This window comes from Triticum urartu, chromosome 7A (genome assembly GCF_056163025.1).
Source record: "Triticum urartu cultivar PI428250 chromosome 7A, HENAU_Tu73, whole genome shotgun sequence".
Classification (NCBI taxonomy): domain Eukaryota; kingdom Viridiplantae; phylum Streptophyta; class Magnoliopsida; order Poales; family Poaceae; genus Triticum; species Triticum urartu.
The window spans coordinates 447,710,105-447,782,193 of record NC_141879.1 but is presented as its reverse complement, the minus strand read 5'-3'; the positions used below and the strand labels follow the sequence as shown (position 1 = coordinate 447,782,193).

The 72,089-nt window shown below is 43.5% G+C and overlaps 2 protein-coding genes and 1 long non-coding RNA gene across 4 annotated transcripts; 1 reads left to right on the top strand and 2 right to left on the bottom strand.

Annotated features, from left to right (window-relative positions):
* Positions 1 to 3,876: 3,876 nt before the first annotated feature.
* LOC125521896 (organelle RRM domain-containing protein 2, mitochondrial) lies at positions 3,877 to 10,549 on the bottom strand. The gene is made up of 4 exons (XM_048686957.2): positions 10,305 to 10,549; positions 5,776 to 5,844; positions 5,596 to 5,702; positions 3,877 to 4,369 (listed from the first exon to the last, which is right to left on the bottom strand). Exons 1-4 carry the CDS (start codon positions 10,462 to 10,464, stop codon positions 4,244 to 4,246), a joined length of 462 nt encoding a protein of 153 aa, XP_048542914.1. The 5' UTR covers positions 10,465 to 10,549; the 3' UTR covers positions 3,877 to 4,243.
* Positions 10,550 to 12,871: 2,322 nt separating this feature from the next.
* LOC147959896 (uncharacterized) lies at positions 12,872 to 54,696 on the top strand. Of its 2 annotated transcripts, XR_015610777.1 has the most exons (3): positions 13,052 to 13,462; positions 16,447 to 22,483; positions 54,405 to 54,696. It is a non-coding gene; the product is annotated as an uncharacterized LOC147959896 (long non-coding RNA). The 2 variants fall into 2 exon arrangements; XR_015610778.1 differs by lacking the exon at positions 54,405 to 54,696 and having other exon boundaries at positions 12,872 to 13,462; positions 16,447 to 16,754.
* Positions 40,382 to 42,794, bottom strand: LOC125523283 (uncharacterized). The gene is made up of 2 exons (XM_048688335.2): positions 42,516 to 42,794; positions 40,382 to 41,173 (listed from the first exon to the last, which is right to left on the bottom strand). The coding sequence occupies exons 1-2, from the start codon at positions 42,595 to 42,597 to the stop codon at positions 40,596 to 40,598; spliced, it is 660 nt and encodes a 219-aa protein (XP_048544292.1). The 5' UTR covers positions 42,598 to 42,794; the 3' UTR covers positions 40,382 to 40,595.
* Positions 54,697 to 72,089: the final 17,393 nt, after the last annotated feature.

The following is a 72,089-nucleotide window of genomic DNA, read 5'->3' as shown; positions in this document are numbered from 1 at the left end:
CAAGTGTAAAAAATGTATTTATGTTTTGGCGTAATATTCTCATATTTGATCATTATACTAGATATTGGTTTGATTTTTGTGCCAACACGATTTATAAATCACAGGCCAAAATCAGGGAAATCAAGGGGCGTTCCTTGGATGTGACCACGAGTATATGTGAGAAATGATCAAGGGAGTTGTATTTGCGAGAGAATTAGGGGTTCCTACTATAATGCATGAATACTTAGCCGGAATATTCACCTCACATATGTTTAAACACATTAACTACATTTAGGAGATGTATTATTTAGAAGTAATCTTCTATTTTATCAAAGTTAACCCGTGATCCATCGTATCTAAGTTATTTCTATCCAAACCACTGTCATCATATTTGCAAAGATATCCCGATATTTTATCAGAATGAACCCAAAGGTCCATCGTATCTAGGTACCACCAATGATGGTCGTTGGTTGTTGTCATCTCACCTTACACATCAGATTTGCCCCCCCCCCTCCCTCCCTCTCTCTGCTTCTGACCTCGGGAAACAACAAATCAGTATGGTTGTTCATCTATAGGCTGGCATTACTACTACATTATTTTTACATCATTACACAAAAAGGACCCCTAGAAAATAGAAATTACAGCCGGGTCCTTAACAGGAGATACAAATAACACAATTTGGTCCCAAATCAAACAACGACCACGCGGAGACGTTTAGGCCACCGTCTCCAACCATAACTTTGAAAATTGTAGGCAAGGGGAAGAAGGCCTCGTTGATTTGGAGGTTGGAAATGGCAGCCAATGGGATCGCCGTCAGCCCAGTCAGCGATCAACCCTAGTGTAGCTCATGGAGACATATGTCGATGTAGTGGCCAAAAAGAGATTAATAACATCCAAGCCAACTTTATTACCCCCACAATACAATGGATCCGAGGGGAATGAGTGTTGATCCACATCCATCTTTCCTTCCATCTCTATGATGGTGAAGTAGGAGACGAGCGAAAATTGGATCAGCCTGTTCTAACGAACTGCCAAGCTTATTGAAGAAGCTCCCACTAGATCCACCCCCAGCAATCACGGTCCACCATGGATAACTGCTGGAGAAGACCAGGTGGCGACCAAACATTATGCACACTACAAAGAGTCTCCAAAACGGCATGGCGCAAGTCTCCATGCATAGAGGCCAACCCCTAGCATATATGGTGGTAACTTGGCCTCCTCTCCCACCCCCACTCTGGTCGGCCGCCAGATGAGAAGGGGAGAAGAACTAGGGAACAACGAGAGATTCTCAACTGGTGGGAGAGCTAAGAGAAAAGGAGGTGTTGCTTGTTCACTACTATGTTTAGTTGCTTTAGGATTATTCCAAAATATAGTTCACATATTATTATTTTCAAAAGTCAAGCTTTGTAAGGTTTAACTAATTTAGTACTACCTCCGATCCATAATAAGTGTTGCGGTTTTGAAGTAAATCCAGTTCAAAATTGCGACACTTATTTTGGATTGGAGTTAGTATTATTGATGTTGATAACTTTCTCTGTAAATATGGTTAAACCTTAAGAAGTTGACTTTTTAAAAAATGCACTATATTTTTGGAATGGGGAGACTATAGACGACAACGTAGGCCGGCAAATGAAATGTAGATTTTCTTGGTTGATCTCTGACATTATTACGATTAACTTTAGACAAATTGTAGATGACCAAAAATAGTGTGGCAAAAAAACTCTACAATTTCTTTTCTTTTTTCAAGGACCTCTACAGAACTTTGACAAGGATGGCATGTGGCGGTGAACTGAATATATGTGCCCGATGAACAATTGCGCAACTAAGATTTAACATGACAACCTTAAATTTTAAAAATAACAGAAATAACCATACATGTCTTGCATCTCACTATATTTAAATTCTCCCAAAATACCGAGGTTGGGGTAAAATGTGAGATCATTCAATTACTACGTACTCCCTCCGTCCTTGAAAGAGTGTACTTTCAACTTTGTTGGAAGGTCAAACTATCTCAAAGTTTGACTATGTTTGCGCAAAAATATATCAATGCTTGTGAAACGAAATAGGTATATGACGAAAATATATTTTATCATGGATCTAATGCTACTAATTTGATGGCATAAATGTTGGTCTATTATTGTATAAATACGGTTAAACATAAAAAATTTTGACTTTCCAACAAAGTTGGAAGTACACTCTTTTAAAGACGAAGGGAGTAGTCAATTATCATGATTGACAAAATACTCTCTTCTTGCGGAAATATAACTAAAAAAGACCACATTATTAAACATGTGGTAAACTTGTATCAGTGTCATGCGTAGAATTGCATAAACCGAGGATCAAATAGTAGTACAATATTATTTGTCTTTCGGTTATTTTGTGCTATATACTCCCTCATTTCCGGTTTATAAAGCTTATCTTAAAATTTTAGTTTTCTTGTTTTATACGGTTCAATTTGGTTGTTTCTTATCACATGTTCAGATTTTAAGGTGCATTAAATCATTGTATGCAAGTATTAAAAGAAAAATTGACCAATACATGTGCTTTACACATGCATGCACTGCAATTAATGCATTGATAAACACAATTATTTAAGGAAAAACAAGCGTATTAATTGAGTGGTTTTGCAAACTACAAAAATTATTCCACCACTCATCATCTATCTTGGTTGATGAGATTTTTTAATTGAGCCCTATAAACCGAAAATGAGGGAGTATAACTTTACTATTTTAAGGTATACTGCAAGTAAAAATTAGTCAATGCTGCACATTTGAGACTCCAAAAAGTCAAACACGTATATAATTTTGGACAAAAAGTGTATTTAGGAACACAATCGGCCGGGCCCATAATCGAGCTGTGTCCATTACCACCTTCCCATTGCTGAGACACAAGAAAAATCCTTTTATTTCAGAAAATTGAAAAGAAACGTTTGGGCGGGGAAGAAACATTTGAGTTTGGTTGAAGTCACTGACTCACTGTTGGCACATTCAAGTCCATTTAATCCAGACAGCGGATACGCGCGCGCGCACACAATAAACGGATAGATTGGATTAGATTAGACAGATAGCCTGGATAAACCGCAAGGAGGCTGCCAACGTGGGGCGACGCGGCGGCTTCCCTGCATACCAGGGCACCTCTCGCCATCTCCTCCATCTGAAAGGAGCCCCTGAGGCTGCCATTGCCCGCGCAGTAAAAGGCTCTCGAGCTCAACGCGATCCTCCCAACGTGACGCACGACACCGCGACATGCCGACGGAGACGACAGATCCTGTGGCCGCGGCCGCTTCCCGGTGGATTTCCCCCTAAAACTTTGGAAGGGAGATTAACAGCCGCCACACATACAGTAGACGATGCCCTCTACAGGTAGAGCAGATATTATGATTCCACGAGAGCACGCCGCGGCGTCGGCACCGGCACGGTTGACGATGCAGGTGGTCGTTGGCCGGCGAGGGCAGGCAAGTTTCCAGGGCTCTGGTGGACGCATCAGTATTGCGGTCGCTCTCTCTATCAGGCAAGCAGCTTATGGTTCATGGACGGCACAGTCAATACCACTGACTCTGACAATGCACAGCTACGGAGAAGAGAACACCATGTCGGTAACCGGTATGCTCAGGTCATCAGTAACCGTAGGTAGATAGCAGTGGCGAGGAACAACGCCAAGGATCACAGGTGTACCGATGACAGTAACAACAGGTGACAGACGTGCATACAGTAAAAAGTACAGACCATACCAGGAAACACAAGGTTCATGGTACAGATGATAGTTCAGATAACATCATAAGCTGGCAAAACCCAAATCCAAATCAGGAACAGGCACGCGATACACAGACGCGTGCGCTGTACAGATCCACGTCGCTATCCGCGGAACGGATTAGATCATGGGGAATTCAGTCCGAGATTCGCTTGCAAAACGTGTTCTTATTCCGAGCTACGAGTCATTATCCAGTAGTACAAGAGCGGCACATGCCATCAGCAGCTGATAAGGCTTACGACAATTCAAATAAAAGGGACAAGAAGACATTATTAGCAATGGTCCGAAGCTGTTGCATGCTGACAGTAATACCTGCTTGGTCCATATAAGGTTCCACAAGTGCTTCTCCATGTGGAGGCCGTAAACGACCAGTCCAACACGACAAGAATATTGGATCAGGCAAGGGTGTTCACACCTGGGACAACACCATGGTAGCTATGATCTAAATGTAGACTGCGATGGCTGACTGATACGCTGTCAGACGCACAGCCAGGTAGAATGATTGTCCCTTCATCTACTGTGAGCCCCAGGAACCAGAAGGAGTGCCCCATGATTGTTGTGGCTGCAGAGTTGCCCCTCCCATCTGCGGCGGTGGTCTGGGTCTAGCATATTCGGCAAAAATAACCCATCCATCCAGAAACTGCACACAAATTAAGCTGCGTCAAAACTTAGAAGAAATCAAAATAACTCAAATATTATTAACACAAACATTGCTTTATGCAAGAGTCCAAGAGAGCAATGGATCCCCGCAAGACCTTCCAGACAATCAAACCACATTAATTATATATTTTTTCTTTGTGTCAATACACAATTATTTAAGCATGTCAACTAATTGCCTACAAGTAACAAAAGAAAAGGCTCAAGCAGTGTATGGGCAGTAACTTGTCAGGAAATATTTATCCAGAAGAGAACAAAGTAAGCCTCCATTAGTTAATAACTACTGTATTCTTCGTAAATACTCCCTCCCTCCCAAAATATAAGATCGTTTTTCAAGCTAACATAGCTTGAAAAACAATCTTATATTGTGGGATGGAGGGAGTCTAGTCAGTGGGAGCATAGTCCATGTTCAACCACTAAGAGAGTAAACGTACACCCACTAGATAAAAGCATAATAGTGCAATATGTGAGAACTGGGCAATAGCCCAGTGGTAGGGCCACACCGGTGCATCCCTTGTGACCAGGGTTCAAATCCGGTCAGTGTCAGGAGTGAATTTCTGGTATCTCGCCCACATGGCTCATCTCCAGTTGGACTAGTTTTTCTTAATGGCGCAATATGTGTTTTATTTTCTAAATGGTCTTTCCAGAATTATTGAAACCCCGCATAGAATGGAGGTATTATTCTTACTATGTAATTATGTATTGAACACTTTGTTTATAAAGCGTCCTACTTCAGACGCTTCAGCGATAAGGCGCCCTGGCAGCGCCATAGAAATATGCCCGCTTTAGGCGCTTAAGCGTCAAAGCAGGTGGTGCTCACTTTACCACCTTATAAACCATGATTGAACATAAGGCTGTCCACCAAAAAAAGAGGCAAACTGGCCTTTTTGATGAAACAGATGCATTAGAATCTTAATCCATGCATCTGAATGAACATATGCATAATACTCGTGTACACTTATGACTTATCACATATCTACAAATCACATACTTATATACTGAAAGAGAGAAGAAAATAATAAAACGAGTTAACGGCTAAAGCTGGCCCAGTGGCCAGCACCAAGCATTGCATGAATATTGAGACAGAGTCGATCAACGTGAGAAGAAAGCAAAATCACAGAACCACCAGACCAAGAAGGGAGCAAATATAGGCGTTAAGGAATTAAATGATCCACAGAAATAGAACAATAATATGATAAGAAACCTTACTTTTCCATCCATTCCTTCTATTCCTTTAGCTGCATCTTCAACCGAAACATACCTTACAAAGCCAAACCCCTTAGAAAAACCAGTGACACGATCTGTGACAACTCGAGCTGCAATTGGATACAGAAGTGAGAACATTCAAGTACAATGCCCTGTGAGGTAACTGAAATTTTAAACACATACCGTGTTCAACTTCCCCAAACTTTGCAAAAGCTTCTCTAAGTCCATCAGTTGTTGTACGCTTGCTTAGCCCTATAAATCATTATTATTAATATGAGAATTCAGATGTTGTGTATACCACAAGGCTAAGAGCTGATTAGACAAAATATGCACAACAAGTTGGATACAAATTTCAACTGGCTTTATCAAGGGTAATGATGAATTGAAGAGTCAAGTCACTATCAACTGTATTGGCCCTGAATGGTAGTTAGTAGGATGCCTATAGGCTTCGAAGGATGTTTGGCTGTTTGGCTGTATGACCAGTTTCGTGTAGGATCAAGCAAGAACTAAGATGGTCAAAAGTCTAAAGAAAAGATAATTGAAAATTTGGTCTTGTCGCGCAGCATATCAGCTTTGTGATTCAAAGAGATGGATGCTCTTGACATCGTAGTGCTGTGGTGATAGCATAGTCATAAATTTCAAAGCCCATTTGAACAGAAATTTAACAGTGTCATGCTACATTCTGGCATGCATTGACTTGACCAAAATGAGGTTGGATACTTGAAAAGTACATGACTATCTTTATAATCTATGTAAGTTCTGGTTCTCTAGACAAATCCAGATATATTCACCACATGTTCCGTAGTCATTCAGGAATCCACAAAATAGAGTTCATTTTTCAGTGATACACTCGATATCCTTGTATAATTCTTCCATAACATATTTTAAGCAGTTATGCTAATTCTCAGTTGCCTGAAATTTTTGTAGATTTTAGTCACCTAAAAATGCAGTACCAAAAGTGTGCAACTTTATACAATCAGACTTAATATGATGAAGGCATATAAAAAGTCAAATGGGATTCTCTGTTTCAAGCCATGCTCAAGATGGGTTACTCAGTTAGTTGGCTGGAGAGGATCAAGAGATTTGTCTCAACTGCGAAGTATGACGTTAAACTCAATGGGAGTAAGTCTGAAATGTTTTAAGCCATCTAGAGGACTCCAGCAGGGGGTTCCCATTTGCCCTACCTTTTCATATTATGTGCCAAAGGATTTTCTGCTCTCCTTTGGAAAGAGCAAGGGGAAACGCAGGCTGTGAGGAGTGAGTTTTGGACGTGGGGGACTGGCAGTGTTGAAGCCCTGAACGAGAGATACTTGTGACTACTTACGGTGGTCGGATACTCAAAAAATGACTGTTTTAAGCATATCTTAAGGGCTGGAAAGGTCAATGTCTCTCAAGGGCTGGAAAAGAAATCCTCATCAAGTCTGTGTTGCACGCGGTACCAGGGTGGTGTAGAAGCCATGAACAAGAGATACTTGTTACTACATACGGTGGTCAGATGCTAAAAAAACTGTTTTAAGCATATCCTAGACCATACTTGGGGGAAGTGCAGGGCTGGAAAAGAAATCCTCATCAAGTCTGTTGCAGGCGGTACCAGGTCACACAATGCACTGTTTCCGTTCTAATAAGCGCCTATGTTTGATGCTCCAGTCAATCACGGCAAATTTCTGGTGGGGCTCGGCTGGTGGAAGGAAGGCTCATTGGGTCAGTTGGGAGCACATGAGTTTCTCCCCTAAAAAAATCCAAAACGGAGGCAAAAGTTTTATCTCATCCATTAATTAAGCAGAAGAGAGTTGCCCGATTAATTTATGGAAAACCGTCACAACTTGCCCAGCCATGTGAACTACTCCCGGATTATGCATCCACAGGACCACATAGGCAGACCGACAAACACACCCGACCAGTGGCGGAGACAAGGGGGGGCAAGCAGGGGCCTGGCCCCCCCTAACGATCGAGCGATGCTGTGGTGATTAGCGATACAAAGGCACATATTTCCCACGTATATACATACTTGCCCCCCCCCCCTATCTCAACGTTGATTCTGGAAAAAGGAAAAGGACCCATGTGAAGCCCACTAGCGGCCAGGTAGGGCGTTACGTTCTCCTGTGATGATTAACCTGTACGTGGATTTCACCCCAAAAAAAAGCCTGTACGTGGATTAGTACCCAAGAAATTAGTCGCCGCCGTTCCGTGCCCTCGCCCGCCCGGCCGCCTCTGCTCTCCCTGCCCTACTGCGATCTCGATCCTATTCGTATGGCGACGGCGCGACACTGCCTTCTTCACTTGTCAAATCTTCCGGCTGCAACCAACGGGAACTAGCCGAGGACCCAAGGTTTATCACACAATCTACTAATCTCAATTCTCATCTTGTATCATCAGATTTTTGTTGTCTACTTGCTTTGGTTGTGCGATTAGCGATGCTGTAATTCTATGAACAATTCCTATATTATATGTGTACTAGAAATTATCATGGCGTGGTCTGATGCAAATTACCTTGTATGAGTTATTTTTTGTGGTGCAATTTTGTCCTATGTCAAACTACAATATAGCTATATGAAATTGCAATTCAGCAGATATGAAGAGAAAAGCACCGCCATACACCGTTAAGATTAATTCATTCTTTAGGCTGGTTGCTTCAAGTTCTCAACCTAGTGAAATTTTTAATGAAGCTGATATGTTGGACATGGTAAATGTTGCAGAACAAGAACAAAATTGGCTTATCAGAGAGACCCCGGTAAACATTGCCAAATTTGAGAGCTGGCACTGGACAAGCAAGATGAAGATTGGCATTTCTATATATCCGAGGGACCATATCAGCCGAAAAGTGCCTCGAAACACTCTAAACAGTAATTTATCATTAAAGCGCCACCAAATGGGATATGACTTACTTTGGTGCTACATGATCAGATACATTGGAAAAATTGGCAGGTAATTTCTCTTCCAATGAAATTATTAAATTTTCTCATCTTATTGGCAATTGTAGAGGAAAATTTAAACTCGTACAATATTTTATAGGTGTGGGGCATTATTATAGTATGATGATAGATTTTTTTTCAGTCGAGACAAAAAAAATATGAACTTGACTTGGCCCCCCCTATACCAAAATCCTGGCTCCGCCCCTGCACCCAACACAGAGCCACAGCAACCCTTCAACACTTGGGTCACAATGTCATTAATGAAACCCCATCGGCCCACTTGAACTGGAGAAGAAAACAAAGATAAAAACAACTGACACATCTGAGCCCACGTTTGCAGTCTAGGAGTATCATGGAACCACCTGTGCCTCCCCATTATCGCCACCCTTCTTGCCTTTGCACTTGCTAGATTTCTTCTTGTGGTTGCCAGATTGAGGGTGAGCGCCATCCAATTATTGCGGCGGTGGTGCCTAACTGCTCTCGGTGGCTCGAAAGAAGACGAGGCAAGGCTCCTCCTAACAAGATGTTAGGAGCTGGTGCGTATGTGTAATGATGTAAGACATGGTGAGTCCTTGTGTTCATCAGTCACAGTGCGCCGCTGACGAAATTCACAAATTGGTAGAGGAATGGAGCTCAATCTGTAGCATGTCCGGGTGGCAAGCAGTAGGCGAGAACCCAAGCGCTGGAAAACTCCTCCCCAGACTGGGCTCAAAACCAATTCAAATGATGCACTATTCATGTCGAAGAAGATGGTCTCGTCCTTGCTGAGAAGCTGGAAGCCCATAAACTTCTGGTAGAGCTGGATAGCATGAATGCAGTGGCCAAGCTTAGGGCTGTAGAGAAGGATTTTTTTCACAGCTAGTTCTCTGTTGGTGGGACATAGGTGATGACAGACTGTCAGTTTGGCAGGATGCGAATACTGCTGCTCATCGTCTGACTAGTGTCATGAACTCTGGTGGTGTGTCCTGGCAATCTGTTGTCTGGCTAGTATTATGAACTCTTTGTTTTCTTTGTGCGTAATGATTGTAGTGTTGATGTTTAAATAACAGTTTTGCTAAAGCACATCTAGATGTGCTCTAAGTATTGCACATCTAAGTGCTATGTCGTTGATTTTACGCTAAGATTCGTGCAAGCATTTCTTTAGTCGTTTTCCTTTTCTTTCTAGCTTGAATAACTCACTTAGATGTGCAATAACTAGATTTTACGCTAAGGTTCGTGCAAGCCAGGCATTCCCCGCAGAAAAAAGATCAGCGAACTAATAGAACCAGATTAATAATGTCGTAAAATGTATAATCCACATCAAGGATTTGAATCGCCTACAGTTAAAGTGCCCTCCACATGTTTATGTAATAAATTTCAGTTTTGCTAAAGCACATCTAGATGTGCCATAAGTATTGCACATCTAGGTCCTATGTCATTGATCTTACACCGAGATTCATGTGCATATTTTCTTTTTCTTTTTTCTTTTCCTCTTTATGCTTGATTCACTCACTTAGATGTGCAATAACTAGGGCACATCTAGATGTGCCCTAGACCAATAAATTTACACTGAACAAGAAAGGAATCAGCATCATATCTCCTAGTTAGTTGCTGCACATCTAGCAAGAACGGATCTATAAGGCTAGGCAGAGACCTAATAAGCAACATCACATCATGGCATGATATCTGACCCTAATCGACTGGATACCATTTTCTCGCACTCAAAAGCGAGCTTTCGAGCAAAATCTCTGGCGGGGATCGAGGCCTAGGTGTGGTTACAGGAGCGAATGGAACAAGGAAAGAGTGGGGGAACAATCGTACCGGAGACGAAGAGGTTGGGGGAGGGGTCGGCCTTCGGGGGAGGCGTGGGCGGGCTCGGCGGCGCGAAGGCCGAGATGGAGAACATGCGCGTGTTCGGCGTCGCGAAGTCGGCGATGGAGAACATCCGTCGGAGCCCGGACCTTGCCGCCACCGCCGCCATAGCTGCCGCCGCCGGAGAATGGGGGAAAAGGCTTGCGTGCGTGAGGGGTCGGTGATTGATTTTCCTTCCTCTCTTTGTGTCAACCTGGGGTTTAAGAAGGTTATTAGGTCATGGACCGGGCCAGGTGAGACGGTGAGGGCATCTCAGTTTCTAAAAATTAGCCCATCCAAAGTCTCCTCAAATTTTAGGAGTTATCTTGTCTAAAAAAAAGGAGTTATCCTAAAACTTAACTCTATGATGTTTTTCATAAACATTCATTTCAAAGACAAATCTAAACTACTTGATTACATTATTTAACAAAAGGTTGCACATCATACATAACATAATTAGATGGGTTATCACTAGATATAGCATATCAAACAAATGTAAGCTATACTCGTCATCACCACAGTTGGCGCAGAATACGTCGAAGTCATCTGAGTCTAAGGAGATAGGGATCACCCACCACCACCATCGTAGGGGCCGGTAGGGGCCGGTCTCATCGTCATTGTTACTAGGCCGAGTCGACGGCATCTCCTCATCCTCGTCGGAGGGCTCAGCCAAGATTTGTCCCACATCACGCCATCCTCCTTGAACTCAAACCACACTTGGTTCTCGGCGATGAGCTGCAGATTCTTTGCGATGAGCTCCGCCATATAGGCCTTATCAATGTGCTCGGCCTCGAGCTAGTTCACGGCTATGCGGTTTTCTTTCTCGTCAGCACGGGAGACCATTTTAACTAGAGGTTACGTAGTCTTGGGCGCGACTGCTAGGGGAAAGTTAAGCTTCGCACGGCTGCCAAAATAGTGAATTGTTGTCACGTTGTTCGTGTGCGCTGACTGCTCTCTATGGTGGCGAATGTGCCAAGCCACCGCTTTTCCCGCATGTTTGGATTTTGAATCTCCGCCGCCCAAGTGCCCCATGGTCGTTGCCGCACGCTGCGACATTTTGACGGCGGTGGCGAGCGCTCGTGGTGGCTGCGTGTTGAAAATATACCCTAGAGACAATAATAAGTGTGTTATTATTTATTTTCAAATTTATAATTAATGTTTATATTCTATGTTGCCCAACAGCTAGAGGTCGGTTGCAGGAAGGCACTATTTGGGAAGCTTCATTGAGCTAGTTGTTGGGGAACGTAGTAATTTCAAAAAATTTCTACGCACACGCAAGATCATGGTGATGCATAGCAACGAGAGGGGAGAGTGTCGTCCACGTACCCTCGTAGACCGTTAAGCGGAAGCGTTATGACAACGTGGTTGATGTAGTCATACATCTTCATGATCGACCGATCCTCAGTACCGAACATACGGCACCTCCGCGTTCAGCACACGTTCAGCTCGGTGACGTCCCGCGAACTCACGATACAGTAGAGCTCGGGCAAGAGTTTCGTCAGCACGACGGCGTAGTGACGATGTTGATGAAGCTACCGTTGAAGGGCTTCGCCTAAGCACCGCTATAGTATGACTGAGGTGGATTATGGTGGAGGGGGGCACCGCACACGGCTGGGAGAGATCAATGATCAACTTGTGTGTCTAGAGGTGCCCCCTGCCCCTGTATATAAAGGAGCAAGGGGGGAGGCCGGCCGGCCTAGAGGGCGCGCCAGGAGGAGGAATCCTCCTCCTAGTAGGAGTAGGATTCCCCTCTTTCCTACTCCTACTAGGGGAAAGGAAGGGGGGAGGAGAAGGAAAGGGGGGCGCCCCCCCCTTCTAGTCCAATTCGGGCCAGAGGGGGAGGGGGCGCGCGGCCTGTCCTGGCCGGTCCCTCTCTCTCTCCACTAGGGCCCAATAAGGCCCATTAACCCCCGGGGGTTCCGGTAACCCCTCCGGCACTCCGGTAAAATCCCGATTTCACCCAGAACTCTTCCGATGTCCAAATATAGGCTTCTAATATATCAATCTTTATGTCTCGACCATTTCGAGACTCCTCGTCATGTCCATGATCATATCCGAAACTTCGAACTACCTTCGGTACATCAAAACATATAAACTCATAATACCGATCGTCACAGAACTTTAAGCGTGCGGACCCTACGGGTTCGAGAACTATGTAGACATGACCAAGACATGTTGTGACGCCCGGGTAATTAGGCTACAGTAATCCCCCGTTAATGATGCCACGTCACCGCAGTTATTGTTGATAATACCGCGTTAGTTCAAAAACCAATTCAAATTCAAAATTTAATAAAAGGCAAACATCAAAATTTTCAAACTTTAAAACTAAAATGTTCAGGATGTGCCAAATAATTAATAAGTAATTATTTTGGATAAACCACACTTTTATAAAATGTTTAAATACTCTAAAATATTTAAAACAGTAGTTAAAGCAATTAAATAAATGCTTTTTAAATTGTAAAAATAGTAAACTATTTTATTTTGAAGCCAAACTAATTGTGGAAGTATCCTAATTAATAATACTAATTTAGGGGGCTAAGTTCATAATTTACAAAACTAAAAATAAAAGGTATTTAAAAGAAAGCATGAACTATTAAAAGAAAAATAGAAAAGGCAGAAAGACAAAGGAAAAGTAAAGGGCAAAGCCTAGTGTGCTACTGGGCCATAGGCAACTACAGTGCGGCCCAGCCCATCCCGTAGCGATCCCCTACCTCCTGTTCACAGGAGGGGGATCGTGGCTCACATCCACGCCTCCATGGCGGATGATGGCGCCGTGTCGATCATCCGGCCAGCCCCCGAGTTGTATAAGACCGTCTCCATGCCCCTCGCCGAACCCTAGCGCAAATCCTCTCCCTTCCCCACGCCGCTTTCTTCCTCCCCCGCCATGGTAGTCTCTATCGTCACCATCGATCCGTCGCCCACGAAGCCACAGAGTGCTCCACGCCGTACCACCATGTCCAGGAGATCCACCTCGACGTCCTCTTCCTCCTCACCAACGCACGCGAGGCCAGGCGCTCTACATCGTCGATATCGACTTCGTCTTCTTCATCGGTGCTCGAAGCTCGCCGCCAATGATTCACCGCCTCCTGCAGCTACTAAACTCCCACCGGCCTTTCTTGCGCCTCACGGTGAGCTCCCGGTCGAAACCCCTCTCCTCTAGACTTGGTTCGTTGTTTCCTGTTGATACTACCATCGCCACCGAAGCTCTGTCGCTGTCGTCGAGCTCGTCATCGTCAGTATCGTGTACTCTAGGGCCAGGCAAGCACGTCAACGTGCTCGTGGCGTCCCTGTGGTGCCGCCTGAGCCGTTTGTTTGGTCATTCTCCCCGCGTATCCCCATATCCGTTGAGCTCTTGCTCTGGCCGCCGCTCACCGTCATTGCTTCGGCCAACTCCGGCCATCTCTGCTCGTGTCGTTGATTTCGTTCAACGCGCGACGTCGCGCCCGATTCGTTAGGTAGCAGCGGCCGCTCAAATCGTTGCTGGAGATGCTCTTTTGGTCCTCATCGTCGTCCTCTGTACTCGCAAGCCGCACGCTGCTCGCACGCCGGCGTCCTGCACGCGTCCGCCTCCGCCCGAGCTCACCGGCCCCGCGCGTCGCTCGCTGCCTTACGCTCCGTCGTGGCCTGCCCACGCCCTGGGCCGAGCCCTGACCGCGTGCCAGCGCGCCGCGCCCCCGCTCGCCTCCTACTGCCGCTGCGTTGCTGCAGTCTGCTCTGGTCGCCGCCAGAGCCGTGGCCGCGCTCACCCCGTGCCACTGCTCACGCCGCGGCCACCCACGCCTCGCGTCCGACCCACCCTGCGCCCAACATGCGCCGCCGTGTGCATGCCGCTTGCTTCGCTGCAGCTTTTCTTCTCCCGCAGCCGCTGTCTGCTGCTATGCTACACGGCTACAGTAACATTCAGTTACTGTAGCAGGAGCTAGCTTTTGTATTTCTACAATGACTAGCCTTCTAAACTGCCACTAAACAGCGATAAGACAAGTCCTAACATGGGTACAAATTATATGAACGGAAAGTAGACGTAACAAGCCTCATTTTGCTCCATTGGACCTGCTTCAGATAATGCTTGGATTAAATCCTACAAAAATCGCAAAATGCTATCTTGTGTTAAAAGGAATAGAGTTACTCCTTAGCATTGTGTGTGCGCTATGTGCGCGTGGGCTGTGCCACAGCCGTGTGTGGCCGGCCTAGTTTAATTAGGTCTAAACTAATTTAGTTTAGATTAGTTGGTTAATTAATTAGTTTAAGCCTACTACATGTGGACCTGAGTTATTTAAGCTAGTTTTAGTTATTTGTTTAGGTATAGCTTATGACATGTGGGACACCATCTTCCCTTTTGACCAGTCAAATTGACTTGGTCAATTCGATTAAATAAATGCAGAAATTTCAGAAAATTGAATAAACTTTGAAAATCCATAGAAAATAATCCGTAACTCAAATCGAAATAATTTATATATGAAAGATGATCAGAAAAATTAGACGAATCCGGATACGCAATCCGTTCATCTGTCACATGTCCCTAGCATAGCGAACACGCAACTTTTTCCCTCCGATTCATCTGTCCGAAAACACGAAACACCGGGGATATTTTCCCGGATGTTTCCCCCCTTCACCGGTATCACCTCATACGGTGTTAGGTCACCCCTAGCACCGCGCATTGCCATGTTATGCTTTGCGTTGCTTTGTTTGCTTTGTTATTTATTGTGTTTCCCCTCCGTTACTTCTTTTCGGTAGACCCCGAGACCGCTGCCGGTACCCCCGATCGACTACGGTGTTGACGACCCCTACTTGCCAGAGCAACCAGGCAAGCCCCCCCCCCTTTGATCACCAGATATCGCCTACTCTTCTCTATACTGCTTGCATTAGAGTAGTGTAGCATGTTACTGCTTTCCGTTATTCCTATCCTGATGCATAGCCTGTCCTTGCTACTACTGTTGTTACCATTACCTGCTATCCTACTGCTTAGTATAGGATGCTAGTGTTCCATCAGTGGCCCTACACTCTTGTCCGTCTGCCATGCTATACTACTGGGCCGTGATCACTTCAGGAGGTGATCACGGGCATATACTATATACTTTACACAGTTACATTACCCGTGGTACTGTTCGGAGTTGGGGGCTGAAGGGGCAGGTGGCTCCATCCCGGTAGAGGTGGGCCTGGGTTCCCGACGGCCCTCGACTGTTACTTTGTGGCGGAGCGACAGGGCAGGTTGAGACCACCTAGGAGAGAGGTGGGCCTGGCCCTGGTCGGTGTTCGCGGATACTTAACACGTTTAACGAGATCTTGGTATTTGATCTGAGTCTGGCTACTGGCCTATACGCACTAACCATCTACGCGGGGACAGTTATGGGCACTCGACGTCGTGGTATCAGCCGAAGCCTTCGTGACGTCAGCGACTGAGTGGCGCGTGCCGGATTGGACCGTAAGCCTGCTCTTGTATTAAGGGGGCTAGTTCTGCTTCCGGCCGCGTACGCAACATGCAGGTGTGCAATGGGCGATGGTCCCAGACCCCTGCGCCATAGGATTTAGACCGGCGTGCTGACCTCTCTGTTGTGCCTAGGTAGGGCTGCGACGTGTTGATCTTCCGAGGCCGGGCATGACCCAGGAAAGTGTGTCCGGCCAAATGGGATCGAGCGTGTTGGGATATGTGGTGCACCCCTGCAGGGAAGTTAATCTATTCGAATAGCCGTGATCTTCGGTAACAGGACGACTTGGAGTTGTACCTTGACCTTATGACAACTAGAACCGGATACTTAATAAAACACACCCTTCCAAGTGCCAGATACAACCGGTGGTCGCTTTCTCACAGGGCGACGAGGGGAGGATCATCGGTTAGGATTATGCTATGCGATGCTACTTGGTGAACTTACCATCTACTCTCTTCTCCTGCTGCAAGATGGAGGTTATCAGAAGCGTAGTCTTCGAAAGGACTAGCTATCCCCCCTTATCCCGGCTTTCTGCAGTTCAGTCCACATATAATAGCCTTATTCCAGTTGATACCAATGCATACATATGTAGTATAGCTCCTTGCTTGCGAGTACTTTGGATGAGTACTCACGGTTGCTTTCTCCCTCTTTTTCCCCTATCCCTTCTACCTGGTTGTCGCAACCAGATGTTGGAGCCCAGGAGCCAGACGCCACCTTCCACGACGACTCCTACTACACCGGAGGTGCCTACTACTACGTGCTGCCCGCTGACGACGACCTGGAGTAGTTTAGGAGGATCCCAGGCAGGAGGCTTGCGCCTCTTTCGATCTGTATCCCAGTTTGTGCTAGCCTTCTTAAGGCAAACTTGTTTAACTTATGTCTGTACTCAGATATTGTTTGCTTCCGCTGACTCGTCTATGATCGAGCTCTTGTATTCGAGCCCTCGAGGCCCCTGGCTTGTAATATGATGATTGTATGACTTATTTTATTTGTAGAGTTGTGTTGTGATATCTTCCCGTGAGTCCCTGATCTTGATCGTACACGTTTGCGTGTATGATTAGTGTACGATTGAATCGGGGGCGTCACAAGTTGGTATCAGAGCCGACTGCTTGTAGGAATCCCCCTTCCACACTCCTTGGCCGAAGTTGAGTCTAGACATTTCAAAACCTTATACTAACATGGATGTGTGCCTTACGGGCCCACGTCGCCATCTGGGTGGTATTAGGATCTTTTACTCCTCGATCCTTACTCTGGGACTCTGAACTCTCTTCTATCCGGGTTAAATGAATTTTGCTAAATCTAACATTAGGATCTCGTTATCACTTTCACCCGGAGAGCCCCTTATTACTGATGATCGTCTGCTGTACGTGAAGACCCTGAAGATACTCTCCGCTGTTAACCCGAGAACTTGTGTTCATCGCGTTTGCAATTCCCCTTCCACTGTCAACCCTTATGGATAACTACTTGCAGTTGTTATTCTTACATTCATCCCTAGTTGGTCTTGTTATTACAAGATACCCCGTAATACTTGTCGTTGTTTCGATAATCCTTTGAACTTACTGCCTTGCCGTTCCTTGTCACCTGAATACCCCTATGGATAATTCTCGCACTTATCGAGTATCCGCTCACCCCCAGTTGTTCATGTGTTTCACAATGGTCTTCGAAATACTATTCGATCCTCCGAAAATCCCTAGCAGCTTGTTGCTCTGCAAACACTTGTCTGCTTGCATTATGGATGCTCTCCATATGTCTGGCAATATTCATTAGTCTCCTTTGACACCGTCATTTGATCCTATTGATTCAACATGAGTGCGAGTGCACGCAATCATCGGTTGATCCTTTTAAAATATCTTTCCGGCTCAGATGTCATTTTGAAAGTGAGCTGGTTATCGACTCATCAAATTGCCGTCGATTGTACCCCTAAGTCTACTTGTAATGCCCCGGACACACCCGCCGGTGGTCGTTACTCCTGGCGGGATCTAGACTGGCCCCACAGATCAATACTAGTCTTTTCTGCGCACTTTGTCCTCACTCGTGCGCACCCGGGAGCAACTTCCCGGTCGGTCACCCATCCTGACACTACTCCAAGCTGAGCACGCTTAACTTTGGAGTTCTATCCGAATGGGCTCCCGGAAAAGAAGGAAGTCCTTATTGATATGAGTAGTCTATCATCCCTAATAAGCCAGGCTATCACATACAACCCCACTCAGAGGAACCGACGTCCTCGTCGGGCCACAGGAACGTTCCCTCTTGGCATAAACGTCTGTGCTTCCAGTCCGGTACATGTGCCATGCCGGGTGCCACAACGGGTCACAAACGTCATGAACAACATGACCATGCACCTGTCCGCAACCATCCGTGTAACCGCGAGGGTCGGCTCTGATACCAACTTGGGACGCCCCGGACACACCCGCCGGTGGTCGTTACTCCTGGCGGGATCTAGACTGGCCCCACAGATCAATACTAGTCTTTTCTGCGCACTTTGTCCTCACTCGTGCGCACCCGGGAGCAACTTCCCGGTCGGTCACCCATCCTGACACTACTCCAAGCTGAGCACACTTAACTTTGGAGTTCTATCCGAATGGGCTCCCGGAAAAGAAGGAAGTCCTTATTGATATGAGTAGTCTATCATCCCTAATAAGCTAGGCTATCACACTACTCAACTAATCCATCCTTAATCAGAGCGTTTGCTTCTGATCCCTTGAGATGGAAATCGCAATTCCTTTGCATTTGAGGTTTGAATTAGTTAGTTATTCCCATAATCGAATGCCTTTGCATTCTTTCTTCCTCTGATTGAGTACCGATACTCACTTCAGCTCCGTTGTGGACCGCCAAACCCATTGCTGAGTTGTTATCTCACATTCAATCTTGTGAGTTCTTTCCCTAATACATAGTGCTTTGACAACCATGCTCTACTTTCGAGCTTGTGTTAATTACTGCTAAAAATTTGTGGTATTTGTTCCTAAGATGCCTCGATGGGTTGAACTAATGCCTTACCTAATCTATGTGAGCCTGAAAGATTTCACGGGCGATACTCATCTGGTATTTCACTAGGTAAAACTTTCGACACTAATGCCTTTATCAAAATGAGAAGTGAATGTAAGGTTGTGCTTTGGAGAAGTGGGAGTCGACCTTGAACTTTGTGTTCATGCCCATGGACCCGATGTGGAACTTATCATGGAAGCTTCTTGCAAAACTTTTAATCAATTGGATAATTCTTCCGGTGTCTTTGAATTTGATCCCTTGCAACTATGGTGTCGGCCATATTGATATTCCTTGATTCCTTTTCTCGGACAAGTTAAAGTACTTGTCTTTTGCAGATCAATACACTTGTCAACCCTCTATCTTGCTCTACCTCCGAGTATTACCCTCTGGTATCTCGATAATATCACCGAACCATGTTGCTTATTCTGAGCCTTCATCAAGTATTATTCCTCACCGATTCCAATGTTTTCCTGGTTTCGAGTTGTTAGTCACTCGAGGACACCAATAACTAAATCGGGTCCGCACCATGATTAAACAACTCTTAGTAATCTCCTTTACTCATGAGTTTGTACTCGAGCATGTCAATCCTAGCCTAATCGGCTATCATCATAGTGCTAATTTTAACTGTGCTACTCGGTCCTTATTCCCGGAGCATAAATTTTGACGCTGAGCTAAGCTTACGTCGATCTTCCTCGTCATAACAATTGTCTTTGAATGACAAGCTTGATTTCAAGTTTGTGTCGTACCTCTGGTTTCAATAACTTCTCGCTTCATCATTCCGTTGACTTGATGTCATCGCCGATCGGTTACATCTTCTTGAAACCTCTCGACAAATGTGTCGTGATCATCATCAACATTTTGACCCCTTCCAAGGTATCAATTGAATTCATGATGAGAAGTACCCTCCTTGCCCTCGATGAGTTGTGTTATCATCGACCACTTTATTGCCTTCCGTTCAACACAAACTTGTTCGTGTCTCTAGCAACCCTATTGCTTTGAAGTAAATGGTCGATATTTCATTCTTAGACCATTGGTTATCGAACCACCATTCTAACATTGATCATGCTACTTAAGCCCATATTTTGGGTGCACCTTTCAACCAATGTTTAACCGAGTATGTTTTCCTCGAGCATACATCATTATATCATTTGATCTGACTAATGTTATCTCCTTATTCGCATAATTGTGGAAATCCATCCTTTGGAAATCTCGATGAGTTGTCGCCGAGTCCATCAGCCACATCCTCATCCTCTCCTTGATTTAACGATGAACTTTTGTTGTGGAACTCGCTTCCATAGTTCAATTCCCGAGAATCTTACAATGTCATCTCGACAATTTGTGTTGCACCTTTCTTCTCAGGCATCCTAAGTCTGAGTTACCTTGACGGCCATCGGATCTGAACCTCGGTCAGATATGATCGTTGGAACATAATTTCAATAGCTATAACATTGGTTCTTATATGACCAGGTAAGGTGATGTCATGCCTAGCACACCTGGCCGGAGGACCTATTGTTATAGCTTCCTTTTCAGCAAGGTTATCCATTCTTCCATGAGAAAATCGTAAGACTTATTTTATAAGTTGTTCCTGATGAATCCTTTGCGTATGCAAAGTCCGACCTTTGCTTGAAGACCATGTCAATGCTATCTCGAAGCATGTATGTGGTACTACTATCATCAATAAGAACATTTGAAGCACAATGCTAAATTTTCCTTATCAGTTATCCAAGCACCGTTGTATGGGTAATATCATGAGATTCCTCCCCACTTACCTAAATGGTTTTCTACTTTCTATCGTCTCATGGATATCATGCTCCGCTTATCCTTGAGAAGGATATACCCCCTGAAATGTGCTTAAACACTCTTCCCTTTCCGTTGTTCTGATTGAAACTGATGACCATTTTTCCATTCCATTGGTTTGTTTAAACCCTTATTGTGATATGTATGATATAAGCAGTAATATTCCCTGCTTATGTAAACGCCTCGTTGTACAATTCTGTCAGCAAGACCTTGTATGATTGTTGATGACATTCCGGTAGCCACCGATGAACGAGAACTTTGCCTATTGGTCTGCCTCGTTCGCCGAGAAGGAAAATGGTTCTCTTTGTCCCTCGCCCTTGGTACTGATGTTGTTGCCGACATAACTGATAGGCTATTCTCTGAAATACCTTGCTTACATGATCGTGCAAAACGTCTTCGCCCTTCCTACTTTTAACCCATATGGTGGGCCCATAACCCACAGTTCCACAGGATCGAAACCTGACTCTCCTGTACACCACCTGTTCCCAAGGTTGTTCCTCATGCTTGACTTCGTATGTAATTCACGGACCACCTGTCTAGTGATCTATTCTGGTATGAGGTGCAATACCTATTCTCGTTGCCCTGAAACCCTTTCACCTTCTGATTAGGCATCGAACGATTGCCTATCCGTTTGAAACTTCTCATCGTACCTTCTTACTTTGCTCTCGATATCTTCTTAAGTTTCAAATCGAGAGATACTTATGCTTCTTCCCTGAGTTAACCGTCTAATGCTCGATCTTGTTAGAATCCATCCATATAGAGTTTTCCCTTCTCACCCTTTCGTAAGTTCGGTGAAGGTCCTGAAGGAAGGACGATGACTTCATCATGATGACCTGAAGCAGAGGACCGAAGACATCAATGTAATGGATAGACCTCTTCGAGAAGAGCAACTATGACCGAGAAGAATCTTTAGAATTTCGTAACCAGATCCCTTCCCCTTATAACCGCTCCTAAATCTCGGGACGAGATTTCTTGTAGTGGAGGAGAATTGTGACGCCCGGGTAATAAGGCTACAGTAATCCCCCGTTAATGATGCCACGTCACCGCAATTATTGTTGATAATCCCGCGTTAGTTCAAAAACCAATTCAAGTTCAAAATTTAATAAAAGGCAAACATCAAAATTTTCAAACTTTAAAACTAAAATGTTTAGGATGTGCCAAATAATTAATAAGTAATTATTTTGGATAAACCACACTTTTATAAATTGTTTAAATACTCTAAAATATTTAAAACAGTAGTTAAAGCAATTAAATAAATGCTTTTTAAATTGTAAAAATAGTAAACTATTTTATTTTGAAGCCAAACTAATTGTGGCAGTATCCTAATTAATAATACTAATTTAGGGGGCTAAGTTCATAATTTACAAAACTAAAAATAAAAGGTATTTAAAAGAAAACATGAACTATTAAAAGAAAAATAGAAAAGGCAGAAAGACAAAGGAAAAGTAAAGGGCAAAGCCTAGTGTGCTACTGGGCCATAGGCAACTACAGTGCGGCCCAGCCCATCCCGTAGCGATCCCCTACCTCCTGTTCACAGGAGGGGGATCATGGCTCACATCCACGCCTCCATGGCGGATGATGGCGCCGTGTCAATCATCCGGCCAGCCCCCGAGTTGTATAAGACCGTCTCCATGCCCCTCGCCGAACCCTAGCGCAAATCCTCTCCCTTCCCCACGCCGCTTTCTTCCTCCCCCGCCATGGTAGTCTCTATCGTCACCATCGATCCGTCGCCCATGAAGCCACAGAGTGCTCCACGCCGTACCACCATGTCCAGGAGATCCACCTCGACGTCCTATTCCTCCTCACCAACGCACGCGAGGCCAGGCGCTCTACATCGTCGATATCGACTTCGTCTTCTTCATCGGTGCTCGAAGCTCGCCGCCAACGATTCACCGCCTCCTGCAGCTACTAAACTCCCACCGGCCTTTCTTGCGCCTCACGGTGAGCTCCCGGTCGAAACCCCTCTCCTTTAGACTTGGTTCGTTGTTTCCTGCTGATACTACCATCGCCACCGAAGCTCTGTCACTGTCGTCGAGCTCGTCACCGTCAGTATCGTGTACTCTAGGGCCAGGCAAGCACGTCAACGTGCTCGTGGCGTCCCTGTGGTGCCGCCTGAGCCGTTTGTTTGGTCATTCTCCCCGCGTATCCCCATATCCGTTGAGCTCTTGCTCTGGCCGCCGCTCACCGTCATTGCTTCGGCCAACTCCGGCCATCTCTGCTCGTGTCGTTGATTTCGTTCAACGCGCGACGTCGCGCCCGATTTGTTAGGTAGCAGCGACCGCTCAAATCGTTGCAGGAGATGCTCGTTTGGTCCTCATCGTCGTCCTCTGTACTCGCAAGCCGCACGCTGCTCGCACGCCGGCGTCCTGCACGCGTCCGCCTCCGCCCGGGCTCACCGGCCCCGCGCGTCGCTCGCTGCCTTACGCTCCGCCGTGGCCTGCCCACGCCCTGGGCCGAGCCCTGACCGCACGCTGGCGCGCCGCGCCCCCGCTCGCCTCCTACTGCCGCTGCGTTGCTGCAGTCTGCTCTGGTCGCCGCCAGAGCCGTGGCCGCGCTCACCCCGTGCCACTGCTCGCGCCGCGGCCACCCACGCCTCGCGTCCGACCCACCCTGCGCCCAACATGCGCCGCCGTGTGCATGCCGCTTGCTTCGCTGCAGCTTTGCTACTCCCGCAGCCGCTCTCTGCTGCTATGCTACACGGCTACAGTAACATTCAGTTACTGTAGCAGGAGCTAGCTTTTGTATTTCTACAATGACTATCCTTCTAAACTGCCACTAAACAGCGATAAGACAAGTCCTAGCATGGGTACAAATTATATGAACGGAAAGTAGACGTAACAAGCCTCATTTTGCTCCATTGGACCTGCTTCAGATAATGCTTGGATTAAATCCTACAAAAATCGCAAAATGCTATCTTGTGTTAAAAGGAATAGAGTTATTTTATTTGTAGAGTTGTGTTGTGATATCTTCCCGTGAGTCCCTGATCTTGATCGTACACGTTTGCGTGTATGATTAGTGTACGATTGAATCGGGGGCGTCACACATGTCTCCGGTCAATAACCAATAGCGGAACCTGGATGCTCATATTGGTTCCTACATATTCTATGAAGATCTTTATCGGTCAAACCGCATAACAATATGCGTTGTTCCCTTTGTCATCGGTATGTTACTTGCCCGAGATTCGATCATAGGTATCCCAATACCTAGCTCAATATCGTTATTGGCAAGTCTCTTTACTCGTTCCGTAATGCAACATCCCACAACTAACTCATTAGTCACATTGCTTGCGAGACTTATAGTGATGTGCATTACCGAGAGGGCCCAGAGATACCTTCCCGACAATCGGAGTGACAAATCCTATTCTTGATCTATGCCAACTCCACGAACACCATCGGAGACACCTGTAGAGCACCTTTATAATCACTCAGTTATGTTGTGACGTTTGGTAGCACACAAAGTGTTTCTCTGGTATTCGGGAGTTGCATAATCTCATAGTCATGGGAACATATATAAGTCATGAAGAAAGCAATAGCAATAAACTTTAAATGATCAAGTGCTAAGCTAACGAAATGGGTCAAGTAAATCACATCATTCTCCTAATGATGTGATCCCGTTGATCAAATAACAACTCATGTCTATGGCTAGGAAACTTAACCATCTTTGATCAATGAGCTAGTCAAGTAGAGGCATACTAGTGACACCATGTTTGTTTATGTATTCACACATGTATTATGTTTTCGGTTAATACAATTCTAGCATGAATAATAAACATTTATCATGAAATAAGGAAATAAATAATAACTTTATTATTGCCTCTAGGGCATATTTCCTTCAGTCTCCCACTTGCACTAGAGTCAATAATCTACATTACACAGTAATGATTCTAACACCCATGGAGTCTTGGTGCTGATCATGTGTTTGCTCGTGGAAGAGGCTTAGTCAGCGGGTCTGCAACATTCATATCCGTATGTATCTTGCATATCTCTATGTCTCCCACCTGGACTTAATCCCGGATGAAATTGAAGCGTCTCTTGATGTGCTTGGTTCTATTGTGAAATCTGGATTCCTTTGCCAAGGCAATTGCACCAGTATTGTCACAAAAGATTCTCATTGGACCCAATGCACTAGGTATGACACCTAGATCGGATATGAACTCCTTCATCCAGACTCCTTCATTTGTTGCTTCCGAAGCATCTATGTACTCCGCTTCACACATAGATCCCGCCACGACGCTTTGTTTAGAACTGCTCCAACTAACAGCTCCACCGTTCAATATAAACACGTATCCAGTTTGCGATTTAGAATCGTCCGGATCAGTGTCAAAGCTTGCATCGACGTAACCATTTACGACGAGCTCTTTGTCACCTCCATAAACGAGAAACATATCCTTAGTCCTTTTCAGGTATTTCAGGTTGTTCTTGACCGCTGTCCAGTGATCCACTCCTGGATTACTTTGGTACCTCCCTACTAAACTAATAGCAAGGCACACATCAGGTCTGGTACACAGCATTTGCATACATGATAGAGCCTATGGCTGAAGCATAGGGAACACTTTTCATTTTCTCTCTATCTTCTGCAGTGGTCGGGCATTGAGTCTTACTCAATTTCACACCTTGTAACACAGGCAAGAACCCTTTCTTAGCTTGATCCATTTTGAACTTCTTCAAAACTTTATCAAGGTATGTGCTTTGTGAAAGTCCAATTAAGCGTCTTGATCTATCTCTATAGATCTTGATGCCCAATATATAAGCAGCTTCACCGAGGTCTTTCATTGAAAAACTCTTATTCAAATATCCTTTTATGCTATCCAGAAATTCTATATCATTTCCAATCAATAATATGTCATCCACATATAATATTAGAAATGCTACAGAGCTCCCACTCACTTTCTTGTAAATACAGACTTCTCCAAAATTCTGTATAAAACCATATGCTTTGATCACACTATCAAAACATTTATTCCAACTATGAGAGGCTTGCACTAGTCCATAAATGGATCGCTGGAGCTTTCACACTTTGTTAGTACCCTTTGGATCGATAAAACCTTGAGATTGCATCATATACAACTCTTCTTCCAGAAAACCATTCAGGAATGCAGCCTTTACATCCATTTTCCAAATTTCATAATCATAAAATGCGGCAATTGCTAACATGATTCGGACGGACTTAAGCATCTCTATGGGTGAGAAGGTCTCATCGTAGTCAACTCCCTGAACTTGTCGAAAACCTTTCACAACAACTCGAGCTTTGTAGACAGTAATGTTACCGTCAGCGTCAGTCTTCTTCTTGAAGATCCATTTATTCTCGATGGCTTGCCAATCATCAGGCAAGTCAACCAAAGTCCACACTTTGTTCTCATACATGGATCCCATCTCAGATTTCATAGCCTCAAGCCATTTTGCGGAATCTGGGCTCATCATCGCTTCCTAGTAGTTCGTAGGTTCGTCATGGTCAATTAACATGACCTCTAGAATAAGATTATCGTACCACTCTGGTGCGGATCTTGCTCTGGTTGACCTACGAGATTCGGTAGTAACTTGATCTGAAGTTTCATGATCATCATCATTAGCTTCCTCACTAATTGGTGTAGGTGTCACAGGAACCGGTTTCTGTGATGAACTACTTTCCAATAAGGGAGTAGGTACAGTTACCTCATCAAGTTCTACTTTCCCCCCACTCACTTATTTCGAGAGAAACTCCTTCTCTAGAAGGATAAATTCTTAGCAACGAATGTCTTGCCTTCGGATCTGTGATAGAAGGTGTACCCAACAGTTTCCTTTGGGTATCCTATGAAGACATGATACCTCTTGAGCACTGCGTTGTATTTCCCCGAAGAGGAAGGGATGATGCAGCAAAGTAGCGTAAGTATTTCCCTCAGTTTTTGAGAACCAAGGTATCAATACAGTAGGAGGCTACGCTCGAGTCCCTCGTACCTACACAAAAACAATAGCTCAACGCAACCAACGCGCTTAGGGGTTGTCAATCCCTTCACGGTCACTTACGAAAGTGAGATCTGATAGAGTTGATAAATAATATTTTTTGGTATTTTTGGTATAGAGAAGCAAAGTAAATAAAGTAAAAGCAAAGCAATAATAAAGTGATGGAGATTGATATGATGAGAAAGAGACCCGGGGGCCATAGGTTTCACTAGTGGCTTCTCTCAAGAGCATAAGTATTCTACGGTGGGTGAACAAATTACTGTTGAGCAATTGACAGAATTGAGCATAGTTATGAGAATATCTAGGTATGATCATGTATATAGGCATCACGTCCGAGACAAGTAGACCGAAACGATTCTGCATCTACTACTATTACTCCACTCATCGACCGCTATCCAGCATGCATCTAGAGTATTAAGTTAAAAACAGAGTAACGCCTTAAGCAAGATGACATGATGTAGAGGGATAGTTTCATGCAATATGATAAAAACCCCCATCTTGTTATCCTCGATGGCAACAATACAATACGTGCCTTGCTGCCCCTTCTATCACTGGGAAAGGACACCGCAAGATTGAACCCAAAGCTAAGCACTTCTCCCATGGCAAGAACAACCAATCTAGTAGGCCAAACCAAACTGATAATTCGAAGAGACTTGCAAAGATAACCAATCATACATAAAAGAATCCAGAGAAGATTCAAATATTATTCATAGATAGACTTGATCATAAACCCACAATTCATCGATCTCAACAAACACACCACAAAAAGAAGATTACATCGAATAGATCTCCACGAGAGAGGGGGAGAACATTGTATTGAGATCCAAAAAGAGAGAAGAAGCCATCTAGCTACTAGCTATGGACCCGTAGGTCTGAAGTAAACTACTCACACTTCATCGGGGGGGCTTGGATAATGATGTAGAAGCCCTCTGTGATCGATGCCTCCTCCGACGGAGCTCCGGAACAGGCCCCAAGATGGGATCTCATGGATACAGAAAGTTGTGGCGGTGGAATTAGGTTTTTGGCTCCGTCCCCGATCGTTTAGGGGTACGTGGATATATATAGGAGGAATAAGTATGTCGGTGGAGCTTCGAGGGGCCCACGAGGCAGGGGGCGCACCCTAGGGGGGCGCCCCCTACCCTCGTGAGCACCTCGTGGCTTTCTTGACGGAGGGTTCAAGTCTCCTGGATCTTATCTGATGAGAGAATCACGTTTCCGAAGGTTTCATTCCGTTTGGACTCCGTTTGATATTCCTTTTCTTCGAAACCCTAAAACAGGCAAAAACAACAATTCTGGGCTGGGCCTCCAGTTAATAGGTTAGTCCCCAAAATAATATAAAAGTGGAAAATAAAGCCCAATAATGTATAAAACAGTAGATAATATAGCATGGAGCAATAAAAAATTATAGATACGTTGGAGACGTATCAAGCATCCCCAAGCTTAATTCCTGCTCGTCCTCGAGTAGGTAAATGATAAAAACAGAATTTTTGATGCGGAGTGCTACTTGGCATAATTTCAATGTAAATCTTCTTAATTGTGGTATGAATATTCAGATTCAAAAGATTCAAGACAAAAGTTCATATTGATATAAAAATAATAATACTTCAAGCATACTAACAAAGCAATTATGTCTTCGCAAAATATCATGGCCAAAGAAAGCTATCCCTACAAAATCATATAGTCTGGCTATGCTCTATCTTCACCACACAAAGTATTTAAATCATGCACAACCCCGATGACAAGCCAAGAAATTGTTTCATACTTTTGATATTTTCAAAACTTTTTCGATCTTCACGCAATACATGAGCGTGAGCCATGGATATAGCACTATAGGTGGAATAGAATGGTGGTTGTGGAGAAGACAAAAGGGGAGAGAAGATAGTCTCACATCAACTAGGCGTATCAACGGGCTATGGAGATTCCCATCAATAGATATCAATATGAGTGAGTAGGGATTGCCATGCAACGGATGTACTAGAGCTATAAATATATGAAAGCTCAAAAGAAACTAAGTGGGTGTGCATCCAACTCGCTTGCTCACGAAGACCTAGGGCATTTTGAGGAAGCCCATCATTGGAATATACAAGCCAAGTTCTATAATGAAAAATTCCCACTAGTATATGTAAGTGACATAATGAGAGACTCTCTATCATGAAGATCATGGTGCTACTTTGAAGCACAAGTGTGGTAAAAGGATAGTAACATTGTCCCTTCTCTTTTTCTCTCATTTTTTTATTTGGGCCTTTCTCCCTTTTTTATGGCCTCTTCTTTTTTTCGTCTGGAGTCTCATCCCGACTTGTGGGGGAATCATAGTCTCCATCATCCTTTCCTCACTGGGACAATGCTCTAATAATGATGATCATCACACTTCTATTTACTTACAACTCATGAATTACAACTCGATTCTTAGAACAAAATATGACTCTATATGAATGCCTCCGGCGGTGTACCGGGATGTGCAATGAATCAAGAGTGACATGTATGAAAAAATTATGAATGGTGGCTTTGCCACAAATACGATGTCAACTACATGATCATGCTAGCAATATGACAATGATGGAGCGTGTCATAATGAACGGAACGGTGGAAAGTTGCATGGCAATATATCTCGGAATGACTATGGAAATGCCATGATAGGTAGGTATGGTGGCTGTTTTGAGGAAGGTATTTGGTGGGTGTGTGATACCGGCGAAAAGTGCGCGGTTTTAGAGAGGCTAGCAATGGTGGAAGGAAGGAAAGTGTGTATAATCCATGGACTCAACATTAGTCATAAAGAACTCATATACTTATTGCAAACATCTAGAATTTATCAAAGCAAAGTATTACGCGCATTCTCCTAGGGGGATAGATTGGTAGGAAAAGACCATCGCTCGTCCCCGACCGCCACTCATAAGGAAGACAATCAATAAATAAATCATGCTCCGACTTCATCACATAACGGTTAACCATACGTGCATGCTACGGGAATCACAAACTTTAACACAAGCATTTCTCAGATTCACAACTACTCAACTAGCATGACTCTTATATCACCATCCTCATATCTCAAAACAATTATCAAGCATCAATTTCTTCTTAGTATTCAACACACTCATACGAAAGTTTTATTATTAATCTTGCATACCAAGCATATTAGGATTTTAAGCAAATTACCATGCTATTAAGACTCTCAAAATAATCTAAGTGAAGCATGAGAGATTACTAGTTTCTGTAAAACAAATCCACCACCGTGCTCTAAAAGATATAAGTGAAGCACTAGAGCAAAACTATAAAGTTCAAAAGATATAAGTGAAGTACATAGAGTATTCTATCAAATTCCAAATCATGTATGGCTCTCTCAAAAGGTGTGTACATCAAGGATGATTGAGGTAAACTAATAAGCAAATACTCAAATCATAAAAGACGCTCCAAGCAAAACACATATCATGTGGTGAATAAAAATATAGCTCCAAGTAAAGTTACCGATAGAAGTAGACGAAAGAGGGAATGCCTTCCGGGGCATCCCCAAGCTTTGGCTTTTAGGTGTCCTTAGATTATCTTGGGGGTGCCATGGGCATCCCCAAGCTTAGGCTCTTGTCACTCCTTGTTCCATAATCCATCAAATCTTTACCCAAAACTTGAAAACTTCACAACACAAAACTTAAGGTAGAAAACTCGTGAGCTCCGTTAGCGAAAGAAAACAAAAGACCACTTCAAGGTACTGTAATGAACTCATTCTTTATTTATATGGGTGTTAAACCTACTATATTCCAACTTCTCTATGGATTATAAACTATTTTACTAGCCATAGATTCATCAAAATAAGCAAACAACACACGAAATCAGAATCTGTCAAAAACATAACAGTTTGTAGTAACCTGTAGCTAGCGCAAGATCTGGAACCCCAAAAATTCTAAAATAAATTGCTGGACGTGAGAATTTATCTATTAATCATCTGACAAAATAATTAACTAAATAGAACTTTCCAAATAAAAATGACAGCAGTTCTCGTGAGCGCTAAAGTTTCTGTTTTTTTTACAGCAAGTTCAACAAGACTTTCCCCAAGTCTTCCCAACGGCTCTACTTGGCACAAACACTAATTAAACACAAAAAACACAACCAAAATAGAGGCTAGATGATTTATTTATTACTAAACAGGAGCAAAAAGCAAGGAATAAAAATAAAATTGGGTTGCCTCCCAACAAGCGCTATCGTTTAACGCCCCTAGCTAGGCATAACAAGCAAGAATAGATCTAGGTATTGCCATCTTTGGTAGGCAATCAATAAGTGTCTCTCATGATAGATTCATATGGTAATTTTATTTTCTTTCTAGGGAAGTGTTCCATGCCCTTTTTTAATGGAAATTGAAATCTAATATTCCCTTCCTTCATATCAATAATTGCACCAACCGTTCTAAGGAAAGGTCTACCAAGAATAATAGGGCAAGAAGGATTGCAATCTATATCAAGAACGATAAAATCTACGGGCACATAATTCCTATTAGCAACAATAAGAACATCATTAATTATTCCCATAGGTTTCTTAATAATGGAATCCGCAAGATGCAAGTTTAGATAGCAATCATCAAAATCACGGAAATCTAGTAAATCACACAAAGTTTTGGGAATAGTAGAGACACTAGCACCCAAATCACACAAAGCATAAAACTCATAATTTTTAATTTTAATTTTAATAGTTGGTTCCCACTCATCATAAAGTTTTCTAGGGATAAAAACTTCCAATTCAAGTTTTTCTTCATAAGATTGCATCAAGGCATCAACGATATGTTTAGTAAACGCTTTATTTCGACTATAAGCGTGAGGAGATTTTAGCACGGATTGCAACAAGGAAATACAATCAATCAAAGAGCAATTTTCATAGTTAAATTTCTTGAAATCCATAATAGTGGGTTTAGCAACATCTAGGGTTTTAGTTTCTTCAATCCCACTTTTATCAAATTTAGCATCAAGATCAACAAATTCCGAATTCTTAGAACGCCTTCTACGTAAAGGTGGATCATATTCAGTCACATAATTATCAAGATTCATATTGCAAAACAAAGATTTAATAGGGGACACATCAATAACTTTTAGATCTTCATCATTATTTTCATAGGAACTAGAAGAACACGCTTTTATAAAGGCATCTTTCTTAGCACGGATCCTAGCGGTTCTTTCTTTGCACTCGTCAATGGAAATTCTCATGGCTTTGAGAGACTCATTGATTTCATGCTTAGGTGGAATAGATCTAAGTTTCAAAGAATCAACATCAAGAGCAATTCTATCAACGTTCCTAGCCAAATCATCAATCTTAAGTAATTTTTCTTCAATCATAGCATTAAAATTCTTTTGCGAAGAAATAAATTCTTTAATATTAGATTCAAAATCAGAGGGCATATTATTATAATTTCCATAAGCATTGTTTTAGGAATTACCATAATTATTAGAGGGATTACTAGGGTAAGGCCTAGGATTAAAATTTCCTCTATACGCGTTGTTACCAAAATTGTTTCTACCAACAAAATTCACATCCATAGATTCATTATTATTCCCAATCGAAGTAGACAAGGGCACATCATTAGGATCAGAAGAAACACTCTTATTAGCAAATAATTTCATAAGTTCATCCATCTTTCCACTCAAAACATTAATTTCTTCTATCGCATGCACCTTTTTAGTAGATCTTTCAGTATGCCATTGAGAATAATTAACCATAATATTATCTAGGAGTTTAGTAGCTTCTCCTAAAGTGATTTCCATAAAAGTGCCTCCCGCGGCCGAATCTAAAAGATTTCTAGAAGCAAAATTCAATCTGGCATAAAAATTTTGTATAATCATCCACAAATTCAAACCATGAGTAGGGCAATTACGTATCATTAATTTCATTCTCTCCCAAGCTTGTGCAACATGTTCATGATCAAGTTGTTTAAAATTCATAATATCGTTTCTAAGAGAGATGATCTTAGCGGGAGGAAAATACTTAGAGATAAAAGCATCTTTGCACTTGTTCCATGAATCAATACTATTTTTAGGCAAAGATGAAAACCAAGCTTTAGCACGGTCTCTAAGCGAAAAAGGAAATAGCTTCAATTTAACAATATCATTATCAACATCTTTTTTCTTTTGCATGTCACACAAATCAACGAAGCTATTAAGATGTGTAGCGGCATCTTCACTAGGAAGGCCGGAGAATAGATCTTTCATGACAAGATTCAACAAAGCAGTATTAATTTCACAAGATTCAGCATCGGTAAGAGGAGCAATCAGAGTGCTAAGGAAATCATTATTATTGGTATTGGTGAAGTCACACAATTTAGTATTATCTTGAGCCATCGCGACAAACAAGCAATCCAACACACGAGCAAACAAGAGCAAACGGGCAAGAGATGCAAATAGAGAGGGGGATAGAGAGAGAGGGCGAATAAAATGGCAAGGGTGAAGTGGGGGAGAGGAAAACGAGAGGCAATGGCAAATAATGTAATGCGGGAGATAGGGATTGTGATGGGTACTTGGTATGTTGACTTTTGCGCAGACTCCCCGGCAACGGCGCCAGAAATTCTTCTTGCTACCTCTTGAGCACTGCGTTGGATTTCCCCGAAGAGGAAGGGATGATGCCGCAAAGTAGCGTAAGTATTTCCCTCAGTTTTTGAGAACCAAGGAATTAATCCAGTAGGAGGCTATGCTCGAGTCCCTCGTACCTACACAAAAACAATAGCTCAATGCAACCAACGCGCTTAGGGGTTGTCAATCCCTTCACGGTCACTTACGAAAGTGAGATCTGATAGAGTTGATAAATAATATTTTTTTGGTATTTTTGGTATAAAGATGCAAAGTAAATAAAGTAAAAGCAAAGCAATAATAAAGTGATGGAGATTGATATGATGAGAAAGAGACCCGTGGGCCATAGGTTTCACTAGTGGCTTCTCTCAAGAGCATAAGTATTCTACGGTGGGTGAACAAATTACTATTGAGAAATTGACAGAATTGAGCATAGTTATGAGAATATCTAGGTATGATCATGTATATAGGCATCACGTCCGAGACAAGTAGACCGAAACGATTCTGCATCTACTACTATTACTCCACTCATCGATCGCTATCCAGCATGCATCTAGAGTATTAAGTTAAAAATAGAGTAACGCCTTAAGCAAGATGACATGATGTAGAGGGATAGTTTCATGCAATATGATAAAAACCCCATCTTGTTATCCTCGATGGCAACAATACATACGTGCCTTGCTGCCCCTTCTGTCACTGGGAAAGAACACCGTAAGATTGAACCCAAAGCTAAGCACTTCTCCCATGGCAAGAACAACCAATCTAGTAGGCCAAACCAAACTGATAATTCGAAGAGACTTGCAAAGATAACCAATCATACATAAAAGAATTCAGAGAAGATTCAAATATTATTCATAGATAGACTTGATCATAAACCCACAATTCATCGATCTCAACAAACACACCGCAAAAAGAATATTACATCGAATAGATCTCCACGAGAGAGGGGGAGAAGATTGTATTGAGATCCAAAAAGAGAGAAGAAGCCATCTAGCTACTAGCTATGGACCCGTAGGTCTGAAGTAAACTACTCACACTTCATCGGAGGGGCTTGGATGATGATGTAGAAGCCCTATGTGATCGATGCCTCCTCCGACGGAGCTCCGGAACAGGCCCCAAGATGGGATCTCGTGGATACAGAAAGTTGCGGCGGTGGAATTAGGTTTTTGGCTCCGCCCCCTATCGTTTGGGGGTACGTGGATATATATAGGAGAAAAAAGTACGTCTGTGGAGCTTCGAGGGGCCCACGAGGCAGGGGGCGCGCCCTAGGGGGCGCCCCTACTCTCGTGAGCACCTCGTGGCTTTCTTGACGGAGGGTCCAAGTCTCCTGGATCTTATCTGATGAGAAAATCACGTTTCCGAAGGTTTCATTCCGTTTGGACTCCGTTTGATATTCCTTTTCTTCGAAACCCTAAAACAGGCAAAAAACAGCAATTCTAGGCTGGGCCTCCGGTTAATAGGTTAGTCCCAAAAATGATATAAAAGTGGAAAATAAAGCCCAACAATGTCTAAAACAGTAGATAATATAGCATGGAGCAATCAAAAATTATAGATACGTTGGAGACGTATCAAGACACATTTCTCCGATTTGGGTTCGAGCTTATCAGGTTGAAACTTTTTCACATAAGCATCGCTGCCCCAAACTTTAAGAAACGACAACTTTGGTTTCTTGCCAAACCACAGTTCATAAGGCGTCGTCTCAACAGATTTCGATAGTGCCCTATTTAACGTGAATGCAGTTGTCTCTAAAGTATAACCCCAAAATGATAGCGGTAAATCAGTAAGAGACATCATAGATTGCACCATATCTAGTAAAGTACGATTACGACATTCAGACACATCATTACGTTGTGGTGTTCCTGGTGGCGTGAGTTGCGAAACTATTCCACATTGTTTCAAATGTAAACCAAACTCGTAACTCAAATATTCTCCTCCACTCTCAGATCATAGAAACTTTATTTTCTTATTACGATGATTTTCCACTTCACTCTGAAATTCTTTGAACTTTTCAAATGTTTCATTAAGTAGATATACCCATATCTGCTCAAATCATCTGTGAAGGTGAGAAAATAATGATACCCACTACGAGCCTCAACATTCATCGGACCACATACATCAGTATGTATGATTTCCAACAAATCTGTTGCTCGCTCCATTGTTCTGGAGAATGGCATTTTAGTCATCTTGCCCATGATTCATAATCAAGTGATTCCAGAAGTCCATCAGTATGGAGTTTCTTCATGCGCTTTACACCAATATGACCCAAATGGCAGTGCCACAAATAAGTTGCACTATCATTATCAACTCTACATCTTTTGGCTTCAACATTATGAATATGTGTATCACTACTATCGAGATTCAACACAAATAGACCACTCTTCAAGGGTGCATGACCATAAAAGATATTACTCATATAAATAGAACAACCATTATTCTCATATTTAAATGAATAACCGTCTCGCATCAAACAAGATCCAGATATAATGTTCATGCTTAATGCTGGCATCAAATAACAATTATTTAGGTCTAAAACTAATCCCGAAGGTAGATCTAGAGGTAGTGTGCCGACGGCGATCACATCGACTTTGGAACCATTTCCCACACGCATCGTCACCTCGTCCTTAGCCAGTCTTCGCTTAATCCGTAGTCCCTGTTTCGAGTTGCAAATATTAGCAACAGAATCAGTATCAAATACCCAGGTGCTACTGCGAGCTCTAGTAAGGTACACATCAATAACATGTATATCACATATACCTCTGTTCACCTTGCCATCCTTCTTATCCACCAAATACTTGGGGCAGTTCCGCTTCCAGTGACCAGTCCCTTTGCAGTAGAAGCACTCAGTCTCAGGCTTAGGTCCAGACTTGGGTTTCTTCTCTTAAGCAGCAACTTGTTTGCCGTTCTTCTTGAAGTTCCCTTTCTTCTTCCCTTTACCCTTTTTCTTGAAACTGGTGGTCTTGTTGACCATCAACACTTGATGCTCCTTCTTGATTTCTACCTCCGCAGCCTTTAGCATTGCGAAGAGCTCGGGAATCGTCTTATCCATCCCTTGCATATTATAGTTCATCACGAAACTCTTGTAGCTTGGTGGCAGTGATTGAACACTATCAACCGGAAGATTAACTCCCAGCTGAGTCAAGTGATTATGGTACCCAGACATTCTAAATATATGTTCACTAACATAACTATTCTACTCCATCTTGCAGCTGTAGAACTTATTGGAGACTTCATATATCTCAATCCGGGCATTTGCTTGAAATATTAACTTCAACTCCTGGAACATCTCATATGCTCCATGACGTTCAAAATGACGTTCAAGTCCCAGTTCTAAGCCGTAAAGCATGGCACACTGAATTATTGAGTAGTCATCAGCTTTGCTCTGCCAGACGTTCATAACATCTGGCGTTGCTCCTACAGCGGGTTTGGCACCCAGCGGTGCTTCCAGGACGTAATTCTTCTGTGCAGCAATGAGGATAATCCTCAAGTTACGGACCCAGTCCGTGTAATTGCTACCATCATCTTTCAACTTTGCTTTCTCAAGGAACGCATTAAAATTCAACGGAACAACAACACGGGCCATCTATCTATAATAACATAGACAAGAAAAATACTATCAGGTACTAAGTTCATGATAAATTTAAGTTCAATTAATCATATTACTTAAGAACTCCCACTTAGATAGACATCCCTCTAATCATCTAAGTGATCACGTGATCCATATCAACTAAACCATAACCGATCATCACGTGAAATAGAGTAGTTTTCAATGGTGAACATCACTATGTTGATCATATCTACTATATGATTCACGCTCGACCTTTCGGTCTCAGTGTTCCGAGGCCATATCTGCATATGCTAGGCTCACCAAGTTTAACCCGAGTATTCTGCGTGTGTAAGACTGTCTTACACCCGTTGTAGATGAACGTTGAGCTTATCACACCCGATCATCACGTGGTTTCTCGGCACGACGAACTTTGGCAATGGTGCATACTCAGGGAGAACACTTTTACCTTGAAAATTTAGTGAGAGATCATCTTATAATGCTACCGTCAAACAAAGCAGAATAAGATGCATAAAGGATAAACATCACATGCAATCAATATAAGTGATATGATATGGTCATCATCATCTTGTGCCTTTGATCTCCATCTCCAAAGCACTGTCATGATCACCATCGTCACCGGCGCAACACCTTGATCTCCATCGTAGCATTGTTGTCGCCTCGCCAACTATTGCTTCTACGACTATCGCTACCGCTTAGTGATAAAGTAAAGCAATTATAAGGCGATTGTATTGCATACAATAAAGTGACAATCATATGGCTCCTGCCAGTTGCCGATAACTCTGTTACAAAACATGATAATCTCATAGAATAAATATAGCATTATGTCTTGACCATACCACATCACAACATGCTCTGCAAAAACAAGTTAGACATCCTCTACTTTGTTGTTGCAAGTTTTACGTGGCTGCTACGGGCTGAGCAAGAACCGTTCTTACCTACGCATTAAAACCACAACGATAGTTCGTCAAGTTAGTGTTGTTTTAACCTTCTCAAGGACCGTGCGTAGCCACACTTGGTTCAACTAAAGTTGGAGAAACTGACACCCGCCAGCCACCTGTGTGGAAATCACGTCGGTAGAACCAGTCTCGCGTAAGCGTACGTGTAATGTCGGTCCGGGCCGCTTCATCCAACAATACCACCGAATCAAAGTATGACATGCTGGTAAGCAGTATGATTTGTATCGCCCACAACTCACTTGTGTTCTACTCGTGCATATAACATCTACGCAATAACCTGGCTCGGATGCCACTGTTGGGGAACGTAGTAATTTCAAAAAAATTCCTACGCACACGCAAGATCATGGTGATGCATAGCAACGAGAGGGGAGAGTGTCGTCCACGTACCCTCATAGACCGTTAAGCGGAAGTGTTATGACAATGCGGTTGATGTAGTTGTACGTCTTCACAATCGACCGACCCTCAGTACCGAATGTACGGCACCTCCGCGTTCAGCACACATTCAGCTCGGTGACGTCCCGCGAACTCACGATCCAGTAGAGCTCGGGGAAGAGTTTCGTCAGCATGACGGCGTGGTGACGATGTTGATGAAGCTACCATTGCAGGGTTTCGCCTAAGCACCGCTACAGTATGACTGAGGTGGATTATGGTGGAGGGGGGCACCGCACATGGTTGGGAGAGATCAATGATCAACTTGTGTGTCTAGAGGTGCCCCCTGCCCCCGTATATAAAGGAGAAAGGGGGAGGCCGGCTGGCCTAGAGGGCGTGCCAGGAGGTGGAATCCTCCTCCTAGTAGGAGTAGGATTCCCCTCTTTCCTACTCCTACTAGGAGGGGGAAAGGAAGGGGGAGAAGGAGAAGGAAAGGGGGGCGCCGCCCCCCCTCTCCTAGTCCAATTCAGACCAGAGGGGGAGGGGGCGTGCGGCCTGCCCTGGCCGGCCCCTCTCTCTCTCCACTAGGGCCCAATAAGGCCCATTAACCCCCCCCCCCGGGGGGGGGTCGGTAACCCCTCTGGCACTTCGGTAAAATCCCGGTTTCACCCGGAACTCTTCCGATGTCCAAATGTAGGCTTTCAATATATCAATCTTTATGTCTCGACCATTTTGAGACTCTTCGTCATTTCCATGATCATATCTAGGACTCCGAACTACCTTCGGTACATCAAAACATATAAACTCCGAACTACCTTCACGACTAGGAGTGGGAAAGGAAGGAGGAGAGCGAGAAGGAAAGGGGGGCGCCCCCCCTTCCCTAGTCCAATTCGGACCAGAGGGGGAGGGGGCGCGCGGCCTGCCCTGGCTGGCCCTCTCTCTCTCCACTAAGGCCCATGTGGCCCATTAGTTCTCCAGGGGGTTCCGGTAACCCTCCGGTACTCCGATTTTCTCCGAAATCATCCGGAACACTTCCGGTGTCCGAATATAGCCGTCCAATATATCAATCTTTATGTCTCGACCATTTCGGGACTCCTCGTCATGTCCGTGATCACATCCGGGACTCCGAACTATCTTCGGTATATCAAAACACATAAACTCATAATACCGCTCGTCACCGAACGTTAAGCGTGCGGACCCTATGGGTTCGAGAACTATGTAGACATGACCGAGACATGTCTCCGGTCAATAACCAATAGCGGAACCTGGATGCTCATATTGGCTCCTACATATTCTACGAAGATCTTTATCGGCCAAACCGCATAACAACATACGTTGTTCCCTTTGTCATTGGTATGTTACTTGCCCGAGATTCGATCATCGGTATCTCAATACCTAGTTCAATCTCGTTACCGGCAAGTCTCTTTACTCGTTCCGTAATGCATCATCCCGCAACTAACTCATTAATCACATTGCTTGCAAGGCTTATAGTGATGTGCGGGCCCAGAGGTACCTCTCCGACAATCGGAGTGACAAATCCTAATCTCAATCTATGCCAACTCAATAAACACGATCGGAGACACCTGTAGAGCACCTTTATAATCACCCAGTTACGTTGTGACGTTTGGTAGCAAACAAAGTGTTCCTCTGCTATTCGGGAGTTGTATGATCTCATAGTCATACGAACATGTATAAGTTATGGAGAAAGCAATAGCAACAAACTAAACGATCATCGTGCTAAGCTAACGGATGGGTCAAGTCAATCATATCATTCTCTAGTGATGTGATCCCGTTAATCAAATGACAACTCATGTCTATGGTTAGGAAACATAACCATCATTGATTCAACTAGCTAGTCAAGTAGAGGCAAACTAGTGACACTCTGTTTATCTATGTATTCACACATGTACTAAGTTTCCGGTTAATACAATTCTAGCATGAATAATAAACATTTATCATGATATAAGGAAATATAAATAACAACTTTATTATTGCCTTTAGGGCATATTTCCTTCAATTATCTCGACCGTGAAGGCCCAGACCTAGGTAAAGTCTTGCCTCGTGTTACCATCCAGTCTAATCGCCTAGCTAGGATACCCTACCGAGAGATTGCCGGATTTAGCTCCGACGTTATAATTGGGACAATGATCCCCTAGCTGCTTATTTGCTAATCTGTGGACGATGTAAGTTTTGTTTAAGTTATCATTTGGGTAAAAGGACCCTGATAAGTATCTGACACGAAGCAATTCCGCCCTGACATTTTTGGATGGCAAATTTAGTTATCCGGGAATGGCAACTTTAATTGTGAAGCATACCAACTTTGTTTGGATGGCAAGTCTCGGTTTTTTGGTTTTTTAATGGCAATTTTAGTTATAAAAACGTCAGGTCGGTGTTACTTCATGCCACACGTGTGTCACTTATCATTTGGGTAAAGTTAAGCTAGGCATGATGGCCTTCCTATAAAAAATACTGCGAAACTCCAACGGTTACACCAAATGCATTAACAACCTGCACAGGTAAACTCGTTGTCACAAATGTTGAAAACCATAATCCTTTTAGTCCTTACAGAAATCACCTGCTAAAAAGGAGCAAAAGAATTGTGGTAAAGTAGAGACACTGCAACTAGTGTGCTCTACCAGATCTGAAAATTGGCAAAAGAACGGTGCGCCGATGCATCTCTGCACAAGCTCACAAAGTAAAGGCGCCAGCCAGAGCAAAAAGAGTGGCCGACACCAGTGTCCATGCACCCACACCGGTCGAAATGGCACCACTGCACTCGTCATTGTTGCCGCTGAAGCATCCAGGATGTGCAGTCTTGGGAACTCCCCCTTCTACCGTGAAGCTCGAGTTGGCCTTCCCATTGCTGAACAAGACACACCAGAAATACGGACCGCCGCCAGAAGTGCTGGTGACAGCCGCCCCCACCTCTGTGTGGTTCTTGCTATGCAGTACCTGGAGGCTCCTCTCATCAGCAATGAGCATGTCGAAGGCCTGCGCTGGAGGCGGGTAGCTTGGCTGGCACGCCAGGAGCCTCCCAGTGATCTTGGCAAGGCTTGCAGCTTGGACACCACAATTTGGGGCAAATGTGTCAATGAAACTGGAATCCACAGGCTTCTTGTTTCCACCCACCTGGTCGCACTGACCCTTATATGCTTTTATGTACTGCAGAGCAATGCATCCAAGACCTTGATTGTCAGCAAGATTTGATGCCTTGCTGGCGGTACGGTTGGAGTTGATCAAGCTCACAAGCTCATTGGCAGGGTTATCTGTAAATGAGATAATTCAAGGATGTCATTTGAGGAATACTACAAATTCCAGCATTCAGTTGTGCAAGAGGTGGTGTGTGTTATCTACGTACAATACATGACCAACCCAGCACCAAGTTTGGGAAAGGTTGGATGTGACCTCTCGATTTGAAACTTTCTCATCTAAGTTAGCAATATAGTATCTTGTAGCTTGGGCCTTAAGCTAATTTCAGAGATTTTTACTTAGATTGGATTATTAGTTCTCTATAGTAAAGCAACTACCTTCTGCAGGACAAAAATGATAGATAAGCAACTAAAAATCAGAGCTAGTTCACAGTATGCGGACACAAATAGGTACACGCTAGGAATACAAGCACTATAAAAGAATCATTAACAATCAGCGGCCTTCGCAATGTTACTTGATCATTTCAAAATCAGGCCAGTACACCCAAGGCCAAATGCCCAAAGGGAAGGCACAGACTCTGTTTGCATATCAGGAGGGAGCAGAATACACGTAGATTACAAGATAAGCTGAGAAGTACAGAGCTACAATGACAGGATCAACGATATGGCTGATTTGGGGATAGCCAATAGGTTCCACAGACATCGTCATTTGTGATGGTTGGGATGTTGTTGATTGCCGGAGACCTACTGTTTGGTTGCACATTTCTTATTCTGATACATCAACATGCAAAGCTTTTGCATGTTCACAAACAAGACAAAACATAACGATCTGACGGGGAACTACGTTTAGCCTTAAAAAAATTACATGACCAGATCTGGATTCTAAAAACAGCAGCAGAAAATCCTGGGTGTTCTACAGTTTGTAAAAATGATTGATAGATGTGCTGAGCACACTAAAGAGCAATTTATTTTCTAGGGAAAACATAATGAAACCATGTTTTTTTTGCCAGGACGCTAATTAAGCAACATTTCCGCATTTTTGTTAGTGTATTATAAGTGATGTGTAGATGAGTTACATAACAAGGATTAACAGTTGTGTCGTTGGATTTCCACACACTCTGAATTCACAAAGGCTTCTAGTAGTTGGATTTCAAGAACAATTAGTAGACCGTCACCAACATGTCATTCTATATCTAACAAACAGAAACAGATGGCCGGGCTCGAGATCCATGCCGACCCTGATATGGCGTTCGACGAGCTCGACGACCCGAACGAAGACCTCAAGGCCGGCGTCTGCGTGCGCCGCAGGACAGCTGAAGCTAGAGCTCAGATCCAAACACCTGGTCGGCAACCGGAGTGCACCCTCAGTAGGAAAAGCAGAAATTAAGGAAATGCAGCAGGCGACAGCAACACAGAACCGATCGTGCAAGGGGTGAGATTGAGACGGTAAGAGACGTACTCTTAGTATCGGCAGCGGAGACGGCGGCGAGGAGGAGCGCGAGGAGCGCGGAGGCCAGCAGCGGCTGAGCGGCGACCGCCATTCTCGGGATCTGACAGCGAGTGTGTGTGGGAGAGCTGAGCTGGCTGGCCTGGAAGAAGTTGGTGGAGCTGGGTGACAACTTCCGTTCGATCTGCTGCGGGGTCTCGCTTCTTAAATGCTTTCTCGAGTTTCTTCTGCGCGCACTCTGCTCTGCTCTCTCGCTCTCTCCGTGTGTGCCGGTTGGTGCGGATTGGCCAAGATACCCCCGCCGACTATTTTCGGTTAGAAGGCAGCTATCCATAAACAACCGGGTCGGTCCACCGACGCCAAGATACCCCGAAAAATCTGTGCACTGAAACGAGAGCATAAAATACCACACACATATCTTTTTTTCGAAAAGGATCAGATTTATTATAAAGATTCATCGATACAAATCACATCAAGCATAATAAAAACTACATTGAGGTCTATGGGCCACCGAGCGACCATTACTGCCGACGAGCCGCTGTCGCTGCTCCCATACTGGAGTCGGTCTGACCTTGTCGAGGACAGCCGGGAAGTCTTTGTGCACGTGCCTCTAAACACCAGCGCCCTGAAGTTGCAGTCGTCGATGTTGAATCCTTAAATTGATGTGAAGAACCTAACATCAAATATCGCCATTGCGTATGCACGGCGAGAAACCCTAACCTCGCCGCCCCAAGGAGCTGGCAGGAATCTACGTCAGAGATCCATCCCAACGGACGAAATTAAGGAGGATCGAAACCCGAAAGACCGACTCAAAGAAGAAGCACCATCATCCATCCAACCGACGCCCATGTGAGCACTAAAACCCTACCTATCTACTAGTAGGAGTCAAGACACCAGGATTCTTCTCCCCGCCACTGGCCGCTGGAGCGGCAAACGGGGGGAGGGGAGGCAAATCCACGTGCTCGACGGCGGAGATCGAGGGGTGGAAGGCTTTCTCAAGTCACCTTGGGAGAGAGGAAAGAAAAGCCAAAGTTCTAGATAAGGGGATGCCAAATACCACACACCTCGAATCCAACAATTATGACTCGAGATACCAATTGGTCCACGTTCTTTATTTCAACATGGTATCCGAAAGCACACATGCTCCCTTGGTGGTTTTTGGTAATTCATGTCAACATAAATATTGTTGGACTAATACTTTTATCTAGTGTATTTCAGAAAAGTTCAACTTTGGCATGGCAAGGACATGAGGATGTTGACCCCTTCAAAATGCTAAGGACATGAAATTGGCAAAGCTTCAAGACTATACATTTTTGGTTCAGTGATATGAGATCACATTGAGTTCATAGAAAAACCAATACTATTTTAAGGAGATGAGGTTTTGATCATGACTCAATTGCTCAAGTGCTTGATGATATTGCTCCAAAACCCTCAAACAGTTTCTTCACTTCACATATGTCCAAACCCAAAAAGTTTCTTCTCGGTCCCACCGAAAACATCTATCCCGGACCCACCGAGTTGATCCTACACACTGCCAGAGCCAAACCCTAGAATTTTGGTCTCACCGAGATTGCGATCAGTCTCGCCTAGTTGTTGTGACCAAGTTTCTGTAAGCCAATTCGTTCACTTCGGAATCACCAAGTTGAACTGATCAGAACTACCAAAACAAAGTCCTGCCTAGGTTATCATATTTCATTCTGTCCGAGATTTCCACTTCGGTCCCACCGAAAAGCCCAACGTTCATATATTTTACACAGGTCGGTCGCACCGAGTTTTTGGACCGGTGTCACCGGGTTGAGTCAAAAATGTGAGACGGTTGGATTTTGGGTGAAGGCTATATATACCCCTTCACCCTCACCTACTCTCTAAGAGATCCATCAGAACGAATTTACACTTCCACCATTCGTTTTCTGAGAGAGAGAACCACCTACTCATGTGTTGAGATCAAGAGATTCCAATCCAACCATTTGAACCTTGATTTCTAGCCTCCTTGAGTTGCTTTCCACTCCAATCCTTGTCCTACCCAAGCCAAATCTGCGAGAGAGTGATTGAGTGTTGAGGAGACTATCATTTGAAACACAAGAGCAATGAGTTCATCATCGACATACCTTTTGGAGAGTGGTGTCTCCTAGATCGGTTAGGTGTCACTTGGGAGCCTCTGAGATATTATGGAGCTGAAACAAGGAGTTTGTAAGGGCAACGAGATCGCCTATTTCGTGCAGATCTACCCCGAGTGAGGCTAGTCCTTCGTGGACATAAGCCATAGTGGAATAGACAATGTTGCTTCTTTGTGGACCCTTCGTGGGTGGATCCCTCCATGGACTCGTGCAGTCGTTACCCTCCGTGGGTTCAAGTCTCCGTCAACATAGACGTACGATAGCACCACCTATCGGAACCACACCAAAAACTACCGTGTCTTCATTACGTTTGATCAATCTTCCATCTCTACCCTTTTACTTTCTGCACAAATGCATGTGTAGGAAGTTTTGGGTGTGTCTTTGTTGGGGAACATAGCAGAATTTTAAAATTTTCTACGCATCACCAAGATCTATCTATGGAGTCATCTAGCAACGAGGGAGAGAGGAGTGCATCTACATACCCTTGTGGATCACGAGCAGAAGCATTCAAGAGAACGGGGTTGATGGAGTCGTACTCGTCGTGATCCAAATCACCGAAGATCCTAGCGCCGAACGGACGGCACCTCCGCGTTCAACACACGTACGGAGTGAGGACGTCTCCCGCACCTTGATCCAGCAAGGAGGAGGGAGAGGTTGAGGAAGAGGGCTCCAACAGCAGCACGACGGCGTGGTGGTGGTGAAGTTGCAGTACTCCGGCAGGGCTTCGCCAAGCTCTTACGGAGGAGGAGAGGTGTAGGGGAGGGGAGGGGCTGCGCCTTTGATGTTGTGTGCAGCCCTCCCCTTGCCCCTCTATTTATAGGGGAAGGAGGAAGGGGGCCGCCCCCCTCTAGATGAGATCTAGAGGAGGGGGGGCGGCCAAGGGGAGGGGGCGCCCCCTTTAGGGTTTCCTCCCCAACCCTAGGCGCATGGGCCCAAGGGGGGGGGATGTGGCCAGCCCATGTAGGGCTGGTTCCCCTTTCCTCTACAGCCCATTAGGCCCTCCGAGAGAGATGGCCCCTCCCGGTGGACCCCCGGAACCCCTCCGGTGGCCCCGGTACAATACCGATATGCCCCCGAACCTTTCTGGTGACCGTATGACAACTTCCTACATATAAATCTTCACCTCCGGACCATTCCGGAACTCCTCGTGACGTCCGGGATCTCATCCGGGACTCCAAACAGCATTCGGTAATCACATACAAGTCTTCCTAACAACCCTAGCGTCACCGAACCTTAAGTGTGTAGACCCTACGGGTTCGGGAGACATGCAAACATGACCGAGACGACTCTCCGGTCAATAACCAACAGCGGGATCTGGATACCCATGTTGGCTCCCACATGCTCCACGATGATCTCATCGTATGAACCATGATGTCGAGGATTCAATCAATCCGTATACAATTCCCTTTGTCAATCGGTACGTTACTTGCCCGAGACTCGATCGTCGGTATCCCAATACCTTGTCCAGTCTCGTTACCAGTAAGTCACTTTACTCGTACCGTAATGCATGATCCCGTGATCAACCACTTGATCACATTGAGCTCATATGATGATGCATTACCGAGTGGGCCCAGAGATACCTCTCCGTCATACGGAGTGACAAATCCCAGTCTCGATTCATGCCAACCCAACAGACAATTTCGGAGATACCTGTAATGTACCTTTATAGTCACCAGTTACGTTGTGACGTTTGGCACACCCAAGGCACTCCTACGGTGTCCGGGAGTTGCACAATCTCATGGTCTAAGGAAATGACACTTGACATTCAGAAAAGCTACAACAAACGAACTACACGATCTTTGAGCTATGCTTAGGATTGGGTCTTGTCCATCACATCATTCTCCTAATGATGTGATCCCATTATCAATGACATCTAATGTCCATAGTCAGGAAACCATGACCATCTTTTGATCAACGAGCTAGTCAACTAGAGGCTCACTAGGGACGTGTTGTGGTCTATGTATTCACACATGTATTACGATTTCCGGATAACACAATTATAGCATGAACAATAGACAATTATCATGAACAAAGAAATATAATAATAACCATTTTATTATTGCCTCTAGGGCATATTTCCAACAGTCTCCCACTTGCACTAGAGTCAATATTCTAGTTACATTGTGATGAATCGAACACCCATGCAGTTCTGGTGTTGATCATGTTTTGCTCTAGGGAGAGGTTTAGTCAACGGATCTGCTACATTCAGGTCCGTATGTACTTTACAAATCTCTATGTCTCCATTTTGAACACTTTCATGAATGGAGTTGAAGCGACGCTTGATATGCCTGGTCTTCCTGTGAAACCTGGGCTCCTTGGCAAGGGCAATAGCTCCAGTGTTGTTACAGAAGAGAGTCATCGGGCCCGACGCATTGGGTATGACTCCTAGGTCGGTAATGAACTCCTTCACCCAGACTGCTTCTTGTGCTGCCTCCGAGGCTGCCATGTACTCCGCTTCACATGTAGATCCCGCCACAACGCTTTGCTTGCAACTGCACCAGCTTACTGCCCCACCATTCAAAATATACACGTATCCGGTTTGTGACTTAGAGTCATCCAGATCTGTGTCGAAGCTAGCATCGACGTAACCCTTTACGACGAGCTCTTCGTCACCTCCATAAACGAGAAACATTTCCTTAGTCCTTTTCAGGTACTTCAGAATATTCTTGACCGCTGTCCAGTGTTCCATGCCGGGATTACTTTGGTACCTTCCTACCAAACTTACGGCAAGGTTTACATCAGGTCTGGTACACAGCATAGCATACATGATAGACCCTATGGCCGAGGCATAGGGGACGACACTCATCTTTTCTCTATCTTTTGCCGTGGTCGGGCATTGAGCCGTGCTCAATCTCGTACCTTGCAATACAGGCAAGAACCCCTTCTTTGACTGATCCATTTTGAACTTCTTCAATATCTTGTCAAGGTACGTACTCTGTGAAAGACCAATGAGGCATCTCGATCTATCTCTATAGATCTTGATGCCTAATATATAAGCAGCTTCTCCAAGGTCCTTCATTGAAAAACACTTGTTCAAGTAGGCCTTTATGCTTTCCAAGAATTCTATATCATTTCCCATCAATAGTATGTCATCCACATACAATATGAGAAATGCTACAGAGCTCCCACTCACTTTCTTGTAAATGCAGGCTTCTCCATAAGTCTGCATAAACCCAAATGCTTTGATCATCTCATCAAAACGAATGTTCCAACTCCGAGATGCTTGCACCAGCCCATAAATCGAGCGTTGGAGCTTGCACACCTTGTCAGCATTCTTAGGATCGACAAAACCTTCCGGCTGCATCATATACAATTCTTCCTTAAGGAAACCATTAAGGAATGCCGTTTTGACGTCCATTTGCCATATCTCATAATCATAGAATGCGGCAATTGCTAACATGATTCGGACGGACTTCAGCTTCGCTACGGGTGAGAAAGTCTCATTATAGTCAACCCCTTGAACTTGTCGATAACCCTTAGCGACAAGCCGAGCTTTATAGATGGTCACATTACCATCCGCGTCTGTCTTCTTCTTAAAGATCCATTTATTTTCTATGGCTCGCCGATCAACGGGCAAGTCAGTCAAAGTCCATACTTCATTTTCATACATGGATCCTATCTCGGATTTCATGGCTTCCAGCCATTTGTCGGAATCCGGGCCCGCCATCGCTTCTTCATAGTTCGAAGGTTCACCGTTGTCTAACAACAAGATTTCCAAGACAGGGTTGCCGTACCACTCTGGTGCGGAACGTGTCCTTGTGGACCTACGAAGTTCAGTAGCAACTTGATCTGAGGTTTCATGATCATCATCATCAACTTCCTCTCTAGTTGGTGCAGGCACCTCAGGAACATTTTCTTGAGCTGCGCCACTTACCGGTTCAAGAGGCAATACTTCATCAAGTTCTACTTTCCTCCCACTTATTTCTTTCGAGAGAAACTCTTTCTCTAGAAAGGACCCATTCTTGGCAACAAAGATCTTGCCTTCGGATCTGAGGTAGAAGGTATACCCAACAGTTTCTTTAGGGTATCCTATGAAGATGCATTTTTCCGACTTGGGTTCGAGCTTTTCAGGTTGAAGTTTCTTGACATAAGCATCGCATCCCCAAACTTTTAGAAACGACATCTTAGGTTTCTTCCCAAACCATAATTCATACGGTGTCGTCTCAACAGATTTCGATGGAGCCCTATTTAAAGTGAATGCGGTAGTCTCTAAAGCATAGCCCCAAAATGACAGCGGTAAATCGGTAAGAGACATCATAGATCGCACCATATCTAATAGAGTGCGATTACGACGTTCGGACACACCATTACGCTGAGGTGTTCCAGGCGGCGTGAGTTGTGAATCTATTCCACATTTTCTTAAGTGTGTGCCAAATTCGTGACTCAAGTATTCTCCCCCATGATCTGATCGCAAGAACTTGATTTTCCTGTCACGTTGATTCTCAACCTCACTCTGAAATTCCTTGAACTTTTCAAAGGTTTCAGACTTGTGTTTCATTAAGTAGACATACCCATATCTACTCAAGTCATCAGTGAGGGTGAGAACATAACGATAGCCACCGCGAGCCTCAACACTCATTGGACCGCACACATCAGTATGTATGATTTCCAATAAGTTGGTTGCTCGCTCCATTGTTCCTGAGAACGGAGTCTTGGTCATTTTACCCATGGGGCATGGTTCACACGTGTCAAATGATTCATAATCAAGAGACTCTAAAAGTCCATCTGCATGGAGCTTCTTCATGCGTTTGACACCTATGTGACCAAGGCAGCAGTGCCACAAGTATGTGGGACTATCATTATCAACTTTACATCTTTTGGTATTCACACTATGAATATGTGTAGCATTATGCTCGAGATTCATTAAGAATAAACCATTCACCATCGGAGCATGACCATAAAACATATCTCTCATATAAATAGAACAACCATTATTCTCGGATTTAAATGAGTAGCCATCTCGAATTAAACGAGATCCTGATACAATGTTCATGCTCAAAGCTGGCACTAAATAACAATTATTGAGGTTTAAAACTAATCCCGTAGGTAAATGTAGAGGTAGCGTGCCGACGGCGATCACATCGACCTTGGAACCATTCCCGACGCGCATCGTCACCTCGTCCTTCGCCAGTCTCCGCTTATTCCGCAGCTCCTGCTTTGAGTTACAAATATGAGCAACCACACCGGTATCGAATACCCAGGAGCTACTACAAGTACTGGTAAGGTACACATCAATTACATGTATATCACATATACCTTTCGTGTTGCCGGCCTTCTTGTCCGCTAAGTATTTGGGGCAGTTCCGCTTCCAGTGACCACTTCCCTTGCAATAAAAACACTCAGTCTCGGGCTTGGGTCCATTCTTTGGCTTCTTCCCGGCAGCTTGCTTACCGGACGCGGCAACTCCCTTGCCGTCCTTCTTGAAGTTCTTCTTACCCTTGCCTTTCTTAAACTTAGTGGTTTTATTCACCATCAACACTTGATGTTCCTTTTTGACTTCTACCTCTGCTGATTTCAGCATTGAATATACCTCAGGAATGGTCTTTTCCATCCCCTGCATATTGAAGTTCATCACAAAGCTCTTGTAGCTCGGTGGAAGCGACTGAAGGATTCTGTCAATGACCGCGTCATCCGGGAGATTAACTCCCAGCTGAGTCAAGCGGTTATGCAACCCCGAAATTTTGAGTATGTGCTCACTGACAGAACTATTTTCCTCCATCTTACAGCTGAAGAACTTGTCGGAGACTTCATATCTCTCGACCCGGGCATGAGCTTGAAAAACCATTTTCAGCTCTTCGAACATCTCATATGCTCCATGTCTCTCAAAATGCTTTTTGAGCCCTGGTTCTAAGCTGTAAAGCATGCCGCATTGAACGAGGGAGTAATCATCAGCACGTGACTGCCAAGCGTTCATAACGTCTTGGTTCTGTGGGACGGGTGCGTCACCTAGCGGTGCTTCTAGGACATAATCTTTCTTGGCAGCTATGAGGATGATCCTCAGGTTCCGGACCCAGTCCGTATAGTTGCTGCCATCGTCTTTCAGCTTGGTTTTCTCCAGGAACGCGTTGAAGTTGAGGACAACGTGGGCCATTTGATCTACAAGACATATTGTAAAGATTTTAGACTAAGTTCATGATAATTAAGTTCATCTAATCAAATTATTCAATGAACTCCCACTCAGATAGACATCCCTCTAGTCATCTAAGTGAAACATGATCCGAGTTAACTAGGCCGTGTCCGATCATCACGTGAGATGGACTAGTCAACATCGGTGAACATCTTCATGTTGATCGTATCTTCTATACGACTCATGCTCGACCTTTCGGTCTTCCGTGTGTTTGAGGCCATGTCTGTACATGCTAGGCTCGTCAAGTCAACCTAAGTGTATTGCGTGTGTAAATCTGGCTTGCACCCGTTGTATTCGAACATTAGAATCTATCACACCCGATCATCACGTGGTGCTTCAAAACAACGAACCTTCGCAACGGTGCACAGTTAGGGGGAACACTTTCTTGAAATTATTACAAGGGATCATCTTATTTAAGCCACCGTCGTTCTAAGCAAATAAGATGTAAAACATGATAAACATCACATGCAATCAAATAGTGACATGATATGGCCAATATCATTTGCTCCTTTTGATCTCCATCTTCGGGGCTCCATGATCATCGTTGTCACCGGCATGACACCATGATCTCCATCATCATGATCTCCATCATCGTGTCTTCTTGAAGTTGTCTCGTCATCTATTACTTCTACTACTATGGCTAACGCTTTTAGCAATAAAGTAAAGTAATTACATGACGTTTATGTTGACACGCAGGTCATAAATAAATAAAGACAACTCCTATGGATCCTGCCGGTTGTCATACTCATCGACATGCAAGTCGTGATTCCTATTACAAGAACATGATCATCTCATACATCACATATATCATTCATCACATCCTCTGGCCATATCACATCACAAAACACTTGCTGCAAAAACAAGTTAGACGTCCTCTAATTGTTGTTGCAAGTTTTTACGTGGCTGCTATAGGTTTCTAGCAAGAACGTTTCTTACCTACGCCAAAACCACAACGTGAATTGCCAATTTCTATTTACCCTTCATAAGGACCCTGTTCATCGAGTCCGATCCGACTAAAGTGGGAGAGACAGACACCCGCCAGCCACCTTATGCAACTAGTGCATGTCAATCGGTGGAACCAGTCTCACGTAAGCGTACGTGTAAGGTCGGTCCGAGCCGCTTCATCCCACGATGTCGTCGAATCAAGACAAGACTAGTAACGGCAAGAAAATTGACAATTTCGACGCCCACAACTGCTTTGTGTTCTACTCGTGCATAGTAACTACACATAGACCTAGCTCATGATGCCACTGTTGGGGAACGTTGCAGAATTTTAAAATTTTCTACGCATCACCAAGATCTATCTATGGAGTCATCTGGCAACGAGGGAGAGAGGAGTGCATCTACATACCCTTGTAGATCACGAGCAGAAGCGTTCAAGAGAATGGGGTTGATGGAGTCGTACTCGTCGTGATCCAAATCACCGAAGATCCTAGCGTCGAACGGACGGCACCTCCGCGTTCAACACACGTATGGAGCAAGGACGTCTCCCACGCCTTGATCCAGCAAGGAGGAGGGAGAGGTTGAGGAAGAGGGCTCTAATAACAGCACGACAGCGTGGTGGTGGTGAAGCTGCAGTACTCCGGCAGGGCTTTGCCAAGCTCTTACGGAGGAGGAGAGGTGTAGGGGAGGGGAGGGGCTGCGCCTTTGATGTTGTGTGCAGCCCTCCCCTTGCCCCTCTATTTATAGGGGAAGGAGGAAGGGGGCCGGCCCCCTCTAGATGAGATCTAGAGGGGGGGCGACGGCCAAGGGGAGGGGGCTTGCCCCCCAAGCAAGGGGGGCGCCCCCTTTAGGGTTTCCCCCCCAACCCTAGGCGCATGGTCCCAAGGGGGGGATGCGGCCAGCCCATGTAGGGCTGGTTCCCCTTTCCTCTACAGCCCATTAGGCCCTCCGAGAGAGATGGCCCCTCCCGGTGGACCCCCGGAACCCCTCCGGTGGCCCCGGTACAATACCGATATGCCCCCGAACCTTTCTGGTGACCGTATGACAACTTCCTACATATAAATCTTCACCTCCGGACCATTCCGAAACTCCTCGCGACGTCCGGGATCTCATCGGGGACTCCGAACAACATTCGGTAATCACATACAAGTCTTCCTAACAACCCTAGCGTCACCGAACCTTAAGTGTGTAGACCCTACGGGTTCGGGAGACATGCAGACATGACCGAGACGACTCTCCGGTCAATAACCAACAACGGGATCTGGTTACCCATGTTGGCTCCCACATGCTCCATGATGATCTCATCGGATGAACCACGATGTCAAGGATTCAATCAATCCGTATACAATTCCCTTTGTCAATCGGTACGTTACTTGCCCGAGACTCGATCGTCGGTATCCCAATACCTTATTCAGTCTCGTTACCGGCAAGTCACTTTACTCGTACTGTAATGCATGATCCCATGATCAACCACTTGATCACATTGAGCTCATTATGATGATGCATTACCGAGTGGGCCCAGAGATACCTCTCCATCATACGGAGTGACAAATCCCAGTCTTGATTCGTGCCAACCCAACAGACACTTTCGGAGATACCTGTAATGTACCTTTATAGTCACCCAGTTACGTTGTGACGTTTGGCACACCCAAGGCACTCCTACGGTGTCCGGGAGTTGCACAATCTCATGGTCTAAGGAAATGACACTTGACATTCAGAAAAGCTACAGCAAACGAACTACACGATCTTTGAGCTATGCTTAGGATTGGGTCTTGTCCATCACATCATTCTCCTAATGATGTGATCCCGTTATCAATGACATATAATGTCCATAGTCAGGAAACCATGACCATCTTTTGATCAACGAGCTAGTCAACTAGAGGCTCACTAGGGACGTGTTGTGGTCTATGTATTCACACATGTATTACGATTTCTGGATAACACAATTATAGCATGAACAATAGACAATTGTCATGAACAAAGAAATATAATAATAACCATTTTATTATTGCCTCTAGGGCATATTTCCAACAGTCTTAACTAGTGCCAAAATCTCAAGAAAACAAAAAACCGCACCTTTGGTTGGTTAGGAGTCTATTCACCCCCTCTAGACTTATCTTCTTGATCCTACAATTGTTATCAGAGCTTTGGTCTCCATTGCTTTGGTTTAATCACTATTGGAGGAAGATGGACGTGTCTACTTTGGGGAGTCTTAGATGTAGAGTGCCCATTCTTGATGGAGAGTACTATAACTCTTGGAAAAATGAAATTCTTGATATCTTTGATGAATTTATCTTGAGCAAGTATATTCATAGTCCTTATGTGCCTCCTATTGATCCATTGCATTAATCTCATGAAGAGGAATCGACATGCTTCGTAATCTTAGAGCCGTCAATCTTATCATTCGTGGATTACCTAAATATGTGCTTGTGTGTATGCAAAACTTTGAATGCGCCTATACCTTGTGGAAAAACTTAGAAATGTGCTTTCCCAATTACTCGTTAAAGAACCTTAATGAGATTCTTCATAAGTCTATAGACTTTCATAATATGAAGCCTAGTCATCCTAAGTTTGATGAATGCCTATTTGAGCTTCGTGATCTCATGCGTCCTAAAAATGGTGTTGGAACCATTAGCAACATCATAATGGAGGCTATTAGACTTCATAAACTTGCACATTGTCATGATCATAAATCTAACGAATTCATTGCCCTAGGTGATTATCACATACATGATGATGACGACGATGATGTTGAACATGACTATTATGATGAAGATGAAGAGTTTCATATCGAATATGAGAAGCCCATGAGAAATCTTAGTCTCATGGAAAATCTTCGAGATTACTGATACATCTCCAACGTATCTATAATTTTTGATTGTTTCATGCTATTATATGATCAATCTTGGATGCTTCATATGCATTTTTATGCTATTTTATATAATTTTTGGGAACTAACCTATTAACCCAGTGCCTAGTGTCAGTTGCTTTTCCTGGTTGTTTTTGGTTCTCCAGAAAATCTGTACCAAACGGAGTCCAAATGCTACGAAAGTTTTTGACGATTTTTTCTGGATAAAAGAGACCCTAGAAGCTTCAGGAGCAGACCAAATGTGAATCGAGGAGATGGCAAGGCAACAGGGCACACCCAGGTGGGTAGGCCATGTTGGGAACGTAGCATGCAATTTCAAAAAAATTCCTACGCTCACGCAAGATCTATCTAGGAGATGCATAGCAATGCAAGGGGGAGAGTGTGTCCACGTACCCTCGTAGACCGAAAGCAGAAGCATTTTACAACGCGGTTGATGTAGTCAAACTTCTTTTCGTTCCGACCGATCAAGCACCGAACGTACGACACCTCCGAGTTCTGCACACGTTCAACTCGATGACGTCCCTCGAACTCTTGATCTAGCAAAGTGTCGAGGGAGAGTTTCGTCAGCACGACGGCGTGGTGACGGTGATGGTGAAGTGATCCGCGCAGGGCTTCGCCTAAGCACTATGTGAATATGACCGGAGGCGTAAACTGTGGAGGGGGCGCCGCACACGGCTAACAACTGTTGATGTGTGTTCTAGCGGTGCCTCCCCTCATATATAGGTTGGAGGGGAGGAGAGGCAGCCAAGGGGGCGCCCCAAGTAGGAGGAATCCTACTTGGGCGCCTCCCTATTCGGCCTCCCCCCTTCCATATCCATCCAGAGGGGGAAGGAAGGAGGAGGGAGGAGAGAAGGAAGGGGGAGGCCGAATTACTCCCCTTCCTTTCTCTCTTCCCCTCTTTCCTTACCCCTTATTTGGCTTACATGGGGCGCACCAGCCCCCTAGGAGCTGGTCTGTCCCCTTCTTGGCCCATGTAGTTGCCGGGGGATGCCCGGAACCCCTTCTGGTGACCCGATATGTATCCGGTACCCCCAGAACACTTCTGGTGTCTGAATATCATCGTCCTATATATGAATCTTTACCTATCGACCATATTTAGATTCCTCGTCATGTCCATGATCTCATCCGGGACTCCAAAAAATCACCAAATCACATAACTCATATAATACAAAATCATCATCGAACGTTAAGCATGCGGACCCTACGGGTTCGAGAACTATGTAGACATGACCGAGACACCTCTCCGGTCAATAACCAACAACCCAACCTGGATGCTCATATTGGTTCCCACATATTCTTCGAAGATCTTTATCGGTCGTATCGTAATGACAACATATGTTATTCCCTTTGTCATCGGTATGTTACTTGCCTGAGATTCGATCGTCGGTATCTTCATACCTAGTTCAATCTCGTTACCGGAAAGTCTCTTTACTCATTCCATAATACATCATCCCGTAAATAACTCATTAGTCACATTGCTTGCAAGGCTTATTGTGATGTGTATTACCGAGAGGGCCCAAAGATACCTCTCCGATACTCGGAGTGACAAATCCTAATCTCGATCTATGCCAACCCAACAAACACCTTCAGAGATACCTGTAGAGCATCTTTATAATCACCCAGTTATGTTGTGACGTTTGATAGCACACAAGGTATTCCTTCGGTATCCGGGAGTTGCATAATCTCATAGTCGAAGGAATATGTATTTGACATGAAGAAAGCAATAGCAATAAAACTGAACGATCATAATGCTAAGCTAACGGATGGGTCTTGTCCATCACATCATTCTCCTAATGATGTGATCCCATTCATCAAATGACAACACATGTCTATGGTTAGGAAACTTAACCATCTTTGCCAAACAAGCTAGTCTAGTAGAGGCTTACTAGGGACACTGTGTTTTGTCTATGTATCCACACATATATCAAGTTTCTGGTTAATACAATTCTAGCATGAATAATAAACATTTATCATGATATAAGGAAATATAAAATAACAACTTTATTATTGCCTCTAGGGCATATTTCCTTCAGTCTCCCACTTGCACTAGAGTCAATAATCTAGTTCACATCGCCATGTGATTTAACACCAATAGTTCACATCTTTATGTGATTAACACCCATAGTACACATCGCTATGTGACCAACACCCAAAGGGTTTACTAGAGTCAATAATCTAGTTCACATCGCCATGTGATTAACAGCCAAAGAGTACTAAGGTGTGATCATGTTTTGCTTGTGAGAGAAGTTTAGTCAATGGGTCTGCCACATTCAGATCCGTATGTATTTCGCAAATTTCTATGTCTACAATGCTCTGCATGGAGCTACTCTAGATAATTTCTCCCACTTTCAATACGCATCCAGATTGAGACTCAGAGTCATCTGGATCAGTGTAAAAGCTTGCATCAATGTAACTCTTTACGACGAACTCTTTATGACCTCCATAACCAAGAAATATTTCCTTAGTCTTCTAAGGATAATTTTGACCGCTATCTAGTGATCTACTCCTAGATCACTATTGTACACCCTTGCCAAACTCATGGCAAGGTACACAATAGGTTTGGTATACAACATGGCATACTTTATAGAACCTATGGCTGAGGCATAGGGAATGACTTTCATTCTCTCTCTATCTTCTGCCATGGTCGGGTTTTTGAGTCTTATTCAACTTCATACCTTACAATTCAGGCAAGAACTCCTTCTTTGACTGATCCATTTTGAACTCCTTCAAAATCTTATCAAGGTATGTACTCATCGAAAGTTTTATCAGGCGTCTTGATCTATCTCTATAGATCTTGATGCCCAATATGTAAGCAACTTCACCGAGGTCTTTTATTGAAAAAAAAATCTTATTCAAGTATCATTTTATGCTATCCAGAAATTATATCATTCCCGATCAACAATATGTCATCCACATATAATATCAGAAATGCTACAGAGCTCCCACTCACTTTCATGTAAATACATGCTTCACCATAAGTCTGTATAAAACCATATGCTTTGATCACCTTATCAAAGTGTATATTCCAGCTCCGAGATGCTTGTACCAGTCCATAGATGGATCGCTGGAGTTTGCACACTCTGTTAGCATCTTTAGGATCGACAAAACCTTTTGGTTGCATCATATACAACTCTTCTTTAAGAAATCCATTAAGGAATGCAGTTTTGACATCCATTTGGCAGATTTCATAAAATGCGGCAATTGCTAACATGATTTGGACAGACTTAAGCATTGCTACGAGTGAGAAAATCTCATTGTAGTCAACACCTTGAACTTGTCGAAAACCTTTTTGGGACAAGTCGAGCTTTGTAGATAGTAACACTACCATCAGCGTCCGTCTTCCTCTTGAAGTCCATTTATTCTCAATGGATTGCCGATCATCGAGCAAGTCCACCAATGTCCACACTTTGTTCTCATACATGGATCCTATCTTAGATTTCATGGCCTCAAGCCATTTATCAGAATCTGGGCTCATCATCGCTTCCTCATATATAGTTCATAGGTTCGTCATGGTCTAGTAACATGACTTCCAGAACAGGATTAATGTACCATTCTGGTGCGGAACGTGTTCTGGTTGACCTACGAGGTTCGGTAGTAACTTGATCTGAAGTTTCATGATCATTATCATTAGCTTCCTCTCTAGTTTGGTCTAGGCATCACGGGAATGGATTTCTGTGATGAGCTAGTTTCCAATTCGAGAGAAGGTATAATTACCTCATCAAGTTCTACTTTCCTCCCACTCACTTCTTTTGAGAGAAACTCCTTCGCTAGAAAGGATCCATTCTTAGCAACAAAAATCTTACCTTCGGATCTGTGATAGAAGGTGTACCCAACAATTTATTTTGGGTATCCTATGAAGATGCACTTCTCTGATTTGGGTTCGAGCTTATCAGGCTGAAGCTTTTTCACATAAGCATCGCAACCCAAAACTTTAAGAAACGACAACTTAGGTTTCTTGCCAAACCACAGTTCATACGGTGTCGTCTCAATGGATTTAGATAGTGCCCTATTTAACGTGAATGTAGCTATCTCTAATGCATAACTCCAAACGATAGCGGTAAATTGGTAAGAGACATCATAGATCGCACTATATCTAATAAAGTACGGTTATGATGTTCGGACACACCATTATGCTGTGGTGTTCCAGGTGGCGTGAGTTGTGAAACTATTCCACATTGTTTTAAATGAAGGCCAAACTCGTAACTCAAACATTCGCCTCTGTGATCAGATCGTAGAAACTTTATTTTCTTGTTACGATGATTCTCCACTCTGAAATTCTTTGAACTTTTCAAATGTTTCAGACTTGTGTTTCGTCAAGCAGATATACCCATATCTGCTCAAATCATCTATGAAGGTCAGAAAATAACGATACCCGCCGCGAGCCTCAACACTCATCGGACCGCATACATCGGCATGTATTATTTCCAATAAGTCATTAGCTCGCTTCGTTGTTCTGGAGAATGGAGTTTTAGTCATCTTGCCCATGAGGCATGGCTCACAAGTATCAAATGATTCATAATCAAGTGATTCCAAAAGCCCATCCGCATGGAGTTTCTTCATGCGCTTTACACCAATATGACCTAAACGGCAATGCCACAAATATGTTGCACTATCATTAACAACTTTGCATATTTTGGCATCAATATTATGAATATGTGTATCACCACGATCGAGATTCAACAAACCATTCACATTGGGTGTATGACCTTAGAAGGTTTTACTCATATAAACAGAACAACAATTATTCTCTGACTTAAATGAATAACCGTATTGCAATAAACATGATCTAATCATATTAATGCTCAACGCAAACACCAAATAACATTTATTTAGGTTCAATTCTAATCCCGAAGGTAGAGGGCGTATGCGATGGTGATCTTATCAACCTTGGAATCACTTCCAACACACATTGTTACCTCGCCCTCAACTAGTTTCTGTTCATTTTGTAACTCCTGTTTCGAGTTACTAATCTTAGCAACTGAAACGATATCAAATACCCAGGGGCTACTATGAACACTAGTAAAGTACACTTTAATAACATGTATATCAAATATGCCTGTGTTCACTTTGCCATCCTTCTTATCCGCCAAATACTTGGGGCAGTTCCGCTTCCAGTGACCAGTCCATTTGTAGTAGAAGCACTCAGTTTCAGGCTTTGGTTCAGCTTTGGGCTTCTTCATGGGAGTGGCAACTTGCTTGTCATTCTTCTTGAAGTTCCATTTCCTTTGCTTTGCCCTTTTCTTGAAACTAGTGGTCTTGTTAACCATCAACACCTGATGCTATTTCTTGATTTCTACCTTCGCTGATGTCAGCATCACGAAGAGCTTGGGAATCGTTTTCGTCATCCCTTGCATATTATAGTTCATCACGAAGTTCATCATGAAGTTCAATTAATCATATTACTTAAGAACTCCCACTTAGATAGACATCCCTCGAGTCATCTAAATGATCACGTGATCCATATCAACTAAACCATGTCCGATCATCACGTGAGATGGAGTAGTTTTCAATGGTGAACATCTCTATGTTGATCATATCTACTATATGATTCATGTTCGACCTTTCGGTCTCCAGTGTTCCGAGGCCATGTCTGTACGTGCTAGGATCGTCAAGTTTAACCCGAGTATTCTGCATGTGCAAAACTATCTTGCACCCATTGTATGTGAATGTAGAGCTTATCACACCCGAACATCACGTGGTGTCTCAGCAGGACGAACTGTTGCAACGGTGCATACTGAGGGAGAACACTTATACCTTGAAATTTTAGTAAGGGGTCATCTTATAAGGCTACCACCGTACTAAGCAAAATAAGATGCATAAAAGATAAACATCACATGCAATCAAAATATGTGACATGATATGGCCATCATCATCTTGTGTCTTTGATCTCCATCTCCAAAGCACTTTCATGATCTCCATCATCACTGGCTTGACACCTTGATCTCCATCGTAGTGTCGTGGTCGTCTCGCCAACTATTGCTTCTACAACTATCGCTAATGCATAGTGATAAAGTAAAGCAATTACATGGCGTTTGCATTTCATACAATAAAGCGACAACCATAAGGCTCCTGCCAGTTGCCGATAACTTTTACAAAACATGATCATCTCATACAATAACGTATATCACATCATGTCTTGACCATATCACATCACAACATGCCCTGCAAAAACAAGTTAGACATCCTCTACTTCATTGTTGCAAGTTTTACATGGCTGCTACAGGATTCTAGCAAGAACCGTTCTTACCTACGCATCAAAACCATAACGGTGATTTATCAAGTTTGCTCTTTTAACCTTCAATAAGGACCGACCATAGTCAAATTCGATTCAACTAAAGTTGGAGAAATAGACACCCGCCAGTCACCTTTATGCAAAACTAGTTGCATGTCTGTCGATGGAACCGGTCTCATGAACGTGGTCATGTAAGATTGGTCCGGTCTACTTCATCCAACAATACCGCCAAATCAAAATAAGGCATTGGTGGTAAGCAGTATGACGATCACCACCCACAACTCTTTGTGTTCCACTCGTGCATATCATCTACGCATAGACCTGGCTCAGATGCCATTGTTGGGAACGTAGCATGCAATTTCAAAAAAAATTCATACGCTCACGCAAGATCTATCTAGGAGATGCATAGCAACAAGAGGGGGGGGGAGTGTGTCCACGTACCCTCATAGACTGAAAGCGGAAGCGTTTGACAACGCGGTTGATGTAGTCGAACTTCCTCTCGTTCCGACCGATCAAGCACAGAACGTACGGCACCTCCGGGTTCTGCGCACGTTCAGCTCGATGACATCCCTTGAACTCTTGATCCAGCAAAGTGTCGAGGGAGAGTTTCGTCAGCACGACGGCGTTGTGATAGTGATGGTGAAGTGATCCGCACAGGGCTTCTCCTAAGCACTACATGAATATGACCGAAGGCGTAAACTATGGAGGGGGGCGCCGCACACGGCTAACAACTGTTGATGTATGTTCTAGCGGTGCCCCCCTCATATATAGGTTGGAGGGGAGGAGAGGCATCCAAGGGGGTGCCCCAAGTAGGAGGAATCCTACTTGGGCGCCTCCCTATTCGGCCTCCCCCCTTCCATATCCATCCGGAGGGGGGAGGAAGGAGGAGAGAAGGAAGGGGGAGGCCGAATTGCTCCGCTTCCTTTCTCTCTTCCCCTCTTTCCTTCCCCCTTACTTGGATTACATGGGGTGCACCAGCCCCCTAGGGGCTGGTTTGTCCCCTTCTTGGCCCATTAGGCCCATGTAGTTGCCGGGGGATGCCCGAAACCCCTTCCGATGACCCAATATGTACCCGGTACCCCCATAACACTTTGGTGTATGAATATCATCATCCTATATATGAATCTTTACCTCTCGACCATTTCGAGACTCCTCGTCATGTTCGTGACCTCATCCGAGACTCCGAATAACATTCGGTCACCAAATCACATAACTCATATAATACAAAATCATCATCGAACGTTAAGCGTGCGGACCCTACGGGTTTGAGAACTATGTAGACATGACCGAGACACCTTTCTGGTCAATAACCAACAGCGGAACCTGGATGCTCATATTCTTCGAAGATCTTTATCGGTCATACCGTAATGACAACATACGTTATTCCCTTTATCATCGGTATGTTACTTTCTCGAGATTTGATTGTCGGTATCTTCAAACCTAGTTCAATCTCGTTACCTGCAAGTCTCTTTACTTGTTCCGTAATACATCATCCCGTAACTAACTCATTAGTCACATTACTTGCAAGGCTTATTATGATGTGTATTACCGAGAGGGCACAGAGATACCTCTCCGATACTCGGAGTGACAAATCCTAATCTCGATCTATGCCAACCCAATAAACACCTTCGGAGATACCTTTAGAGCATACTTATAATCACCTAGTTATGTTGTGACATTTGATAGCTCACAAGGTATTCCTCCGGTATCCGGGAGTTGCATAATCTCATAGTCAAAGGAATATGTATTTGACATGAAGAAAGCAATAGCAATAAAATTGAACGATCGTAATGCTAAGCTAACGGATGGGTCCTGTCCATCACATGATTCTCCTAATGATGTGATCCCGTTCATCAAATGACAACACATGTCTATGGTTAGGAAACTTAAACCATCTTTGATAAACGAGCTAGTCTAGTAGAGGCTTACCAGTACACTGTGTTTTGTCTATGTATCCACACATGTTTTCCGGTTAATACAATTCTAGCATGAATAATAAACATTTATTATGATATAAGGAAATATAAAATAACAACTTTATTATTGCCTCTAGAGCACATTTCCTTTAGGCCATGCTCTGTTACCTTGTGGGCGCCATGTGGCTCCGTCTGACCTAATTCCACTTCTATAAATTCTGAAATATTGGGAAACACCCAGAGAGCCACCTGAAACACTTTTTCCACTGCCGCAAGCGTATGTGCTTCCGTGATCCCATCTAGAGGCCTTTTTCGGTACTCTATCGAAGGGGGTATCAATCACGGAGGGCTTCTACACCATCCTTGTTGTCTTCCAATGATGCATGAGTAGTTTACCATAGACCTACAGGTCCATACCTAGTATCTACATGGCTTCTTCTCTCTCTTTGATCTTCAATACAATGTTCTCCTCGATCTTCTTGGAGCTGTATCCGATGTAATCTTCTTTTGTGGTGTGTTTGTTGGGATCCGATGAATTGTGGGTTTATGATTATATTATTCATTGAAAGTAATTGAGTCTTTTTAAGACTTTATTATGCATGATTGTTATAGATTTGTATTTCTCTCTAATCCATTCATTTGGTTTGGCCAACTAGATTGATTTATCTTCAGAGGGAGAGGTTCTTTGTAATGGGTTCAATCTTGCAGTGTTCTCACCCAGTGACAGTAGGGGTAGCGAGGCACATATAGTGTTGTTGCCATTAAGGGTAAAACGACGGGGTTTATTCATATTGATTGGGTTTACTTTGTCTACATCATGTCATCTTGCTTAAAGCGTCACTCTGTATGTCATGAACTTAAATATCATAGATGCATACTGGATAGCGGTCGATTGGTGGAGTAATAGTAGTAGATGCAGATAGGAGTAGGTATACTTGTCACGGATGTGATGCCTATATACATGATCGTTGCCATGAATACGTCATAACTATGCACTTTTCTATCAATTGCCCAGCAGTAATTTGTTTACCCACCGTATGCTATGTGTTCGAGAGAGAAGTCTCTAATGGAAACTATGGCCCCCGGGTCTACCTTTACCATATTCTTAAAACCAAAATCCCTTGCTGCAATTTATTTACTTTTATTTTGTTTGCACTCTATTTATCTACCTATCACTATCAAAATTAATCCTAGCAAGTAACGAGTTCAAGGGGATTGACAACCCTCTTGCCCGCATTGGGTGCAAGTATTTGCTTTTGTGTGTGTAGGTACCGAGGACAGGAATTCAGGTGGTTCTCCTATTGGTTCGATAACCTTGGTACCTTGTTTCTCACTTAGGGAAATACTTATCTCTACCGTACTGATTCACCCCTCCTCTTTGGGGAAATCCCAACGTAGTTTACAAGTAGCAGGAAGAATTTCTGGCGCAGTTGCCGGGGAGACATCATCAAATTCTTATCAGGTTCCCACATACAAACTATCATCTAATTGCTCTACTTTTTATTTGCCTCTCTTTTTCATCTCCTTCCACTTCTCATAAAAAATAAAAAATAAAAATATTTTGCTTTGCTTGAAGTTGCTATGATGTTTGAGTTTGAAAAAGTTAGTGATGTTCCCGCCTCTAGTGCGGAACCTTTTGATCATCAAGGTTTACTTATGGAAAATGAAAATTTCAAAAGAAGTTTTGATGAAGTTGCTAAATAAAACTTAAATAATCTTGCCAATGATGATCCTGATAAAGAATAACCCACTATCAGGCACACTAAAAAACTTCGTATAGGTAGTGGTAATATTAGTGGAAAAGGCATTATTCAGGATTTCTTTACTTGTGCCGGCACGTTACCTATCATAGGAGGATCAATTCTTAATAAAAATTCTAGTCTTTAATATGCCATATCTTTGCTTATAGTTGAATTTGAAAGACAATTTGTGTATATGCATCCTGCTATACAAAGGATAGTCTTAGAATTTTCAAACATTCATGATCTTTCTGTTAAATGCATGGTTACTATATTCCTAGCTTATGAATTTGGCCATATCATGAAGGACCCATGAGAAATATTTGCTTATTACAATATAAATAGTGGGTTTCCTCCTATAGAAGAAATTCTTTACAACCAAGAGGAAATAAGGAGATTACAATCACTGTACTATGCTACTTACAATGAGAATCTTAGGAAAACGGTTCCCCCATCCGTTTTACTTGATAAAATTTTCGAACATAATGATAATTTTTCTATACAAAATAATGGGTTGGGGTTTATTCTTAAGAAAATGCTAAATGAACATATTCAAAGAAACATGTATAACAAAGAAATAGTCATCACTTAAAAGGGCCATAGGAGGAACCTCCTCCTCCTAAACTTGATCTTACAGATCCCTATCCTAATAAACTTAGCCCTTTTGATTATTTTTGCTTACCTCTTAGGAAGCTTGCTGCTGAAAGAAGGGAGTATGAGATGAACATGGATGACCTCCCTTACTTTTAGTACAATACTTGAAACAATGACTTACGCCTAGCTAGGGGCATAAAATAGGCTTGTTGGGAGGCAACCCAATAGTTATCTTAAATTTTTTGCTTTTACTTTATGTTTTTGTATGTTGACACAATTATTGCTACTGTTATGATTGCGTTTTTGTGTTTCAATTAGTGTTTGTGCAAAATAAAGCCTTTGGGATGATTTGGTTGATACTCCCTCCGTTCCTAAATATTTGTCTTTCTAAAGATTTCAATAAGTGACTACATACAGAGGAAAATGAGTGAATCTACACTCTAAAATATGTCTATATACATCCGTATGTGGTAGTTCATTTGAAATCCTAAAAGACAAATATTTAGGAACGAAGGGAGTAGTTGACTTGATTCTGCGGAAAAAACATAAACTTTTGCGCCTAGTGCTGGAATTACTATAATTCATTGGAATGTGATGAAATTCTGAAATTTTTACACACGATTGATAGAAAAATTGCCCACATTGTCCTAACTTTTAAGGTTTTTGGAGTTACATAAGTATAGTGTTTGTTCAGATCATTACAGACTGTCCTGTTATAGACAAATTCTATTTTGTTACATAGTTTTGTTGTTTTAATGATGTTATGGATTATATTGGGGGTATAAGTCATGGAGAAGTTAGAATACATCAGGTATTATGCAATAATAAAATATGAACGGGTTCATAATAGTACCTAAAGTTTATGATTTGTCTATTATAGTAACGGATCTCACGCGATTTCCGTTGAGTTTTGTGGTTGAAGTTTTCAAGTTTTGAGTGACACTCGTACATCGAGGTGCTATACAAACAGTTTGTAACCCCTTTTTGCAATGACATTTTGAACCGTCACCAAGTGAGTGACTGCGATAGGGGGGGGTCCTTCCCACACGACCCAGAAACCGACGGGGATATGCCCTCCGGTCACACACGCTGGGCAAAATGAGATCATGTGCGATGGGCGAGCGATCAAATACGGTTATACAGGCCCAATCGGTTCCGGTCGTAAGTACGTCCCACACAGTCTGCCCCATACAAATGTATCCATTTGTTATGTATATTCCACATAGTTAATCCAAGGAATACGTTTCCGTTCTTATGTACATCCCACACAGTCAATCCAAGAAGTACATTTCTGTTCATATGTATATCCCACACAGTCAATCCAGGGAAAACATTTCCGTTCGTACGTACATCCCACACAGTTTTAAGTATAGCCTCGTGTGTGATAGGTGTAACTATCATGCATGCTTTGCCTTGGATAACCGTTTGCTTTTATTCAACTACATCACACACGATTTGATGAAGAAAACTGCATGGCATTGGGCTATCCATCACAACCGCTTTTACTGCTAGAACCATTTGCAAAGTTCCATGACCCATTTAGGAGGTTTATTAGTTTACAATTAATAATTCTAGTATTACGTAAAATCACATTTCATGTCGAATAGCTGTTTACCAATTTCCTATCAGGCACATAAATATATTTTAACATCGCAGTACGATAGCTATCTGAAAATAGCACAATACAGTATATAGCTAGTTCACCTTCATAAGAACAATATTAGAACAATATATTCATTTACCTAATCGAGATCATCTAGGCTCGTCTTATCCACATATGCTTTCAGTTCAGTAAGAACCTGTTTTGCACTGACCAACTAGGAAAGTGCCTCCTCCTTCGCCAACACCATCTTAGCAAAGTCTAATTTAAAAAATTTGAGCTCATTCTCCATCTTCCTCTTTTTCCCGCATCTTGAAATATTCTTCAGCGTTGACAACACTTTCTCTAAGCCTACCTCTGTGCTCTTCCTCATACATCCTCAAGAGCTTTGCCGGGCACATCTTCAAAGACTGTGGCCACTCTTGATCAGCCCACTCCAGGTAAGAACACTTACGTTCATCCTATAATATTTAAAACTAGATCAGTAACAATTGTAGGGGAAATGGATTTTTAGCAACATAGAAAATCACCAAATACATATTTTGAAAAACTGAAGAAACGGGTTAATTATGACATATCTTCTGAAAAATACCAATGTGTAAATGAATTAATTATTATTGAGACAACAACCAAATTCTGAAACATCAGAAACTATAATTAACTACAACAACGCTACAAGTTCTTAGTCATGTACTATAAATAACAAATTGAACATTTTATGAGGAAGCTAAATATAACTGCAACAACATAACGATAGTGTTTGGATGACATCAAATTGATACTAACATGTGTGTACATGCACAAATTTAGTAACATAGAACTAATAGCACTAAGGCCGTCCACTATGTATGCCAAAACCGGTGTCAAGACAACTGTTGCTACATTTGGCATCGGTGCCCTACACAGGCGAGCGGATGTAGCAAAAAAAAATCTGGGAACTGGACTCCGGAGCACCTAGTTGCTCTGATGCCCAGTTCCTTCGTGCCATAAAGATTCAGTATTTTACTGCTTGGCTGCTCGGATGTGTGGACCAAAGCTGGCCGCACAAACTGTTGAAGCGGTGTCAAATAATTTTCTAATGGCACCGCTGATGAGATGGCAACATTTTTAGATACTAGGTACAAACTGTGACACTGTCTTAACATCCAGAATAAGATAGCACAATGACAGTGTCTAAATCACATCTAACAAATGATTTGTAACAACGAAAGTGGGGCTAAACTTCTCTGCACATGCCAGAAACGTCCTCCCACTGTCCATAGATTCAAACGCAACTAACTTCACGCATGGAGATTGATGGTGACAACGAGCAGACAGATCTTCAGCCACCCCACTTCATTCGTTGCAACTGATGGTCCTAGGGAGCTACAAGAGGAAGAAATGACTCAAATCGACCGCCGGATTAAAATCCTTCATTCCAAGTCATAACCCGAGATAGAGAAGAGAGGCATATCCGGGTGGTGAAAAATTCGTGGAGGAGGAGAAACCGCTGGAGAGGTCATTGAAGAATACAATGGCGACCCCGACGGTAGGATACGAGACGACGAAAGCGAGGAAGAAAGCGAGGAAGCGGCTATAGCTTAGGAACGAAGGAAGAAGGAAATAGGGGAAATGTGACTTGTGGACGGAGAGAAAAGGGAGTGGGGAAGGGGGTAGATATTTCGGTGGTAGGCCAAAAATTTCAAAATGTGGAGGGAAACTTTGCGCGCGGTGCCACCGGACACTATTCACCTTGAACGATGGTGTACATCGCAAACGATTCTTCTGCTTTAGGTGCATGGGATGAGTTTGATGATTCAAATTTTGGTGGAAATTTCCCTGGGTGCTGTCCTCATCCACGTCATTGCATAATTTAACATCGCTTGCTAATTTGGGCACAAAAAAGAGTGTACAACACACATACCACGCTTACCGAATCGGGCAATTTTAGTAATTAAACAGAGCCAGTTGACCTAAACATTGCTCTAACAAAAGACCAACATTAAAAATAAGCCTAAGTACGCATAATTTTAACAAAGCCGCCACCGTGCCGGCCTATGCAACGCCGGTGTGAGATGAGACGTCGATGACTTGTCCTGGCGACATGCCGCCGTTGGTGGACTCCACGTCCCCCCTCCGAAAGTCGACCGCGTCCTCGTCCTCGTTCTCGGTGTCGACCTCAAGGTTGTAGTACTCATAGTAGTGGCTGCACCAGGGCTCGTGTTGGTACTCCACCATCGATTACTCGACGGATAGACTCTTCTCTACCTCGACCTCAACCACGCGCAACTCCTCCTCCCGGCGCTCCTCAATCTCCACTGCCTCCTGCATCTCCAGCTCCCGCTCGGCGATCTCATGAGGAAGGAGGTGCTCCATGACCACCGCCGCCTTTTTGGACATGGGTTGCATGCTGGACTCCGAGGTGGCATGAAATATCTTGGCGTGGATGGCCTCGACTCGGGCCAGGGCAACATCGGTGGCACGAACGGTAGCTCGAGCGCTCTCGGCGTTTGCAACCATCGTCGCAGCAGCTGCTGCGGCCTTCTCGGCTACTGTAGATGCCCTATCAGCTGCCGCAGACGCCCTCTCGGCGGATGTGGCAGCGCTCAATGCGTATGCGGCGGCACTCTCGGCATAGGCGGCGGCGCTCTCGGCGCAGGCGGCGGCGCTCGGGGAGGACATGGCCACCGTACGGGCCCTCACGAAGCATTTCCACGGCGTCATCTTTGCAAGAAGGGGTTGCAGAAATGGGGCTAGGGATTTGTGGATTCGAGGCTTGCCGGCACTGGAGCAGACGAAGCCGGCGAAGCTTAAGGAGGAAGACTCAAATAGACCCACGCATTTTCATCGCAAACGGTTCCTATAATAAAACTGTGTGTGCTGTTGTTGATATTTTTTATTAGTTGTGAAAGACGAATTTAGAGTAAATTAGCAACATATGGTGTTTTAAATGTACGAGAAAATTTGTAGTACTAATACAACTATCATGTCAAAATTTGGAAAATTTCAGGGGGTCATTTGACCTTTTAAGACATTTAAGTGATTTTGTAGCCATTTAATGACCGTAATTCAAATTTGAACTACATGTACATGCAATAGCTAACCATAACGGTTTGAAAATTCATATTTGTGTACTTGTGTGTGAGTTAATTTCATGTGCAGTAAATTGGAAGGAATTTTCAAATATATTGGTCTCACGGCTATGACACAAAGCATTGAGTGCCATGGCATTTAAATTCCAAAAAACTAAAAAATATCAGAAACACATGAAACCTTGCTTTATGTAATGTCATGCCACCAAGATGATGTGGTAAAAAGTTTGGCATGTTTGACGAAAGTTTGGACACGCACTCCTCACAAATCGAAGCAACTCACTAGAAGGCTCGTGGTTCCGAGAGGGAACAATGCATGTTTGATGACGTACAGGCGATAGCTTCCTCTTGCGGCCTTCAAAAAATTTCTACAGTTAACGTGCACTAATACAACTGTCATTTGAAAATTTGGAAAATTCCAGGGGTCATTTGACCTTTTAAAAACATTTAAGTGATTTTCTAGCCATTTAATGACCGTAATTCAAATTTGAACTACATGTACATGCAAAAGCTAACGATAACGGTTTGAAAAATCATAATTGAGTACTTGTGTGCGAGTCGATTCCATGTGCAGTAAATTGGAAGGAATTTTCAAACATATTGGTGTCATAGCCTAGACACTGCATGGAGTGCCATGGCATTTAAATTCCAAAAAAATTAAAAAATATCAGAAACACACGAAACCTTGCTTGATGTAATGTCATGCCACCAAGATGATGTGGTAAAAAATTGGCATGTTTGACGAAAGTTTGGACACACATCCCTCACATATCGGAGCAACTCACTAGAAGGCTCGTGGTTCCGAGAGGGAACAATGCATGTTTGATGACGAACGGGCGATAGCTTCCTCTTACGGACTTCAAATTTTTTCTATAGTTAACATGCACTAATACAACTGTGGTTGAAAATTTGGAAAATTCCAGGGGTCATTTGACCTTTTAAAGACATTTAAGTGATTTTCTAGCCATTTAATGACCGTAATTCAAATTTGAACTACATCTACATGAAACAGCTAACCATAACAGTTTGAAAAATCATATTTGTGTACTTGTGTGCGAGTTAATTCCATGTGAAGTAAATTGGAAGGAATTTGAACATATTGGTGTCAGGACCTCGACACATGCATGGAGTGCCTTGTCATTTAAATTCCAAAAAAATAAAACAAGATCAGAAACACATGAAGCCTTGCTTGATGTAATGTCATGCCACCAAGATGATGTGCTAATTGTTTTGGCATATTTGAAAAATGTTTGGACACACACCCCTCACAAACCTGAGAAACTCACTAGAAGGCTCGTGGTTCCGAGAGGGAACAATGCATGTTTGATGACGAACGGGCGATATCTTCCTCTTCTGGCCTTTAAGAAATTTCTACAGTTAACGTGCACTAATACAATTGTCATGTGAAAGTTTGGAAATTCCAGGGGTCATTTGACCTTTTAAAATCATTTGAAGTGATTTTCTAGCAATTTAATGACCGTAATTCAAATTTGAACTACATCTAAATGCAACGGATAACCATTTCGGTTTGAAAATTCATATGTGTGCGAGTTAATTCCATGTGCAGCAAATTGGAAGGATATTTCAAACATATTGGTGTCACGGCCTGGACACATGCATGGAGTGCCATGGCATGTAAATTCCAAAAAATTAAAAAATGATCAGAAACACATGAAACCTTGTTTGACGTAATGTCATGCCACCAAGATGATGTGGTAAAAAATGGCATATTTGATGAAAATTTGGACACACACCCCTCAGAAACCGGAGCAACTCACTAGAAGGCTCATGGTTCCGAGACGGAATAATGCATGTTTGATGACAAATCGACGATAGCTTCCTCTTATGGCCTTCAAAAAAATCTACAGTTAACGTGCACTAATACAACTGTCAAGTCTAAATTTGGAAAATTTTAGGGGTCATTTGACCTTTTAAAGACATTTAACTGATTTTCTAGCCATTTAATGACCGTATCCAAATTTGAACTACATCTACATGCAACGGCTAACCATAACGGTTTGAAAAATCACATTTATGTGCAAGTTAATTCCATGTGCAATTTTCAAACATATTGGTGTCACAGCTTGGACACATGCATGGAGTGCCATGGCATTTAAATTCCAAAAAATTAAAAAATGATCAGACGATGTAAATATCTGGTGTTCAAAAAAGAAAAATGTAAAGATCTGGCAAGACAACCGGGCCCCACACGATTGGCACTGTATTTTGCATCTCGAGGTTTGGAAGGTGAGTGCGCGGGTTATTAATCAGATGCAGTTCTGTATTGAAAACCGTCATCTATTAAGTTCACACAGGACTTTTCACTGGTGCGCGGCGGTCCTAAACAAACGGGTTTTAACCCTTTCCGTGACGGCATTT

Coding starts and splice junctions, on each gene's coding strand:
- LOC125521896 (XM_048686957.2), bottom strand. CDS start 10,464: ATGGCGGCGGTGGCGGCAAGGTCCGGGCTCCGACGGATGTTCTCCATC. Junction 5,845..10,304: donor CCCCAACCTCTTCGTCTCCG/GTACGATTGTTC, acceptor AATGATTTATAG/GGCTAAGCAAGCGTACAACA. Junction 4,370..5,595: donor TAGAAGGAATGGATGGAAAA/GTAAGGTTTCTT, acceptor ATTTGTGTGCAG/TTTCTGGATGGATGGGTTAT.
- LOC125523283 (XM_048688335.2), bottom strand. CDS start 42,597: ATGGCGGTCGCCGCTCAGCCGCTGCTGGCCTCCGCGCTCCTCGCGCTC. Junction 41,174..42,515: donor CTCCGCTGCCGATACTAAGA/GTACGTCTCTTA, acceptor TCTCATTTACAG/ATAACCCTGCCAATGAGCTT.